The 60,948-nt window shown below is 35.1% G+C and overlaps 1 protein-coding gene across 1 annotated transcript; it reads right to left on the bottom strand.

Annotated features, from left to right (window-relative positions):
• Nucleotides 1–417: 417 nt before the first annotated feature.
• On the bottom strand, nt 418–44,030 carry LOC117321593. The gene is made up of 34 exons (XM_033876063.1): nt 43,882–44,030; nt 36,903–36,968; nt 36,143–36,370; nt 35,781–35,895; nt 35,099–35,246; nt 33,746–33,848; nt 33,377–33,497; nt 33,028–33,099; nt 32,254–32,383; nt 30,952–31,189; nt 29,995–30,159; nt 27,832–27,974; nt 27,420–27,533; nt 26,948–27,023; nt 25,289–25,344; nt 23,330–23,479; nt 22,384–22,504; nt 21,205–21,366; nt 20,036–20,442; nt 17,254–17,425; nt 15,747–15,869; nt 14,629–15,545; nt 13,841–13,957; nt 13,236–13,364; nt 12,917–13,002; nt 11,804–11,906; nt 11,206–11,359; nt 10,509–10,694; nt 9,986–10,121; nt 9,642–9,842; nt 8,423–8,650; nt 6,621–7,584; nt 6,081–6,252; nt 418–5,525 (listed from the first exon to the last, which is right to left on the bottom strand). Exons 1-34 carry the CDS (start codon nt 43,975–43,977, stop codon nt 4,596–4,598), a joined length of 7,329 nt encoding a protein of 2,442 aa, XP_033731954.1. The 5' UTR covers nt 43,978–44,030; the 3' UTR covers nt 418–4,595.
• Nucleotides 44,031–60,948: the final 16,918 nt, after the last annotated feature.

Below are 60,948 nucleotides of genomic sequence, written 5' to 3'. Positions count from 1 at the left end.
AAAAATAACAACGTGTACGGGGAACTAGTATATTGATAATTAATAATCACGATAATGACTTCAGGAGTTACATGGAATACAAATGAATGCCACTCCTAGTCCTCGCCAAATTTCCTTTTATTGACACAATCCCACCGTAATAACCGTATGTTTTATAGTTTAAACTTTATTTTATTTTTCATTCCAAACATATCTAATATACATACAATAAACAAGACGATAATGGAAATAGGAACAAGTGTCACGGACACTTATGTCAACCTATCACCGTAACATACCAATCAGGGATAACTTTTTTATGCTGATAAGATCGTTAAGAACAGTTAAATTGTTCACTCCAGGGGAAATTCTTTCTTTGTAATTGTTGAAAGAAAAAAAAAAAAACAACAGCAAAACTGGTTTTAATGGCAATTTTTTAATAAGATTGAGCCTGGTACACTAAGTGATATATGTTCAAAGTACAGACAGGTTGTGAGAGGTATACATATATTTAAATTTACCCTTGTTCAATTACATACACACGCACACGTGCACACACGCACGTACGATTACGCATTCAAGCACGAATGCACGCACACCCGCATGCAAGCCCACGAACGCTTGCACACACACGCACACGCACACACGCACACCCACCCGCCCACACACACAAGGAAAACGTTAAAGAGTGTCGGCGTTTACATGTCCCAGCTGATTTAATATTCAAGGATAAACACAGCCCCGTGATAGATACAGTGAAATGACGAATTTGCGTGGTGTTGTTGATGAGGCAGAAGATGCTTGGCCTTTGACGCCTTGGTCTCTTTCCTCTTGTACTTCTCAAATGTCTTCTGTAAAGATCTACATTTTATTTGTATTTAGCCCCAAATTTGTCGATTGTGAGTTAGAGTTGTCGCTACGTTTAGATGCCAGTATGTATTGTTATTGAAAGTGTCAGGTATTCTGAAAAAAACTCCCAAGGCCGCATATTGCGTCACCTTATTTTGATTGGTTGTGACCCGACAACATACATAGTAAATAAAGTCGTTTCAAAATGCAACCTTTTTTTCCTACATGAATTCGGATAACTTGCCGCATTGAATGAATCATTTTTGATTTTCCTATTGAAGAGACTCTATGAAAATACTTGGGACGACCTACTGGTCTACCGAAACTATTTTAGGTACAGCTGAATAATTGTGATCTTAATCTTAATTGATAATCACGATAATGACTAATGAAATACAAATGAATGCCACTCGCCAAGTTTCCTTCCGGTGACACTATCCCACCGTAATAAACGTATGTTTTATAGTTTAAAAATTTCTTTTATTTTTCATTTGAAGCATATTTAATATACAATAACAAGACGATAATGGAAATAGGAACAAGCTTCACAGACACTTATGTCAACCTATCACCATAACATACCAATCAGGGAGAACATTTGTTTGCTGATAAGATCGTCGGGAACAGCTAAATTGTTCACCCCAGGGAAAATTTCTTTCTTTGGTAATTGTTGTTAGATCAAAGAAAACAACATTTTTTATTGGCAATCTTTTAATAAGTTTTAGCATGGTACACTAAGTGTTATATGTTCAGAGTACAAAAAGGTTGTGATTTGATGAAAACTATACCGTGTCTTGATCTTAAACAACTTAATACAAATACCTAATAAGCATAATTGGTTGTCACATACAAGCTACAAACAATACATTATAATCCTGACGTAATTTTTTTTAAATGTGTTCTATTTGTAACATACAACAAAGGAAATATATTTTGCTATACAAAATTAACCCATAATATGTTATAGATTTAGAGTGGCAGCTTAAACATACATTGTAGTTGGATAATGAAATCGTTAAAAATCTACATGTATCGTGACATGCAAAAATGAGGTTTATCCCCAAGTAGTAATCATTGAGATAATGTTAACTAAGTCGTGAGTATATTTTACATTAATTTCAGGCTAGTTTATTTACAAATGCAATCATTATGCAATAACACATTGTGGTATAAAACAGATGACCAATGGTCATAACACAATAATCAGGTAACACCTAGTAGTATTATAATACGTCCATCCTCAGAGGAGGTATATTCACTGTTTGATAGCCGATTTGTTATTTGGTTCTGTTCTGTTGTCTGCAGCAAAACGCAGAAGTCTTGGGCAAAAGTAAAGAGTATGTACAGTGTTGAAAAAGGTAACAAATTATATCTCATATTATGGTAGTTTTATTTTACACAGGCGGTACATATTGTTCCATCTTTATACATAATTTCTGTGAGATAATCTGTACCTATATGCCCCAATTATCAAATATTTCATGTATAAGTAGTATTAGACAGTATCGTTCTATTTGATTGAAGTTGTCCCGAAAAGCCCTGTTTCTAATATCAAGTCAATTTTTTTCCGGCTTCTATTGATATCAAGGAGGAAATGGGCTATTTTTTGTATTTTAAATATACATTGTTATAGTAAAGATGTATTTAACTATCATCTGAATTGCGAAATTTAAATTCTTAATACAGCGGCCCTTACAATAAAATGTATCATCTGGGAGCGCATGACTCCAGGTAACCTAACCCAAATCTACTAATATCTATTTGATTTGTTATAGTATAATTATTTTTTGGAAACACAATATGAGATGAACAGTTGATTAATAAATTATCCCCCTTTGTAATTAGTTCATATCATCATATAATTCCTCTAACTATAACTGTTGTGACGATTTTTTCCCTAATGTAGCGGACGCATATCCTAAAACAGGAACAAGAAAAGGGTAAAGGGTGTTGAGTCTAATAAAAAAAACAACGAGGATTACATTTTAAATGTGAATATCTTTATAAGCCATAACAGTTATGAAGCGATAAAAATCAAATATTTCTAACACTCATTTCCTTTTTCTTAATAACATTATGACAGGTATAGCACCTGTCATGTATACTTACTCTATGTATTCACTATGTTAACTGCTATAAAAGTATTGTTTTCTTTGGAGAGTATGTAAAAGTATAACTATATGATATGCGTATGACAAGGTACATAATAATAAAATAATGCGATAATCGACTGCCCTGTGGTGTAATTTCCTGCATTTTGACAGCACAAATTGAGATATTTGGGCATCGCAGGAGATTCGTCCAATGTACTTTGCTTGAAATATATCTAAATGTGTATAATCTGCTATAGTGTCTTTTACGTTCACATAATTATCTATTTCACTCTATATCATGTACATCAATTAACATAAATGATTAAATCATCATAATATCCACTACGGACACATTCGGAAAATTTATCAGCTTTAGTTATATAAAGCAATGCTGATTAGATTATAAATCACATTATATCGACACAGAGTAGTACGTCTGGCTCGGATATAATCATACGTAAACAATAAGTAAAGCAAATGCATCAAATACTTAATATGAGTATTAAGTACATTTCAAGATAAATATGCTTAGAAGTCATTGTGTCCTGTCACAAATTTCGTAAACAATAGAATGTTAATCAACATTTTTTCGTTTATTTCTGGATATTGTTTACGTCATGGCCACCAAAGTTACTAACACTATACAAGTAAGGGGTGATAACCTCGTGACGAATGTTCTTTTTGCAGTGAATTTTCTACCGCGTAATACATACATGCTGGTATCGACATTTTTCAAAAGCTAATATTTAAAGTTAGTGAATTTTTTTTAATAGTAAATGCACATTGCATATTTATTTTTACTACATTATAATCGCGTAATAAATAATATCCCATCATCAAATTGAAACAAATACATAGCGTTAAGTTTGGAATGAATATTTATAATTGATAACTATACAGAGCTACATATTAATGAACAAACTGAATGAAGCACTTTCAAACAATGTACCAAATGCATGATACACTACCAGTAATAGATTATGGTGTAGAGCATGTGTTACACATTCAGCCTTCCACTTAATATAGGGAAATAAGATAACGGACTAAGCATATGATAAATATACAGGAATGTCAATATATACTTCAAATAATTTTTCACCTATATTTGGGATTGAGAAATGTCATAACTGCCATTAGTTAGGGGTTCTTATATTGAAGTATGCCATTTATATAAGATTATTAATTTGATATGCGTGGTGAAAATGGGGGATATAATATCGCTGTCACGCCTTCTATAGATAATTGCTTGTCTAATATTTTTTTTAATGGAATGGAATGGTAGCAGTTACGTTCACTGATTTCTTTTGACATGTCGGCTTGTGCATAGACTGTCTTAAATAAAAGATGTTGAGCCTTTATCATCAAACAACCCATTATCAATATTATAAACAAGTGGACTATGCATGACTGACTCGGACATATATACTTAACCGACAGAGACCGTGCGATCGTCAACATTATTGCAACTGCACAATTCGACATACAGCTACAATGCTTAGATAACCAACTGCAATATTATTCTTTTAACTACAATACCACTAGTTATTGATACATGTATCACTTTCGAGTGAACAGAAATGCATGATCGTTGCTATGTTTGCAATGTTTTTATCCATGTTTCATTATATACACGTTGATTATTGTAATATTCCATTTCCACATACTATCTAACTTCTAGTATAGGTCATGATCACTGTATTCGCGAAGTGTATTGGTTTGCCTTGATCCCCGTTTCCATTTCTCCTGTTTCTCCTGATTTCTGAATGTCTTGAATTTCTTAGAGAATGCTTTGTCCATAGCACACAATGCTGGGATCGTGTCGTAAATGGGATCAGTATCTTCTTCGCGATCGATGAAAGTGTCATGATCGTATCCTCCTCTGGTGAGAGTATTACTCAAACGTTCCATTTTCATAAAATCCCCAGGAGTGTTAGGTAGCTTTCTGTTTCTTACTTCCATCATGAAATGTTTTTGTAGAGGCACTCCCGCACCGAAACGTAATTTCGGAACGTTTAGCTTGATATCATTTAACACATTTTGTTTTGCTGCTGTACTTTTATCTGTTTCCTGTTTCTCAGTCAAATCCAAGATGTTGGTTTCCGTTCGAGTTGTACGCCTGATAATCGATTTTACCATATCACTTTTTCTATCCGTCCTTCCCCTGCTTGTTGTACCGAATTCCGATTGTCTAATACTCTTACCAAGCGGATTCATAGAACCAGGAATATTTTTCGTTCCTTTTTCTTGAATGTTATTTATAACTTCCTCCATTGCACGGTTCACCTGTTCCTCCTCTTCTTTTTCTTCATCGCTATTCATTGCATAATCTGGAATTGTCTCGGCGTCTAATCTTTCACAAAATTCTAGTACCTTTTCGGCGACGTGTTTAGAACTTTCCATTTCATCATCAGTCTCACTTACACTTTTCGTAAACGGATTCGGTACATTCGTAATTGCTATCAAATGTATGAAAGTTCCCCATCTGTGTACAATCATTCCAATGAACTGGATCAACACCATCAAACAAAATAGCATAACAAACATCAAACCAAGCACATCCACCTGGAAGTTATCAGTATTCACTTCGGCTTCGTCAGCATCACTCTGAAATAATAACGCTGCATGATAAGAATGTTTTGTTGCCAGCTTAAACGACATAATTATACAAGTTTTGGTAATTGTTTTGTTGTCAGTATCAAGTTAAAATGAGTATTATGTAGGTTTTCAACATAAAGAGGGAGTAATCTCCCACATATATATCATAATGTTGCCTTGCCGTTTTCCTGTTTTAACAGCCCCACATGTATCCTGACTACACAATGTATCTGCGCACCAAAGAGAGATAAATCTAACACAAGCTTTACTGAAAGGTTGATATGATGTTCGATTGGAAATATCTTTCTCGGGACAGATATATATATATATAGCCTTTTGAGTTTTCACATAATATTTGTTGATATATTAGGTAATTTTGTTCCGGAGGAACTATCTAATATTTCCTTTCTATAATGAAAAAAAAAAATCATTTGAATATACATTATGTAGCTTCTGAATTCCGGTCATATTTGAGGAACTTTCAATTTACGTCCATAAAGGGTAAACAACGGCCCGGTTTTCTTTAGTTCCTACCTGACGATCAGTACTGTCCCCTATACGTACCGGTACTGCGAAATTGATCACGACAGGCTTCCGCAATTGAAACATGAAGTTAGCAGCAATCCAAAGAGCATTTATGATAGCCATGGCAGCACACACATTGTTTCGCAACTCTATTAGTCGAGCGTTGACTTGCCCCTTAGAGGCGGTGGAGACTTCAAGAGGATAAAGGTACCTTGGGATATGATAAACCATTTCAATATCAATTACATGCTGTCGTTTCCTAGTATTATAACATAAAGAATAAATAAGGAAATACCGTAATGCCGATATCATTTATATGTTGATTAATTCCCTTGCTGGTGCCAGTTTACTAAAGCTGATATATGGGTATTCATGGTGTAAACATGTTGCTTCTAAATAACGCATTGGTGCTTATATTGGCTATATTATAAATTCGCAGCGCAAATTTGTTCAGATCTGCTTAGTGGAAATAATCTTTTAACTTATCTTTTTATGAAATTGGCATATAGCTTTTACCAAAACCAAATCAATTAAGTAAAATGTAACACTTATGAAGTTAGCAGATAATTGATTAGATACCTATGAATTAAACTTTTCCAAAATTCCTCTTCTGCAGAGTTCATTCGAAGTATGCGTCCGTTTCCCAGATTGTTTTGTTTTACCCAGATGGTTTCATTGATTTCAGTATTTTTAGGTACTGCACAATCTTCCATTCTCCGAGCTTTGTCCTTTTCATGTAGAGTAATTGCTTCGTCATCGAATCTAAGATTCTTCCGAATAATTGGGTGTTGTACATCCTGAACAATTACTTCAGGTATACATTCGGTATCCATCATATTGGTATCCGGGCACTTTTCTTTCTTTTGTTTTATTTTCAGTAATAATTCAAATTTTGCGTTGATGGTTCTTAGCATTTCTATAGTTGACTCCTTTTTTTTGTTTGTCAACTTCATGTTATTAAGCACCTGTCCAATGTCATGGAATGTCATCTTCGGCATAAAACGAGCCAAGAACCCCTGTTTCTTCCTTTCTTCCTTTTCTTTCTTTAATTTCTCCTCCGCTGCAATTTCCTGGTGAGTTTTCTTCTTTGGTAATTCTCTTGTTCCCCAAGATATGACGTGCATATTGCAAAAAGAATATATCACTATCAGTAGAAACCCTAATGGAATACAGAGAAAGTACATAGCTCCATGTAAAACACAGCTGAATTCGTGTGGATGGATGCAAGCAGTAAGGATAAAAATAACGACCAATGATTCTATGAATATAACACTTGGATGGAGTGCATTTTCCTGGACAGCTATACTTACACACCCGACAAATACGACCGCCATTACGAAAATATACCATGCGCCTAGAAACTGCGCTGCTAAAATTTGATTCTTGGGCTTCACGGTGAAACACAATATAGCATAAAACATGGCGGGTACAGAGGCGATTAGATATGAGGTGATAATGTCCGTACTGAAGACAGACCCAATAGCTCCAGCAATCATCATTACTACCATACCAGGCCCAAGGACTGCTGATAACATCAGGATGTCTGAAATATAAATGTTATATTCTATTGTTATAACTTTGTTCTTATGTATTTTCAATGAAATTTGCGTAGTTTTTTTAGTATGCATTTTAGCATGTCCCGATATTTTAAGTTTCTATAATAATGACTCCATCACAGTATATGGAATCATTCTATTTATCCCAATTAATCACTTGCATTATTTGTTGATGCTAACTAAACTTTGGTGTATATCTCATGCTTTAACAGTGCCTGTGATTAATTGAAACACAATGTAATACGGCTATAAAACACAGAGTATTACTCTTGTTAGGGGACTAAATCTTCATATATCACTGGGGCGCGTGCCCCGAAGGTGACAATCACATGGTGCGCGGAGTTAGTCCCCTTCCGGTTGTTAACAAATTAAATGACATACAAACAGAAACACGAATGTGTTTGTGTAGTCAAAGAGGCAGAAATAAATAAAATAATACGAACAATAATATTCAGATTTTTTTCCCCAGATATTTTTGTTTTTGCTTTTTTTTAACTGATAATAATACACGGACTTGGAATGAAAGATCACAGGGGTTTGTTAAAAAATGATATAAACACCTCGACTCCAGTTTTGAGCGTCCTCATTTGTTATCCTATTTGGGTTTGTGGCACTGGTTGCAATAAAGATTTGTTAACCCTTTGGTATCATACTTTTCTCGGACAAGCCCTCGGGAAATATGATACCATCGGGTAAAGAAGATTTCATATTCCCCTACAATCAGGAACATAAATGCATAAGAAATTCATTGTATCGGACATAGTTGACGTTCTATGGTAGGTGCAAGATTTCTAAGTTGTAAGCTTCCACGTCCCTAAAACTTACACTGGTAGAAAATATAGAGCCAGCTTATGTTGTTGTTGACTGCAACAGTGTTTTTGCCATCCTGTAAGAGGTCCATGACATTTCCAATAGTGGAAGGCATCCAGCGTCGTCTCTGATTGAATAACTCGTCAAAACTCTCGGGAGCGTAGGTAAAGGCGTCTGAGGCGGCTGTATATTCAACACGGTACCCCTGCTGTAGAAGGAGGGTGCTCAACCACCGATCTTCACCTAAAATGATATTTTCGAAAAAATAATTTTCATCTAATCTGTATATGTTTCGATCTACATATGATTGACCTTGTGTTAATCCGTGAGTCACGTAACTGAATTATAGAGCATCCTTTCCCCTGGTGACATTAAGGACGTGATTTATAATAAGCACAAGTATTGCTATAGAACGTTTCATTTTGCAATATCGGTACGTTATCCGTACACTATTTGATTGATAACAAATCAATCTAGATAAAACGTATTAGTGATCCTATTTCTTAAATCTAATTCGATGATATTTGGTGAAAATTAACATCTAATACGACTTTGCACTGGAAACATATGGTTGTAAAGGATTCAACCGTCCGCTACCTAGATACCATTTAACAAGTAGTCTGCCGACGTGTATGTATGTTTGACATAAACCAGTTTCACATGCATGATTGTAAGATTTAAGACTTGATTATATTGAAAGTAACATGGATTAAATTCCAAAGGAACGGCCAAACATAATTAATGATGTAATATATGCAGAGATTTGAGTAATAATAAAATGATTTATCCTGTTAAAACTTTGATAAATTACACGTGTATTCAGCCCGCATTAATTTATTACTGATCAACGATCAGATTAGCAATACAGTGAAATCCATGTATATCGAGGTTTAGTGGACCTTCGGTTGTTTCATTCGTTATGGCCAGTATATATGGTCGGTATAGATTGATATGCATTTAACGTAAAACGCCAAAACGGCCTTAATACTCGCAATCAAATTGAATTACACATTCTTGGAAGCGGTTGGGGATGAAGAATTTTTTTTTTTATAACTCTCATATATGTTGCAGTCAGTATCTATTGATCTCAAACTTAATGAGTGCTATTCAAAGTAAGGTGAAATAAAACAAATTTGATTACTGAAGTATGATGTCCTAATAGAATACAATTAGATTGAAAACAAAAAGCAAGGAGACTGATCTGCGGAGATAAAGCCTGTTTGTGTGAAATTACCTTGGTCGTACATGATGTAATGGGATGCATCGGTTGGGAGGCTGGTGAATTTTCTCATGACGTTGTCATCCATCAGGGCAGATCCACGGAACACGCTAAAACATCCGGGGCTGCACAACACACAACCTAAAACGTGTTCTGTAGCTTTCTGCAGCCAATAGCCAACGGCGTACTCAAATGTCTGGAACCACACAACTGGTCCTAGATATAAAACAAAACTACACGATAAAACAATTCCCTGGATAGCTGTATCTGTGCATTAAACCGAACACAATAACAAACAATATTATAAGAATAGGAACATATGTATTATATAGATACATATATCGTCGTGTGCACCATACCTTTACCGACAGGATGAATCCGGCCACAAACCGCGCCAACTCTGTCATTTTTCCTCATCTTGTCAATAAGCAGGTGCACAGCTTCTGATGTAAACTCAACATCTCCATCAAGAGCCAGTATAAACGTATTCTGTGCCTATACCGGAAGAAATATAAACGCTCATCAACGCCGAACAAATTGGTTAAGGTAACATTGTTCTTACAAACTATATTCGATTATACATGATGTATAGATGTGGCATACTGGCCGCTTGTCTGTAATGGTTTGGTTTTGTATTGGCAAACGTCCTATCAACAGGCTATTTATGATCGATGTTTGTAATCATAGTTCCGATAAGACGCATACGGAAATAACACTATATTGCAAACTCATTAATACAGCATGAAAGGTAACATCATTTAAAATTGCAACACGCCGTGATTTTTTTCAACAACTTAATGACCGCATAAAGCTACATCCCGTTTGGACGAACGCACACTTTACCATGCAAAACAAGTCATTCGCTCGGAACAAAATACTTACCCGGTATAGTACTTCATCGTCGAGGAAATTAAATATTTGACTTTTTTCCACTTTCCCTGTTCTTTGTCTCTCGAACTGTCGCCAACTGACCAGGTCATTGAAAGTATCGTCTCTAATTGCTGCAAGAACAACTTCCTGGCATTCTTTGAGAATTCGGTAGCCAAGCAGGTAGTACATGTACATCACCTTAATGAAGCATTTTACAAATACATCAGCTCCAAAAATATGTCAAAATGTCCTGATACACCTATAATCAATTCAGTAAAAAGGTATCAGTAATTTTTCACAGCATGACAGCGCATCATTTTCTGCGAAATTACTGTCATAAAATGTCTGCTACACAGGAAATACCATGGGAACATTTGTTTAGGTGTTTACTGATTGCCCTTTGTTTTAGTAGTTACATTATGTATTTCATAATGCAAAATGAAAACAATGTATATGTTGATTTTGGATAAGTGTTAAATAAAGCAAGCTTATTTTAGGTACGATAAACCTATAGGTGTAGGTAAATGTACTTCAATGATCGTCGACTGTCATCGAAAAATGCCAAGATTTTTATAAATCGATAGTACTATTAACATTTTTTGTATTGAAATCAGAATCTATAGTTCATTAAAACACGTAGTTGTTCATCTCCTACGCATGTATTTAACATAACTCTACCATAAATATTGTTTCAACCAAACATATTTACCTGTGACCAGCGTTTCCTATGACGAATTTTATTTTGATCCTTTAGATGAACAAACATGAGGTTTTCTCCCGGCATGAGGTACACCAGCTGACCACCATAAGGTGTCGTAATCTTCATAGGAGGTTTTAATGTCATTACTTTTTCGTGAACCGAGCTGGAGAATACACAAGTGTAAAAAATGAGTTCATTTATCACGGTGGCAATACGTTGTATAATTATAATTGTACAATTACAACGCTACTAAGAGTACCTTATAGTATAGTACAATGTACATGTGTACACTGTCCATATGCTTAAAGTAATGATGACGACATTCACTAGTATTAGGATACATAACTATTGGTTTGTCATTATGTGAACGTCCTGAAGATTTCAGAACACATTTACCTGAAATCATCCGAAATGATTTGCCTCTCGACAAAATACCGAAAATGGCAATACTTATCATCTAAAGAGGATCTTCTATTAGTTGTCTTTAAAAGCATTACAGTTCGCAACAAGCACGTTTACATGTTGATCAATTATACATCGATTATAATATTGAATCCTAATGAAAGTCTTATTCGTTTATCTCAGTCAAGAAATGAGGAATGTATACCTGGCAGCTTCTTCCATCAGCTCGACGAAAAGATTAACAAAGGAGTTGGGGACTCTCTCATTATCAGCATTTGTTTCGAACGCATCATCAAAGAAAATGTGTGCTGTTTTCAGGAAAGTAAGAATACGACATATATTCAGTGGTCTGCGATATCAAATATCTTATATACATTTCATATATCTGATAAATCGCATCAACAAAACACGATCCTTGTATAGGTTTTGTATCCTGTCATATTAATACATCAAAACAAAAATTCACTTGAATAATTTAATAGCAAGACAAATTAAACCGGTTTCTACCAAACTATGTGGTGGGCATTCAACTGCCAGGGCATACAATAATCATTACAGCTGTTAAATAACATTCAATTTTCAACACTTGAAGGCCACTTCATGATGTTTTGTAAATTATAACGCACAAGAAGTCGTTCGCAGTTTTGTTGTTGTTGTTGTTTTCTTTACGAATAGATAAAGACGTCTATAAGTTTATTGCTTTGAAAAGAATAAACTTACCTATTATTTGTTATGATTTGTAATCAATTGTTTCATTTCCATACCTTTCCGATATTGTTAATTTTACATATTAAAAAGCGGCATTTCAATTTATGTGATATCCTTACGCCACACCTAATATTATGAAAAGAACCCACATTGATGCAAAAAAGTTCAATTCATCCTCAGAATAGCTTTTTTATTGTGGTAGAAACAGGTCAAACAAACTCATGGTTTTGTATACAGTATTTCTTTCACTCTCGTTAATTATTTTTCTATAGTTACAAAAACACTCTCTCAATCTCGTGTTTATAAAAAAGAACTAACGGGAGTTCAAGAAATATCACATTCAACAACAACTCGTTGTGTAACCGTTATAACAAATATTCTAGAGAGCGGTTTTCACAACCCCATGAGGTCGAAATGAAATAAATATATATGATAGATAACTGTATCACGTATCATACTGGTGAAAATAATATTCAGGGCCGGCTTAATGTTTTGTAATTGTTGAAAGTTTTCTATTATTATCACTAAATATAACTTACGGTGGTCATTTTCAATGTCCATCTGAACTTTGATATTTCTTAGTTTAAACGACATACACTTATTTACTCACGTTCATACTCATAGTAATGTACGTCTGCTGGATCAACACCAAATGTGTTCACGGCTTTTTTCCGTAGAAACTGATCCTTATCCATTCTGCAATAAATGTCACCGTAATAAGTTATTTTTAAAATTAGGATCGTGCAAGTATCCATGCAAACACCCAATACATCCTTATTTATTTATTGTTTATTGATTTATCTTTATTGTTAACAGACATAAGTGTTAATAAAGACGAAAGAATAACTCGCGTTATATAAACATAACATACATACTATATAAAGTGCGGTTCCTTGAAAGTTTTTGCTATAGACGAGTGATATTAGTACCTTAATAACGACTTCAGAAACTGAACCATTTCCTGTCGTGTTTCATGCCACATTGTCCCGCATGCGTAAACCATAGGCGGTATGCTTTGATCCTCGGATTTAGAGATTCTCACATTTTCCAGCATCATCCTATTTTTTTATGAATACATTATGCAGTTAAAACTATCCTTTCCTGATAATTTTATATGCTATTTCTGATGGCATATAAGATGCAAATAGTATAGGATTCATATACACACTAATTAGAATATTGTATTGTATCAGAGACAAAGAAATCGGAATCAAAACCAGAGCGGGAAATGCTAAAGGTACAATCCCTTGCCATTTAAACTGTATCGTATTCCTCAACATACCACAACCTCGTCAATACAGCATATTTTATAAAACATGTTGCAGAATGCAATTCGATAAATTGGAATAACACGTGATCGGATTTAAACAAATAAGCATCTGATACAGAATTGAAAATGCAATGGAATTAAAAGGATAGCATAAGAACATACCAGAAATTATATATACTATTAAATCATGATACAAATAAAGCATGGCTTCGTATGGGAGATAATGGTGTTGGAACATAAGTAATCTATATACTGGTAGGTTACCTGTAGTATATATGCCCTTCCTTGTTGACCTTGATGATTTTTCGTGTGTGACGACGACGGTTCATTATCAAATCTTGCTCCATCAGGATTCCACAATACAAGGGATTAACAAATAAACTTTAATGGAAAACGTTTATACATGTACAAATTGATAAATAAATAAAAATGCAAAAATGAATAAAAATTGATGTGCCTTGAAAATGACATATCCAAAACAAAACTGTACATTAAGTGATACAAAGCTATAAACAGGAAGTGTATGAGCATTACATATTTTATCTTGATATTGGGAAAATGCATTTATAGTAAATATAGTATATATTTGTGTTACAGGACCAACACATTAGACTTACTATTCCAATGAATATATGTAGATTATAATTGGATATTATAAATTATGGATATTTACTATTTATAGATATGGCAAGTGATAATTCAACTAATAAAATTATCTTGGTTTTCTGTTTCCTTGTTTGTGATTATTTCTTTTCTATCTTCATAAGAATTGATGTCATATTGCGTCTCCTTTAAGTGCAGCATATTTTGCGTATGTTACTATATAAACATATTATGTAATGTAAATCAGTGAAAAAAAGCAAACAAAAAACAAAACAAAACCAAACAAACAAACAAACACAAAACAAAAACGAAACAAAAAAAGACCAGCGGAATTAATCATAATACATAAACTATTTGATATTACATCTGATAAAAACGATATATTTGTGCATTACGTAATAGCTTTAATGATATAAATTACATAACAAACTTAATAAAATCCTACTTACTCATCAAATTTGGCAAGTCGTGGCTGTGAAGGGAACCATATATACCGTGCAACCCAATATATAGAAAGGAGCCAGGCGGCGGCTACAGGTAAATGCCACCAGGTGTCCAAAAGATCAGCATCACAGGTACGGTCTTCTAGGGATATGTCAAGCAGGAAATGTGTCTGACAATCATTATACAGTATGCATACTGCAATAGGCGTCGAGAGAAGTAATGGGATAGAGTACGAGACTATCTGCATCTGAAGCTTACACGCTGTATGTGCCACGAAGCGTCCTATAAATGATGATAAGGCGAGACTTACGACAGCCGGAATTGCTAATAGGAGCTTTGGTTCTGTTCCCAATAAGTCGAAAAAATTAGATAACACTCTAAAGTTAAAATCTTTCTTTTCCTCATCAAGATAAAACGCAAGTAAGCTTGTGATGAGGATCTTCACGGCAGCAGCCACTGTGTAAAGTACAGGGCGACACTCCTGTAGGTCAAATTTCAATCCAAGTATCAGAATATGAAATTTATTCGTTTCTTTTAAACCTCCACACAATCTGTCATCGACAAAGTTTTCCCAATAGGAGAAAGAACAGAGGAAAAGAGCAAAAATAAGTTCAGCAACCTTTCCTTCATTTCCATCAAAGCTTTTGTTGTTGATATAGTATTCAGTCAAAACAACCACAGGTATGGCAGATATTTGAATGAGAGCTGCACATAAATCTAATATAAACATGCAGATTTTAGCAGCAGTTGAAGTACAGCGATTTTTTGTATTTCTCGTTGACGAACACATGGGCTTTAAGATGCTTGGCACTATACATGTACAGCTAAGAAGTAGCGTTCCCCTGACCACATCAATTTCCGGGAGGACTCGGAACGCCAACAAAGACAATCCTAACGAGTGTAATCCTTCAATTATCAACACCTGCAATCATGATCAGCACTAGATGGATTTAGCGTACAAACATACATTTAGAGTTTCATCTCCTCTCAAAATATTAGTATACTAATAGATATAATTTTCTTTCTTAAATAATTGAATTGACTTTCAATCGTTCTTGCCGACGGTGCGGATTTGGAAATTAACATATTTCATTTTTTTATGAATTTTGGTATAACAACTTACAATAATGAGGTTTTTCTTCGACGGAAAGTGAACATTTCCAAAAAGTGACCTCCAGAGGCTGGATAGGAATACCAGGACATACGGGATACACATCACTACCAGCAACAGTGGGTAATGGAAGTCCTGGAGTTATAATTCATCATCATCATCATCATCATCATCTTAATCATCATCATCATCATCATCATCATCATCTTCTTCTTCTTCGACGACGACGACAACAACAATAACAACAACAACACTGTGCGTTGTTTATATTCCTGCAGACAGGCATGTTGTAATATTGGACAATTGAAAAAATAACAAGTGGTCAGTTGTCATTTTGCCACTCCCGCGGGCTTGCTGCTGTATATTCGCTATATGTTCTATCAATGGAAACTCAAACTCGTGAATGTTTAAGGATTTGTCTTGAGGCTAAGACTTTTTTCTTTTATAAAAGTTAGTATATTAGATACCGGGCATCTTGAGCTGAGATGTGTTGCCAGTTTTATATAGAAAGTTGCCAGTTTTATATAGAAATAACAAAGGTTCTTATAAGTTTGTTCGTTCAAAATGTGTGTGTGTGTGTGTGTGTGTGTGTGTGTGTGTGTGTGTGTGTGTGTGTGTGTGTGTGTGTGTGGGTGGGTGGTTGGGTGTGTGTGTGTGTGTTTGGGGGGGGGGGGGGGGGGGGGGGGTAATGATACAATGATACCTTTGTCCCTAGCCAGATCCATGTAAGTATACACAATACTATCTTTTGTTTAATTGGTCATGTTAAAAAGGAAAGGAAAAGGCAAATGAAGGAAGCGAACAATATCTCAATTTTTAAAGGGGCTTCATTGAGTCAGCGATATTCAGATTAAAAGATACTTGTCATTGGTTACCTAATCCTAATTATTGGAAGAATTGAAAAGCAACTCATTCTGTATATATATACGTAATAAGAGAAGTAACTCTCATAAGGTTTTACCATGTGAAAACAACGCGCACACACACCTTATTTTATTATCTACAATTTGCTGTATATGTTTTATTTCTTGTTATACACGTAGTTTAATAACATTGTATCTGGTGAAACAATAGACATAGTAAATTAACATGGTATCTGGTGAAATAATAGACATAGTAAAACTACATGGTATCTGGTGAAATAATAGACATAGTAAAATTACAAGGTATCTGGTGAAACAATTGATATAGTAAAACTACTTGGTATCTGGTGAAATAATAGACATAGTAAATTAACATGGTATCTGGTGAAATAATAGACATAGTAAAACTACATGGTATCTGGTGAAATAATAGACATAGTAAAATTACAAGGTATCTGGTGAAACAATTGATATAGTAAAACTACTTGGTATCTGGTGAAATAATAGACATAGTAAATTAACATGGTATCTGGTGATATAATAGACATGGTGATATAATAGACATAGTTAGATAACATGGTAGTTTTTTTTTAAATAACATTACACGTCAATGTGTTCAGAAAGTTAATCTATTGAATCAACGATAATTTACTTACAGATGTGTTCGATACTAGTGTAGCGAGACTGATCTTCTGTAATACAGAGCAGAAAAGGAGCAGCAGGCCAAGTACTGCATAGGTAACAAGTTTTACAACCATCATTCCTTTACCCATGTGAATGTCTCCTCTCTTCGATTCCCGTGAAATAATGTTGAATATATCCCAGAACCTAGAGTTTTTGAAATGATTAAAAATATTGCTTCAATGATGAATAAATTAAGGCATATAAAACATACGGACTGCAAGACAAACATATTAAGTATTGGATAATGTTACATACGCTCATCATCGATTAATTAATTTTGAATTAAGTATCGACGTAAAAAACCGAAAAAAAAAACAAAAAAGAATAAAAAAAACAGAAGAACTAAAATGATCCAAACGCAACCCATACCCGCATGATATCCTAAAATTAAAACATGACGATGTCCTGGTTGTGATAGACACAATCCATTTTTCAAAAAATGCTCTATAATGCTGTAACTTAAGAGACAGATAATTTGTCAGAATAAAGTCCGCGGATACCCCTTTTTGGTATAAATGTTCCTGTGTTCTTGATATCTCTTTATTAACGAGTTTGTTCTTGGTGGGCCCATTTGACTTTATTTAAAACCATTTAATGTTGTTTACATCATAGTCAATACATATATTTTCATTGTAATACAATTGGAGTTTAAACCAACAATTGTCCACTGTTTCATAACTTCTCAATACTGTATGTATTTTAACTTTTCAACATAATGTACTATTTCTTGGAATACATGCATACTGTACCATTTGACCCCGTTTTGTGTTCTTTACTAAAAAATACCTTATATTGCTGTACAATTGATGTATTTGTATTCTACAAATGTACTACCATCTACTATGTATGAAAAGGATGAATAAGATATATAAAAACAAAAAGATAAGAAAGTGGGTACCGTATCAATTTCACTGATGGCCTGGTTTGTGATGAACTTTGATGTATTCGGTAACATCAAAAGGTCGTGCAAAGATTCAATGGTATTCTATATTCGGACAACGTTACAAATATGCTGATGGCAGCCATGAGTGCATTCCAATGCTCTTATATTTTTGCAACAAGATACGTTTTATTTCTCCTAACACGTATATAGTTAATTAATAGAACCTTAATTTGAAATTTAATATTTTTGACATAATCAAAATGAGGAAGTCAGCAACTATTTAATGTCAACTTGTTTGAATTATACATGGACTTTCAGAGCCCGATTTCCCCCAAACTTACCCATTTGATTGATTATTGAATGGTCCCCAAACGACCACAAACTAAGTGATGAAGCCCTCCAAATGTACCCTACTGAATTGCTTGAACAGTTTAATGAACAAATATCTGCATGAAATATGATAGAAGTCATCGGGATAGAAGGAAGAGAAGGAATTTATGGAACGCACACTAAAATGTCAAATATGTTAGAAGCATATTGTTCGATAGGACTTCGATAGGTGGTCCAAAAAAGGACATACTTCTTATGAAACTTTAAGCAATCGATGCTAAGACAACGTGGTGCCAATATCCACAGGATGTATGTTTAATATACTCCTGAAATAATGAAACGAGTCCATTACCACGACTACACACAATCACCGAGTTCACGCACGTACGATTGTTTTAGATCTGAGGAGACACAGCCACCGCGTTCAAACACGTACTATGGCTGTAGGTCTGAGGAAACACAGAAACCGAGTTCTCACACGTACGATGCTTGTAGATCTGAAGAGACACGGCCACCGAGATCATACACGTATGATGGCTGTAGGTCTGAGGAAACACAGAAACCGAGTTCTCACACGTACGATGCTTGTAGATCTGAAGAGACACGGCCACCGAGATCATACACGTACGATGGCTGTAGATCGACGATACACAGCAATCGCGTTCACACACGTACTATGGCTGTAGGTCTGAGGGAACACAGAAACCGAGTTCTCACACGTACGATGCTTGTAGATCGGAGGAAACACAGTCAATGCGTTCTCACACGTACGATACTTGTAGATCTGAAGAGACACGGCCACCGAGATCATACACGTACGATGGCTGTAGATCGGAGGAAACACAGCCAATGCGTTCTCACACGTACTATGCTTGTAGATCTGAAGAGACACGGCCACCGAGATCATACACATACGATGGCTGTAGATCGGCGATACACAGCCATCGCGTTCACACGCGTACTAGGTCTGAGGGAACACAGAAACCGAGTTCTCACACGTACGATGCTTGTAGATCGGAGGAAACACAGCCAATGCGTTCTCACACGTACGATGGCTGAAGATCGGCGATACACAGCCACCGCGTTCTCACACGTACGATGGTTGTATATCTGATGAGACACAGCGGTAAGTTAAACAAAGGTTCTATGGGATTTTGAAGTTTTGACCTGTGCCCAAATTACGATACGAGTATGCATGAATGTAAAATCAATCCGTTTTTACACTGATGATTGGAGTGTTACAAGGAACTTCTGTTACCTTATGATAAACACGTATTGGTGCTTCGGCTTCAATAGTTTGGTACACATGTGCGACTCATTTTGTAAACAAAGTCAACTCATTGATTGTTGGTTGTATCATGTAGTACGGATAACATCGTTTTTATCAATGTATCGGCATCATTATCTTTTTTTTCCGGAAAATCGAATTATAATTGAAGGAAAGCTTTTGTGACACGATAAAAGGTAAACAATGTTGGCTAATATGTCCCTTTGAGTATTAGTAACATAAAGATAAAAGTACATTTAGCATTGATACAAACTCTTTGTCTGGCGTCGTCGTTGTTTCCTCGGTCCGTTCCTGCTCCGGGTTATCTTTTCTATTCGGGACATTTCTAACATCTGGAGGCACTGGAGCTCTTTGTTTCTTCTGTTTACAATGGTCATTTTGAGGTTTTACGGAACTTTGGATTTTCGCGGCATCAATCGGAGAGTACGTGGTGTCATCATCCGAGGATGCATTCGACCATGAATCTCTTCTGTTATACGAATTGGCAAATGCCGATCCCCTATCAAACCCTCCCTGTTTCCCGGTACCAAAACCAGGTATGAAGGACTGTCCAAAAGCATCTCCAAAAGAATCCCCGAGAAATAAACCAGGTGTAAATGAGTGTCCCAAATCATTTCCTGTTGAATGTCTCATTCTAGATACTGGATCGTTATTGTCAGACTGTCAAAAAACAATATCAGAAGTATTGATTATATATTCAGCACCGATTGTTGCTGCGTTGAGTCTATAGCATTAATACAGTGCATAGCATTGGTGTAAATGTAAACTTTACAACAATTGCGAGCAAATTTTATCAACTTATATAAATCACGTTTGCTGGTCAAGATGGAAGCGCAAGAGGGGTCTAACTGTGGGCGGAAAATGGAGTACTCGCGGGAAACCCACGTTTTCGGGCAGGAGACCCCATACTTTCCCACGTCCGATCAGGAAATCAAACATCGGCCGCCTGGGTGAAACGCAAAAGGTTACTGTTGTACTACTCGAACACCACTGTGTAGTATGTATGATTTTTTTTATTTACAGTTTATATCTATATTAGGTCTATAACATAAGATGTTAATTACCCACGCTTTTGTAAAACAGGGGGGAAAATCCGACATTTAAACGTGATCATAATTCTGATTTGAAATACCCTCAATAAGGGCATAGTGCAAATAAGATATAAATTTACACGGGCACGATTGAAAAAGTATTAGGGAAACCAACGGAGGTGTTCTGAAGGATAGTGTAACCTGCTATATCCATAAAACACTCTAAATCATCTGAATCTAAGTCAAATCAGTGTTCTCAAACCGAGAACCAAGGCGATGATAGTGGTAACAAACAAATTGATATCTAAGTTAATAAATTATAGCGTCTCAATTCAATGTACCTATTACAAAACACATTAGATGAATATACAAATGAAAAAAAAAAAAATACCAGTCTCAAATTTGTGGCTAGATGTGACACAGTTTCGTCTTGTTTGCGCCTCTGTTCTCGAATGAATCCCCGCCAATGCCGTGCGATGGTATTTGCGGCTCTCCTTTCCTTGGCACTCCGACATTGCTCTAGCCATATGCTGACATCCTCCTTCATGAAAAGCTATGAAAACAAACAATCATGTTATTTTACTCTTACACTAATAATTTTTGGGTTATTATTTTAACAGTCATATATGTATCGATCGTTTCGCGCATTTCATTTGATTGAATTCATTGTGTGAATATGCCTATAGCTACCTAAATATATTCAAAGGAAGGACTGCCGTTATGATATTTTCTTAACTTCATCTTTATTTCACAGGCATTATGATTGCAAATACTATTTTCTACATCAATCGTGGCAATTATAATTTTGATTTTGTGCGATTGTTAATATTATATTTGTTTTACATGTTATACCTGATAAGATATATCTTATCATATGAGTGGTTCCCAATTTCAGAATTTTACTTTATACCTGTCAATATTAACAATCATACAACATAGGAAGAATTGAGGACTATGAGGACTGTACATTTCTACCTTTTCTTTGCTCGTAAGTATGCGTTTTTATTGTATCTACCAAAGTCTTTGATTTAAAAAAAAAAAAACGACGAACGATCCATGGTATAGTTGATATCATAGTCCCCTTTGACATAAATATGGACCAACCAACCAATTGTTTTTCCATAGACTTTAGTGTTAACGTTTTCGTTTTGGAGTATGTCATTAAAATTCTTGAATTCAATATGGCAATTATGGTTTATAACAAAAGTTTAGGGTCTCATATAACACGTAATCAAAAACAAAAGTTGGGTCCTTCAGCTCAAAATTTTTCCAGAGTAGCCATTTTGAAAATGGGTGAATTTCGCAGTAAAAATACTCAAAAATCTGAAATGTTTACCTGTTAGATATTATGACCTGAACTTTTGGGGAAAAATTCAATCAGACTTACGAAATTTATGTCAACATTTCTTATGGACAGTTACACATCATGCCACATATCTATTTTGTTACTTCATAACATACTGGCCAATCAGTGGCTGCCAGACGTTTTATCCGTGGCTCAACTTTCTATACACAGGGGATGTTTCAAAAATCTATTTTTTCAATTGGTTGGTTGTTCCCTTAAACATACCCTGTTTTTGCCAAATCTGACTCCTGGCATCATTTGAGCCGGTAATATTTTCTTGAGGAGCAGATCAGTCCTTTCTATCTGCGACCGTGATGTCAGACATTCCGGGAAGAGTGGTCTGTATCTAGAAGCAATACATGTAACATTCTGACTGATTTGTAACATTACAAGGGAAAACAGATAAATACTTTTTGCTCACAAATGTAGTTGTCAAGTTTGTGATCTGGATACCTCTTTATACTCTCGGCACAATCACTTGGTGCTATATATGGCAAATTGTTATTTGGTTTGAAAGGATGCACTTTGGTATATATGGCTTCAGACCACATTTAAATTTAAAATATTTCCAAACTTTGCAAAGAATCTGGCTTTTATATGTTGTAGAACTATGTTAGCTGAACCTAAAGTGAGCCTGAAAGTATCTCATGACCGGCATTTAAGAATGTCACCACGACCACACTTTATTAACACTATATTATGGGAATCTAGAAAATTTCAAAATATTACTACACAAGCCTTATAACTTATACGGTGGTGTTGTTATATTCGATAAATTAGCATGAATGGCAACCCCAGTAACCATTAAGACCCTCTCAAATATCACGTGCGTCGGTGTAAGTTATCATTCAAACTTGCCTTACACTACACATGTGATCTTTATCAATTACCCAGTGACTAAATATGTTATATGTAAACTGTACTTTGTCTTGTACCAACATGTAGTTATGTTTTGGATAGGAATTTAATAGACTGCCTGATGTCCAATCCTATTGACATAAATGTCTTTGTCCATAATATTCTTTGAAAATAAATAAGTTTCTCGTCTGATGACAATAAAACTACGATGTAATCTTATAAAACGCTCAAGTAATTTGCACGTTTAAGAACCCTTCTTTATTGATACAAACGTATATGTTTAAATTGACCATAACGATAAACATCAGCATACCTCTTTGTGAATTCGTCATAACGTTTCCGAACTGGAAGACCCAGCTTCCTGATTTTGGCTACCTCAGCAATCCCGTTATACAGTATCTGTTCTGAGACCTTCTCATCATCGAAGTTGTTCGGCTGGAGAAACATGTTTGGTTTAATACATCTGCCGAGAAGATTAAACATACAGTTGTATAATTATTATTGGATCTGTCTCGAAATCTGTAGAGTAAGGGTACGTGATTTCGTACAGGGCGTGATTTCGTACAATAAATTGTTTTTTCCAATGTTTCAATCGATCGCCTGCGATGGAGGCTTAAAATCATTTCGACGGCAAACCACCGCCATAGTCTCTCTTCGGTGATGCTAAATATAGAATTTCAGAATAACCTCGTTTTGAAAACGCAAATTGGAATTTGCATTTTGTCGTCTGCAGAATGGGACCAGGGTAGCTTAAAAACATAATTTGAAATATAATCTAGCCAGCTGACCATGATAATTTTGAGAGGTAATTGAAATAAGATCATTCTTTACCATTTTCACCAAAATTGTTTTAATATGAGCTCCAATAATTTGATAACACCGTATATTGATGTAACAAGCCCAATCATCGACAGGGCAGATATCGTAGGGAGCCTTCATTATTCCGAAAAAGGTTGACATGATTGATTGTATTTTGGTCTTAAAAACTGTATGGAGCTTTAAAATTGTTTATTACAATTCCAGCCAGATAATCCTTATAATATATATATATAGTAAGTGCTATATTCCCACAGAATGGGTCGATGGCATGCAAAAAGTGACACGTTTTTTTTAAAAAGTTCATATTTCTTTCAAAAAACATTTCTGTCGTTTGAAAATCGGCAGAACTGATTAAAATATGCTGAATTAAATCTGCATATACTTATATTTGCCATATTTACTAAGAACCACACATTTGAAGGGTGTACGAAATCACGTTCCCAACTGCCGCTAAACACGGAAGTAAAGAATGGTAAAGGAAAGATCCCCTGCGCATATGACGTCACATTACCAAAAATATCGCAGATTGTGTACATCTTTTAGGTCGATGTAGATAAAAACGTCTTCTAGATGCATTTAAGAAAAAAAATGCAAATATGTGTGAAAAGTGTACGAAATCAGGTACCCTCACTCTAGGAAACTTTATGCTTATTCAGACAAGAACTTGATAGAAGATTTAACTTTCCTGATATACATATGCAGATATAGTTTCGTATACTGCAGTCTTTTTAATACAATGCAATAATTCACGTGATTAATTTATCGCACGTTCGAATTATCTGTAACATACATTTTTTAAAACCTTAATTTGTAATCAAAACAAACAAATGATAATCCCACTCGTGCTACACCATTACGATAAAGATCCAATATGTGATATCATTATAAATAAAAATGTTTCTTTTTTTGTTTGTTCAACAGACTAATAAATACTCTCAAAACACAGTCTGTAATGTTTTAGTCTTAAGAAAAAATGATTATGTCATATTATTTCGCTGGCCGTTATAGATACTCATGTACTATTATTATGAATGCTCTTTAGAGAATAAAAGCATCCCTTTATCATTTGCGGACACAATGCCAGTTTATTTTCAATAAAACCAATGGTAAAAGAGTAAATCAATTGAGGTTGACACCTCATTTAATACCTAGTATGTTTCCTCTTTTTTCAATATATATTCAAATCGCTGCACGGGCCTTATTACTGAATGAGGAGCGTTTCAAAAAGTATGTTACAATGGGCGTATTTAAGATCACATGTGCTAACGTATCTGATAGTTATATCGTCAAAAATTAAAATTAACAAAAAATAAATAAATAAATAAAAAAGATCACAAATAATAATTTTCACGATAAAGTTGTCTTTGTCCATTGTAGCACATGCAAGTATAAATTACTAAAATTGACGAAGCTGAAATTATTGACAAGATACGTTTTACCAAAGGGCACATACCGTATGTAATACTGTTCTGCTTGTCTCATTTTTGACAACAGCTCATCCATGGAGGTCTGAAATATATAACATGTACTTATAAATCTGGTATGTGTTTCTGTATTTATGGGTATGTATTGATATCGAGAAAAAAAAATATATGTTTTAGTGATAATTTAATGTCTAAAGTCAAAGTTTAAATTCATCTTAAGATTGAGATACGACAAACAATGAATACTACTCATCTTTACTTATTGAAATACCAGTTCTGATTTTATTTTTGATATAGGTTTGTGATCGTGTTAAAGCCTACTTATCTTCTAATGTCTACAGTATTCTGTTTCCCGAAGCGTTCAGTAATTGTTCGCATGACAAGTGTGTCCGTTGACACCAAACTACTACTCATTTTGAGAAGGTGAATTCGAATCTGACCTAGATTTATGACAGATGTCGTCGATGTGACCTCGATTTATGACGGATGTCGTCGATGTGACCTAGATTTATGACGATGTCGTCGATGTGACCTAGATGTATGACGATATCGTCGATGTGACCTAGATTTATGACGGATGTTGTCCATGTGACCTAGATTTATGACGGATGTCGTCCATGTGACCTAGATTTATGACGGATGTCGTCGATGTGAACTAGATTTATGACAGATGTTGTCGATGTGACTAAGATTTATGACAGATGTTGTCGATGTGACTTAGATTTATGACAGATGTTGTCGATGTGACTTAGATTTATGACAGATGTTGTCGATGTGACTTAGATTTGTATATTCATATTTTGCGTTTAAGGACTGGGTGTTATAATTACGGTTTCGTTATTATGTCGGTACTCTCTGTTGTTTTTAGTTAGAATTATGGTTTCGTTATTATGTCGGTACTCTGTGTTGTTTTTAGTTATAATTACGGTTTCGTTATTATGTCGATACGCTCTGTTTCTTTTTTAGTTAGAATTATGGTTTCGTTATTATGTCGGTACTCTCTGTTGTTTTTAGTTAGAATTATTGCTTCGTTATTATGTCGGTACTCTCTGTTGTTTTTAGTTAGAATTATGGTTTCGTTATTATGTCGGTACTCTCTGTTGTTTTTAGTTAGAATTATTGCTTCGTTATTATGTCGGTACTCTCTGTTGTTTTTAGTTAGAATTATGGTTTCGTTATTATGTCGGTACTCTCTGTTGTTTTTAGTTATAATTATGGTTTCGTTATTATGTCGGTACTCTGGTTTGTTTTTAGTTAGAATTATGGTTTCGTTATTATGTCGGTATTCTCTGTTGTTTTTAGTTACAATTATGGTTTCGTTATTATGTCGGTACTCTCTGTTGTTTTTAGTTATAATTATGGTTTCGTTATTATGTCGGTACTCTCTGTTGTTTTTAGTTAGAATTATGGTTTCGTTATTATGTCGGTACTCTCTGTTGTTTTTTGTTAAAATTATGGTTTCGTTATTATGTCGGTACTCTGTGTTGTTTTTAGTTAGAATTATGGTTTCGTTATTATGTCGGTATTCTCTGTTGTTTTTAGTTAGAATTCGTTATTATGTCGGTACTCTCTATTGTTTTTAGTTACAATTATGGTTTCGTTATTATGTCGGTACTCTGTGTTGTTTTAGTTAGAATTATGGTTTCGTTATAATTTCTGTATTCTCTGTTGTATTTAGATGTGTTTACCTGGAAGTATGATACCACAGTTTTCTGATCTTTTGGACTAAACACAAGAGTAGTACTCCTTTCTATTTGTCTGCAACTTAAAAAGAACATTATTGTCAATCAAATAAACCATTCTCTGACACCCCTATTTATATTGAAGCGATACCAGTTTCGTGTTGAACTACAATTGTCCCCTTAAACCACAATGCTAGTGTTTGCTGAGGTAATATTCTGTTCAATAATCGATATTAGTATCTATCTTTCAACACATAATGTTAAACTATGTTTAGAAAATTACCCCATACATATCGTTGCAGATGTGTTGAGAGAGCATTCAATATTAAACTAGCTACGAATGACCCGGCCATAATGATTACAGTATAGTATATTTACATTGCCCATTTATTCATATATAAGACATATCAATGATAAATGCAACTATTGGTTGCACTGAACATGTGCTGAAGAGGTTAACCCAGTCTGTGTCACACGCCTTTGTTTCAGAGATCTTCCCAGGTCCACGAGATGTGTTTTCCCTTGTCGCATTGCGGGCTCTGCAAGGCGAGTCGAGTTTTGTTTCGTTGATTTCCTGATGTTGTGGCCGGAACTGAAATATCAAAATTGATCACAAAAAAAACCCAGATTATTCGGCAATATAGTAGTCATATAGTAGTCGTACTTACCACGATTCACCAATGCATTTAAAATGATCATGATAGTAATAAACGGTTTTAATAGAGCCTTCTGACAGGATGTTCATTAGGAGCCAGAATCAAACCTAAGATACTTGGTAAATAAAAGTGATCATAACAATTATATCTTTGATCATGAATTCTGAACTTAATGTTCAACTGAACATGTCTTACAGATTTTTATTTACAATCTAGGTAGAAGGGAGTATTTACGCCGAAATTGTCCCTGTCGGTCCTTTCCTGATTGTAAACAGATCCGACACGAATGGATTGCTGCTATGCTTCATACATGTGGTTACATCCGGACTCAACAGGTCTCGATTCTTCTCAATCAACATCGATCCGCTATACCACACCTGTGAAATTAATACGTGTTTCCATTGTAGGAGGCATACTTTGGACAAACAAGTAGTTAATTAATGGAATGTTTAAATTAAGGCACAATGCGCCAGTATCGAAAAAAAAAAAAAACTGCGCGCCTAATTGAGTCAACGTGTTTTAAAATGTGATATTTTAGTTACATATTAATCGATCATTTATTCAATTAAAGCGATACAAGAACCTAAATCATCAAATTGGCTGTTTTTGTACATATTTTCGGGGTTGAAACATTGTTCATCTCGACTGTTGCTTGTAAACTAGAAAGCCGAATCGGTAATAGGGTAAGTCACGTAACGAGGGCATTTACTGTCGTCAAATAGAAAACACGTTTTTATCAGAAGAAGTGACGGAAGATCCGAGTGATTTTCCATTTTTTAGATATCAACCGAAAATTGCTGCAGTAAGTTTTAATTTAAGTTATAAATTGAAAGTGTTAGTTTTGTAACATACTCTTGACAAGAATCACGTTTATATCTTTTTCTGCTCATGAATTTTAAATTATAATCGCTTTAAACATATGTAAGCTGTTCTGCTGACATGCCCCCTCATCGTATCCATTATCTCATTTTGAGGTAGATCTAGCCAGGAGCGTGGAGACGGACACCGAGACCAGTAAAACAAGAGGTGTCTCAAAAATTTCTTTCGTTTATACACCTGATGACCTCTCTGCTATTTACACAGGTGCTTGGTACGATTCTCAAACCATCGGTTCCTGATCGCATGTATTACATGTGTATTATACAATGCGTGTATGGGCCGTGGGTTGGGAATTCGTATCAAGTCCCTGTGGTTATAGCATATCAATATGAACCTTTCTCTTAATCTTCTCTATTATGTATTTTCGGACATGATATACAAAACTGATAATCGGAAACGTTGATGTCATTGCACATCTTAGAAATAAAAATAAAATCAAAACACAGGGACTTATACATGTTTGATAGTAGGGGTAGTATATACATTTATTAACTCTAAGAAGAGAAACCGAACAATCATTTTATATTTTATTTCATCTTCCCTACAAGTGTTGAGCTAGTTCTGACAACGAATTCAAAAACTAGGTAGGCTATAGGCATGTCACTAACGAGTAGCTAATTATCCAAACCAAATACACAGATTTAGTGCTTTTAAATACTAATATAATGTTATGTCCCGTCTGTGGTGCGAAACTCTCGTTGAAATCAACGAACTTTGTCGATTTTTTTACATACTTGAATCGCTATGTTGACAAAAAGGACCAAATTCAAATTGGCTGTTTATGGCGCCATCCAAGGTGGTATATATCTGCATTAGTGCGGCACTTGCGGTTGGGAAACAGAGACGTTTCCGAGTGACTTAATGTCGTGTGCCGATAGGTTTCTCGATAGTATGTTACCTGTGTTATATATGTGTCGCTCTGCCGAAGTGTATGGGTACTATACACAATACCGCGTTAACAGAACATTTTTGAGATGATCGCTGTAATGGACGTTAAAGGTCTCCATCTCCGTGCTCTGCACTAGGTCTACCTCAAAATGGGAAAGGTCTAGTATACCAATCAAAAAATGGACTAGCAACTTAACCATGAAGGCGGACCAATAGAACACTAATTCAACAGAACAGCAGAACACCAATTCAACTAAAGAGTAGCATACCCATTCAACAGAATAGCAACATACTTATTCAACAGAACAGCAGCACACTAATTCAACAGAACAGTGGCTTTCTAATTCAACAAACTAGTGGCACAATAATTCATTATTTGAAATATACAGGGATAGAAAATCTAAAATTGATAATATGAAGCAACTTGTCGGTTAAATTTCGCATCGAACGTGTTTTGTGGTGAAAATTACATTTGCATATAATTTTGGTTTGTTTGATAATTAAATCTATATGTGTTAAGAAGAAATATTTCATCTTTAATTAAACAAATATCTAATTCATGATAGTATACGATTCACCGATATGCTGTATAAGTAACAAAGCCATAGTTTTGGTGTCAGGAATGTTTACCTTGCCAGCAAAATGTTTGATGCCAAACTCCGCTAAACCACGGGAAGATGGCGTGAAACATTCGTGTGTATCGTAATTGTCTTTGAGGTTCTTGATGAATCTTTTATTCGAACCATGTCCAAGCTTTGACTCCTCTTCAAGTAACGGCAGCACGCCGAAGGTTTTCTACAAGTAAAGTGTGGCTAATCAAACAATGGATGCTGTGTAGTGAAGAAATTGATGTAGAGTCATAAACACTGCCACTATACTCGACGGTTCGAGCTGTCGCATATATAAGCCGAAATGAAATACATGTTATATTACAGTTATATATACAGCATAGATATACATAAACAGCGCCGATATGATCTAACAAAGAGTGTGATGAATATCAATACAAAACCGAAATGAATTATAAAGAGACATCCAATGAAAAGACAAACCTCTTTTACACTCTTTAAAATGTCCATTAAAGGAACAATAGTGTCTTTTCCATTGTTTTCCCATTTAGCTACATCTGTTTGCACTGACAATGAATTGCAGCATATCTGTCATGTGATGTTGTTTACATGGTATTGTAACAGCGACACCTCGTAACACACAACATAGCCTAGCCTATGTCGTAAACCTGCTCCTGTATTCATAAACTATCAGCTTTATACATTATTAACGTTTAATATTTTAGAATTTCATGTCTTTTGTTATGATAACATAGTTGCAATAATTATCTTTGTAAAGCAATCTTCAATGAAAACTTCACAGAGACTTTATTATGATAAAGGTGTGTTTTATGACCTGTTCACACAATGCTATTCATTACGCTTTCGCTTACCGCACCAATGCGTCGTTCTGTTAAGATTTTTTTTTTTTTTTTACATTTATGTGCTACTAGAATTGAAATAATTATGTCTTCAAGTATATCACGGGTTTGGTGTTTTAATCAAGTGTGTCCTTTACGTAGGTAAGCTACATACTTACCTTCATAAACATGTTCAACACTTCGTCATTGTTCCTAAAATCAATATCCGGTATTTTGATTCCTTCCTCCTTGTAAATAGACATCTCAGAGTCTACAATTTTCTTGCTGGTGAAATTCTGCAGTCTTTCATTGATGAGATTAACACAAATTTGCTCCAGACTGTTTGATTTCAGATTCTCAAAGCCAGCAATATCAAGGATTCCAATATTAGTACATATCCCCGTGGAAACACTTAAACTGGAAAGAAAACGACCCAACTAAATCATTTTTTCAATCATGTACGTAGCTATATTATATTTTCTACATGTTCAAGGATTCATCAACATGATCATGTAAACGGCTTTCATCCAGCTAGCCCTTTCCCGTAGATTTCTTCTATGAGTTGTTATTAATAAGGTATTAAGAGGTAAATGTAATTCACATAAAATGCAATGTTTCACTTACATCCATTATAACGTATTATTAACGAGGAAGAGTTTGAATAGCATATACATTACACCACTGTGACTTGTCGTTTGATATTTGACCAAGGGTCTGGTGTTAACTATACTAAGAGGTAATGCTTTCCAAATCTAGAGCACAAACAGTCTGTTACAAAGGTAATTCATCTTAAGAACTATAATCAACATTATGGATAATATACAATACTGTACAGAGAGATCTTTTCTTTGGTTTTAAGTCTGATTCATCCATGCTTGAAAATATTCAACTCTTCTACAGATATTTTTTGGACAATCGAGCCAGATTACATGTGCCGGATTTGTTTATGTGTCTATCATTTAAATTCCCATTGAAATCTTATCTTGCCCAATCCTCATTATGAAACATTTTCATCGTGTCGTTAAGTATAAATTTGAAAAGACCGATTGAAATAAAAAAAAAAAAAATAGAAATAGAAATGATATAGTACTGCTGAATCTGGATAAACAAAGGTTACCCATTCATTCGTGCGTTCGTTCGTTCATTCATGCGTTTCTTCATTTCTTCATTCATTCATTTATTCATGCATTTATTTATTCATTCATTCATTCATTCATATCTTAATATCTTAATTTTATAGAGGAAATAGCATGTATTGGCTAAAATCGGGACAAACGACTTAAAATAAGTGTTGTTTAGAGTTGACAAGCGTGCATGGGAAGAAGATGTTACCATTACATACCTATTTTCTATATACATTGTGCAGTTGAAGTGTTGATGTAGCATGTGACAATAATCACATAGTGACACTTCCTTTTTGGCCGTTATATGTTAATCCAAACAGTATTATCATATAAGGTCTTTGTAAAGTAAATACTAACTTTGACGGATGGAGGTTTATGTTGATCTGCCGTACAACCCAACCAAACAGGCGTTCATACAGAGCTTTGGCAAGTGCGTCTCTTCTATCTATAGCTTGTGACATGGAGTTTCTTTTCACGATCACTTCTCCTATGATTGAGAAAAGATTTCTGTTATGTATTCCCCAATGAGGTGTTCTCCTGATGTTTAATGTATTATAAATTATCATAAACTCATAATCTGGCACAGTTTGTTCAATGTAAATACTGTAAGTCCTACGTGTATTATAAAGATAGGACTGGATTATCAATTTATGACATGTGTTAAAAACATCGTGTTCTACTGTGTGGATCTTCTTTCCCCTTTTTCAGTCGAAATAGGTTACATTACAATTACAAAATTTACATGATAATTTACAAATGTAATGTTCTTGACTTTTCTCTTGTTAAAACATAGCTGTGATGTCATCTTTTGTCGTTGCCAGTACTTTATTTGGCCATTGTCTACAGTAATAAGTTACCTGTAGTTTAGATAACCTGTAACTGTATATTAGTTAAGCTGTAGTTTAGTTAACCTGTAACTGTATATTAGTTACCTGTAGCCGTAGATTTGTTCCGACTAATCTACAGATTCTTATGAACTAATCTACAGTGAAAGGTAGAGAACTACCTGTAAAAATGAGATAGTAGAAAGGAAAATAACATGGTGCCTCGAATTGTCCATTATCTTGACTAACGTACTGTTTTTGATGTTTCTCTTATACAGTGGGTTGATCTAAGTATTGCAAAACCTACCCACATATGTCTGTTTTGTTGCGATTAAGGCATGGCCAAGGTCTTCGTATGGAACGCTCAGTAAATCTGCCACTGATATAGAAAGACATAGCGAGAAGGCGATTAGTTTGTACAAGCATATTGAATTACCCTAGATACGGGTGATGGATGCGTGTTGATCGGAACGTCCTAATCATTGACGAAATATTACAACTTTAAATGATAACTTATTACTGGATGTTTATGTTCGAACAGTTTCATCAATTTACAATCAAAGCAATAGGACTTTATACAAAATATGCATACCACAGTATAATGAAAGCAAACCTGATGAAACAGAGGGCGACACCAATGGATATATAATCCTTACCATTCTCTAGCAGTGTAGCATCTCGGATCTGAAGAGGCTCGTTAGGATCATCGGGTTCCACAAAGTCCACTTGGGTGATATGTAGTATGGCCGCCAGTACTGTGTGGATTATGTCCATGTCCTAATGATAGCATAATAAACTCGTGGTGTATCTCATAAAAAAAACTATAATGTATAATTCCATATCACAAACCAGTAATGCTTGAAGCTTACAACTCTGCACGATTATCCTTTGGTACTACTTGGTTGCAGTTTAATCATTTACCCGTGCGTATCATTTAATAACATAAATCGCTCGTTATTTTTTACGGTGATACACAACAGGGTTATCAAAATCACTCATTTCTACAGTCGAACAATGGTAAATACCTGAAGGTCCATATCTATGGACTTGAGAACCGCCATCTGCTCAAGATACATGTTACTGTGGAATTCCCTTCTGCTTATTAAGTCTTTGTTCCGCTTTAGAATCCTGCAAAAATCGTAAAGTATATTGTCTATACCTACACAATCCAATTCATAGCTTGATATGCTATATGAGTACCTACAAATGTATGTTTTGTTTGAATCCTTCAATTTATCAAACAATTTAAGCTAGTGAAATACAGTGAACGTATACAACGGGTATTTTGATATTTAACACACATTAATTTTGATACAATTTATCATGTATATTCGGTACACATATATTTTGATACTATCTATCATGTATATTCGGTAAATATACATTTTGATACTATCTATTATGTATATTCGGTACACATACTTTTGATACTATCTATCATGTATATTCGGTATACATACATTTTGATAGTATCTATCATGTATATTCGTATACCTACAATTTGATACTATCTAAATTCGGTACATATACATTTAAATAGTATCTATCACGCATATTCGGTAAACATACATTTTTATACTATCTACCATATATATTCGTACACATGCAATTTGATACTATCTATCATGTATATTCGGTACATATACATTTTGATACTATCTATCATGTATATTCGGTAAACATACATTTTGATACTATCTATCATGTATATTCGGTACACATACTTTTGATACTATCTATCATGTATATTCGGTACACATACTTTTGATACTATCTATCATGTATATTCGGTATACATACATTTTGATAGTATCTATCATGTATATTCGTATACCTACAATTTGATACTATCTAAATTCGGTACATATACATTTTAATAGTATCTATCACGCATATTCGGTAAACATACATTTTTATACTATCTACCATATATATTCGTACACATGCAATTTGATACTATCTATCATGTATATTCGGTACATATACATTTTGATACTATCTATCATGTGTATTCGGTACATATACATTTTGATAATATCTATCATGTATATTCGGTAAACATACAATTTGATACTATCTATCATGTATATTCGGTACACATACATTTTGATACTATCTATCATGTATATTCGGTATACATACATTTTGATACTATCTATCATGTATATTCGGTAAACATACATATTGATACTATCTAACATGTATATTCGGTATACACATACATTTTGATACAATCTATCAGGTATATTCGGTACACATACATTTTGATACTATCTATCATGTATATTCGGTACACATACATTTTGATACTATCTATCATGTCTATCCGGTAAACATACATTTTGATACTATCTATCATGTATATTCGGTAAACATACCGGTAAGTACTCGCATCCTTTAATCGAAGGCGTTTCAGCATGGAAGGAGAAGCTCCGGCCAAAAGGCAGTAGAAAATATGAAAATTGCCCTCATTGCCCAGCTGGTCAACCACGCGTGATTTCTCCAGCAGATAGTCCCTCACAATGGCTGAAAATAAATGTTTCTCAACAAACATTCATTATCTGCTTTACACGTGGTATGTGTAGTTTAATCTTACACCTGGTTTTAACAATGGATAGGGTTATTCAAACTAGATATGAATGCTCTATTTCAGTTTTCAATGCTATAAGCATAGGACATGTATTGCTGACAATGCTGTGTATTGTTTAACACCTATCCCCTGTAAACTTTTGTTTGAGTCAGCATGCTAAATGTAACAGTAGGAGCGAAATTCGGTTGTTATATTGATATTGATTATTTCGATGAATGATTTAAAGATAAAAGAAAATGACCGCGCCAATTAAACAACTGGGTTATGATATTCAAGTATCAGAATTAGTCAATGATATTAGCATCAGCTTTTCAAAACAGGGGTAGTGCGATGTCTTAATCTTAGATCTCCAGATTTGTGTAAAAAGAGAGAGAGAGAGAGAGAGAGAGAGAGAGAGAGAGAGAGAGAGATATGAAGTTAGTGCACATTATAAACACATATGACAGTTTCACAAGATACACAAGTATTACCTCCCTTGACCTGTCCATCAGCAGAAAATATCACCTCTAAATATTTGGCAAATCTGCTGGAATTGTCATTCATCGTTGTTTTGGCGTTACCAAATGCTTCCAGGAGCGGATTAATCTTTTAAAAAATGAAGTAATGTTATTGGAATAGGAATAGTTGATATTTATCATATATATGTGATATTAAATTAATCAAATTCATTGTATATCACATGCATCAGTCGAAAAAATATTAAGTATGAAGCAAACACAGAAAAAAAATAGATAGAAACAAAATATACCAAGGATACTAAATAAAGATTAAAAACTAACACAAAAGCAAAATACATCATGGAATTAAAGTCTTAATAACGGAGAATGCTCACCTTGACAATTCGTTCTTGGAGATTGTCGGGTTGTCTTCGACACATTGATACGAGATGCTTGACAATGAACTTTGTGTTCTCTGTCTTTCCTGATCCAGATTCTCCTCCTACAAGGATCACCTGATTCGTGTGCGTCTCCTGCATTCGACCATACGCACGCGCTGCCACGTGAAACACATGCGGGGAGGGAGTACGTTGTAACGTCCTCCAGTTATACTCTTCATGTTGCTTTGAAACAAGTTGATATTGATGAATTAATTGCATGAAGAATGCATACTACGTATAACGAATGTCAATACGATATAAAGCTAAATGGTTTACTTTATGCACTACGTAGGCATACTCCATCATAGTATCGAGGGTGTGAATAAGTAAATCTTGAATAATCTTGCTTTAATTCAAATTGGGTTTTTATCGACTTGCATAGTATCCTAAAAATGTTTTTTTGCGAAAGAAATTAAGTTCGTCAGCCTTAGAATGACTTTGGTGGTTATGGGCAATCTCCACTGACAGTATACTGGTGTTTCATCTCAATCGCTAGGCTATGTGCCTGAAAGAAGTAACAGCTAACCTCCATCACTGATTTGCCAGGAAATCTGCAGAAATGACAGTTATAACAGCCAATATCGGGAACGAGTAACTGATGTAGTGTCTTATTTCTAATAAGCAATTGTGTTTTATATCATGGTAGCCTTAACTGTCGTACCAGGAAGTTCCCTAACAATTGCTTAGATGTCACATTCGTTCACAATTTATTTACCTTTTCTCCAAATATGGGAAGATCTTTGTAGGGATTTACTGCTATGAGTATGTCACCGCAATTGGTCTGAAAATAAAATAATAAAATACCGGTGATAGCGGTATGCGAGGTATGTTCACGACCAAACATAACTGCCAATTGATTTATATACATGGGAGTGAGTTATAATGAAGATATAATTTAAAAAAAATCATTATGACTATAGATTATCAAATGAATAAACAATTCAAGTAAACTATTCCAATAAACTATTCCGATGCCGATAGCAGAAGTTCACACTATTCACTTTTCAAAACACTCTGCTGTTTCTAAAGTTCATCACATCCTGTGCCATGGTTAGCTCTCTCCGTTCGCTTCCTATGCCTTCTGGAAATTCGATTCTCTTTTGCCATCGGCATCGGAATAGATATGATAAGCACACATAAATTTACACAGATATATATAGAGAGATAAGGGGAATTAAAATCTATACGAATCGAGAATATACTTCTGAGTGTTTTTACATATTGTAACATTATCCTCTATGGATAAATCACTGCTTCCATACAGTAATAGCTGCAGATCTAGCGGTATGAAATTGTTCAGATTTCGGTACAATTCGATTCTCTGTTCAACATAATTATTACAGACGAAGAAGAAATGATATGTATCCTCAATAGGATGACCACATTGACAGTAACTATAATCAGTCAGATGAGATCGGAAAAGGTCATTATCTAAAGTACTACAACTATTTCTTAATCTTGCATGCAATATATTAGATTTTCTATTTCCAACAGAGTAATAATAAGGTACTTTTGATATATTAGTGATAGACTTTTTAAAAACTAAGTATGAGTTACTTTGCCTAGTTTCTAAATCTAATTGGTTCCAAAGTCGAATAGTAGCCGGGGAAAACGAAATATTGGTCAAATGAAGTCGGAAATTTGGTAAAGAGTAGTTATTGGCGTCTCGGACTGCCAATGTTAACATAGTCACAGAAAACATCATCACTTCAAAGGTCAAATCGTCCTCGTATTATTTACACACTCGTTTAAAGCCTCTCTATGTTTTCGAAACAAAACTAAATTATAATTTTGTTTTTGTTATTTTCTTTTTAATCCAGATATTTTTCTAAATACATGGTATAGTTAAATAAAATCCGTGTAATACATTCATGCATCACACGACTCATAATAAAGAGAGAGACTAGTTTTTGCACTGCAGCTTTAGATAGAACAAAAATCTGCTTTTAAAAAAAAGTAAAATTGAACGACAAGCTTGTTTTTTTTGTGAGTGAAATGTTTTCGGCTTTAAACTGTAAGTAAATAGTGCCATATACATAAATACCCTTTGTTTATAAGAGAATAATAATTATTTCATATAACATTTGTGAAAAAATTAATAGCAGCCCAAAAGTAAGAATACTTCCTGATTCTAATATACATGTGTCAAGATGAAGGGTAATTATCATACTCTCAGATATAAACTTCAACTGCAATTAAAATTGAAAATGAGGAGATACAGACTTAATAAAGGGGCATACCTGCCATTAAAACAACAACAACAACAACAACAAAAATCATACAGATCAAGAGCAAATTTGAATTTCAAAATGTTTATATAAGGACTATGGGTGAGCTGTGTAATAGCTATTGACTGAGGTTTTTGAAAAAAAATATTTCACGGAGTTTTTCCATTTTCTTTCAAGTTTTCCTATAAAGCTTTCCCCTTTACCATATGCTATAGTTCATTTCGTTTATTACATATTTAATGACAATGTATTTTGAAGGCATCTTGTTTTATAGATAACGAGTTAGGTCAGAAGTAAAATTTCATTATTAAGTCAATCAATTATTCCTGGTTGTAACAATATTCCGAAGATTCGTTACTAAAATAGAATTGAATAACTAAAGTTTCTAAAAAATGTTTGAAAACTCTGTGAGAAATATTGTGCACTTGTGTTTCACTGGTGTAGAAGACACATAAAGCATTATCAGAGAGTCTGAGAGGTCAGCCTCGTATAGATACATATTTGTTGTCAGAATATGATGGAGAATTCTTACTTGGAGCCATGGGTGTTTGATGTTGGTGGTGGTACAAAATAGGATTTAACATATTTTTCCCATTTGTTGTTCCCGATGTCGAATAGTTCATCCCATTTTTTTCTATCAGTGATCGGAGCGTATTACATGTAAGTTCCTATGCACCTATAATGGGTTTTTTATTATTATTGTATAAAAAGTCACAAAATTACAAAAATAGAATATATACCCAAATGGTGATATAATGTGAGAATCGATACCGTAGTTTTCCATAATTGCAATAAAAACTGGGAAACTACCCACTGATTACGGGGATTCAGTTTCTAATGTGGTGCCCCACTCTCTATATGTAAATGACCCGCGAAAAATAGGTCACACAAGCAATGCCCACACTAGTATGTTTTGAAGAATAGCGGATTAAAGCAGCGTAAAATCGATCAGAGGCACTGGTTCATGTCGCGAGGCAAAAGAAAGGATTGGGTAAAATCACATCATCATCCAGGACTTATAGTGTGAGCCTTTTAGACATAAACAAAAGAAAGGTTAAACGTGAAAAACCATCATGACTTGGCAATAAACTTCTCGGTGTGTGATTAACAAACTCATTCTTTTTTTTTTATCATCCGAGGATGTAACTCGGTGCGCGCAGAAACGGTTCACGTTCTATTTTAAGAAGTTTATCACATACTTAATTGTGACGTACATGTAACTCAGCAGATTTCAAAGGGCTATTCCTGTTCACTGAGGGGCCGCAGAACGTTCCGAAGGGGCACCACCCGTGTATTATCAGAGGGTTGTGTGATGCATTGAAGTATGCAAGTACGAAATCAAAATATCCTGATTACTGTCGGAAAAGATGAGTCACAATAAAAAAGATAAAAATAAATCTGGTCCTGTCACGTTAAACAACACTCAGGTCTGCAAATAAAATGTATATAATAAAGTATCTGTGCAGCATTATTCACGTACATCCTCTACTCATATATCAGTAAGGCTGCTCTATTCTTCCTGGTAGCATGGAATGCTATGCAACAGATCCAAGCAAAATTCTGTTTATCAGATGGGGTGTTTAAAAAAATATAAAAATATGCATAGCTGAAACAGATGAAATAACAGGCGTGTAGTTTATGCAGCGAAAATTGAAGTCTCTGTTGTTATGCGATTTACCAATCTACGTCAGACATACAGAGCACACAATTATCTATCTCTACCTAAATACAATGATTATAGAGATAAATACAGTACCCGCGGGCATAATTTAGTTATTTGATAAGGGGCACTTACACAAAACACGGCAGGTTGTGCTACTAATTTTTTTAAAAATGCAGTTTACCTGTGTGTTTTGTATCAATTACCTGTGTGCTTAGTGTCATTTACCTGGGTGTTTTGTGTCATTTACCTGTGTGTTTTGTGTCATTTACGTGTGTGTTTTGTATCATCTACCTGTGTGTTTTGTATCATTTACATGTACGTGTGTGTTTCGTGTCATTTACGTGTGTGTTTTGTGTCATTTACCTGTGTGTTTGTATAATTTTCCTGTGTGTTTTGTGTCATTTACCTGTGTGTCTTGTGTCATTTACATGTGTTTTGTGTCATTTACCTGTGTGTTTTGTGTCATTTACCTGTGTGTTTTGTATCATTAACCTGTGTGTTTTGTATCATTTACCTGTGTGTTTTGTGGCATTTACCTGTGTGTTTTGTATCATTTACCTGTGTGTTTTGTGTCATTTACCTGTGTGTTTTGTGTCATTAACCTGTGTGTTTTGTGTCATTTACCTGTGTTTTGTATCATTTACCTGTGTGTTTTGTATCATTTACCTGTGTGTTTTGTGTCATTTACCTGTGTGTTTTGTGTCATTTACCTGTGTGTTTTGTATCATTTACCTGTGTGTTTTGTGGCATTTACCTGTGTGTTTTGTATCATTTACGGGTGTGTTTTGTATCATTTACCTGTGTGTTTTGTATCATTTACCTGTGTGTTTTGTATCATTTACCTGTGTGTTTTGTGGCATTTACCTGTGTGTTTTGTATCATTTACCTGTGTGTTTTGTGTCATTTACCTGTGTGTTTTGTATCATTTACGTGTGTGTTTTGTGTCATTTACCTGTGTGTTTTGCATCATTTACCTGTGTGTTTTGTATCATTTACGTGTGTGTTTTGTATCATTTACCTGTGTGTTTGTATTATTTACCTGTGTGTTTGTATTATTTACCTGTGTGTTTTGTATCATTTACCTGTGTGTTTTGTGTCATTTACGTGTGTGTTTTGTATCATTTACGTGTGTGTTTTGTATCATTTACGGGTGTGTTTGGTATCATTTACCTGTGTGTTTTGTCATTTTCCTGTGTTTTGCGTCATTTACCTGTGTGTTTTGTATCATTTACCTGTGTGTTTTGTATCATTTACGGGTGTGTTGTGTATCATTTACCTGTGTGTTTGTATTATTTACCTGTTTGTTTGTATTATATACCTGTGTGTTTTGTATCATTTATCTGTGTGTTTTGTATCATTTACCTGTGTGTTTTGTGTCATTTACCTGTGTGTTTTGTCATTTTCCTGTGTTTTTTGTCATTAACCTGTGTGTTTTGTGTCATTAACCTGTGTGTTTTGTCATTTTCCTGTGTTTTGCGTCATTTACCTGTGTTTTGTATCATTTACCAGTGTGTTTTGTATTATTTACCTGTGTGTTTTGTATCATTTACCTGTGTGTTTTGTTTCATTTACCTGTGTGTTTTGTATCATTTACGGGTGTGTTTGTATCATTTACCTGTGTGTTTTGTATCATTTACCTGTGTGTTTTGTGTCATTAACCTGTGTGTTTTGTCATTTTCCTGTGTTTTTTGTCATTTACCTGTGTGTTTTGTGTCATTAACCTGTGTGTTTTGTCCTTTTCCTGTGTTTTGCGTCATTTACCTGTGTGTTTTGTGTCATTTACCTGTGTGTTTTGTATCATTTACCAGTGTGTTTTGTATCATTTACCTGTGTGTTTTTTGTCATTAACCTGTGTGTTTTGTGTCATTAACCTGTGTGTTTTGTCATTTTCCTGTGTTTTGCGTCATTTACCTGTGTGTTTTGTGTCATTTACCTGTGTGTTTTGTATCATTTACCAGTGTGTTTTGTATCATTTACATGTGTGTTTTGTGTCATTTACCTGTGTGTTTTGTGTCATTTACCTGTGTGTTTTGTGTCATTTACCTGTGTGTTTTGTGTCATTTACCTGTGTGTTTTGTGTCATTTACCTGTGTGTTTTGTGTCATTTACCTGTGTGTTTTGTATCATTTACCAGTGTGTTTTGTATCATTTACCTGTGTGTTTTGTGTCATTTACCTGTGTGTTTTGTATCATTTACCTGTGTGTTTTGTATCATTTACCTGTGTGTTTTGTGTCATTTACCTGTGTGTTTTGTGGCATTTACCTGTGTGTTTTGTGTCATTTACCTGTGTGTTTTGTGTCATTTACCAGTGTGTTTTGTATCATTTACCAGTGTGTTTTGTATCATTTACCAGTGTGTTTTGTACCGTTGTGCTTTTAACATTTAGCTTTTATTACTCATTTATATATTATATATGTGTTTTAACACATTGGAAATTCTCTTTTCTGTTATATAAAAACTCTTATCCCTATCTGATGAAGCAGACCATTTCTAGGATATTGGCAAGTTATTAATACATTTCCCGTTTTTCAAACAGTGTTAAATAACTGTTTTCCCCCCACAAAATTATCGCGTTGAATTGTACCAAATGGCAATTTACCTACAGCACACATACATTGTATACCCACCCATGTCCTGTTACTGCACTGCCACAAAGTAGACAATATGTCTCAAGGTATAACAATTACTCGACAGTTTAAGATGACACACTCGTTTGTTTTGTTTTGTTTTGTTTTGTTCGGGTAATAACTGGAAATCGGGTGCCTCGAGAGGCAACAGAGAATGTCAGGATTAAAATTATATAGCTCAGGACCACCAACAAGAGGCAGGGGAATATTAAGGTTTCTGTAATATTCTGTCAGTAGAAGGGACGGGCTTAGTATAAGTTTGAAAACTTGTGCCCAATCCATTTTGTATTTAATCAATATGAAAATAAAATATGTTTAAATCAATTTAAATCAAATAGATGACATGGGAGATACAACTGGATACAGAAGACGCAATCATTGTTGAAACTGTATGCTCTCTGATGACGATACTACAATAACAGCTCTGCGATATCACCATGGTCCGTTGAAGAAATATTGATACAGATTTGATAATTATTGATTTCTACAGACTCGTCTGCTTAACAAAAGGCTACTCTATCTTAAATTCATATGTGTAATGAAATATATACACATAATCAGCCAAATATACCTGCGATGCTGCTCTTTATAATTTGTGGAGAACCTTATTTCAACAATTAAAATAACCACCAGATATGATTTCAATAATACGTGTAGGCCTATAATGACTAGTCTTTGTATTTTTTGCGAAATAATCAAGGGACTTTAATAAATAAAAGTCAATTTCAAGTTAAAAATTTATATGAAATACGGCAGGTTTAATTCATTTCAACATGCTAGTATTTCTAAAATATTTATCATCTTCATATCCTAAAAAACTCAAAAATTCAAGTAACCAGGTACATTAGATGTAATAGATAATGGTATGAACATTAATTTTCAATATAGAGCGATGTTGACATTAAAATGTACCGTATTATTATGAGCATAATCAACTTCCATACAGACTTTATCTCAAGAATAACTCCAAATCAAATTGTCCTTTTATCCACCTCTCCAAATAAACATATCTCACCATAAGGTACAGTGTATTTCTCCTAGCTCTGACTCGTCCCCGCTCACTTACTATAGCCTAATCTTTGATATCTTTCCCTTTTTCTGTTTCGTCCCCGCTGTACATAGCATATCTTATATGTGATATCTCTCTAAATCTGACTCGTCTTTGATGTACTTACATATATTCTGTCTTTGGCATATCTCTCCTTGATTGTCTTTCTTATACTGTCACTTTCAACATTTTCCAGCTGGGAAATATCTTCAACATCCGCCATTTTCTAATATTACAGATCGTCATAGGTGAAAAAGCGCTTAGTCCGGACAGGAGATGCTATAAAACGCTCTACCCGGAAGTCTTTTCACACGTCACTTGCGACATGCTGTAATGTCTAGGTGCAAATAAAAAGATGTGTTCGCCATGTCTATGAACCTGATGCAAATCTGCACTGTCGGTCTGTTTGGACTTGATACATAATGTATGTTTAACGATGTGTAAATAAAAACACAGAAATCCTTTCATGGTTACTCACTCACCCTTGCCTCTTCTTAACAACCCCTGTTTTCAACTAATGCAGCCTTTGTTATCTCTTGAGATGATCCGGTTACATCTGAAAGAAAATGTGGCATGCTACCATATCAGCAAGGTTGATCTGCATTAACCGACATTCCAAACGTGTAGAATTACGACAGGCTACACCATTTCTGTAGGTTTTTAGATTGAAGTAAGGGGTGATTTCAATACAATTGAAGAAGTGATGCATATATCATCTAGTAGATGTTTTATAAACTTGTCTATAAAAGGAAAAGACATGCCGTTCTCCGTTTCAGCTCACCAGACCTCTAACTGGCAGAATTAACTTACATTATATTTGTATATTCCGCGAAAATTGTGTAACTAGAGACGGGCCTGTGGGATAAAATATAACCTGCTTTCAAATTACGTCTTAATTAGGAATACAAATATACCCTAACAATACCCCTGTAAGGCAAATCTAGTGAATTCGCCTACATAATAAATTTGTGTATATGTCACTGTAGTATTATATACTAAAGAACGTTTTCCATTGTCTTCCCTACGCAGAAACCAGTTGTAGTGCCATGATTTGGATAATGACGTTACGTCATAAATTGCAAACAAAATGTCTGCTTACGTCCGAGTTTTTTATTTTGTTTTTCGCATCTTGACTGGAAAGCGATATTCCACACAATTGATTTTTCATATGAAGTTTTCCCCAATCTTATAACAATTGTAACACAGAAACTAGATTCTATCTTTATTGTACTTATATATGTGGTGAGGAAATCGTACGCCACGAATTACAACAGGGCTAAGGGGAGGGATACGTAAGCCCTATGAACAGAATACAATCCAGGTTTATGAGGTTGTATTGAAAAAATGAGATTGTAAGGTTTACCTCCCTTTATACGGACAATTACCTAGACAATTTAGAGTGGTGTTGCTGGGCTGCTAGGTTTGTAGAACGTAAAGGGAATAAAATCATGGAACATTTTCACAATTTAGGAAGATAATACTTCAATAAAAGTTGTGGTTTTCAAATAATATTTCAGTGCACTTTGCTAAGTAACTTACGAATGGCAAATGGATCACAGAAATGTTGTGAAAGCTACATTTCAAGTGTCCAATCTAAGATGAGATTCATAATGTAATGCTTCTAAGGTTGTGTCTGATTGCAAAAGCTGTCTCTAGTAGAACTGTATTTCCTTTGTATTTTGTTAAAAAGGAGAACCATACTTTTTTTTGGAAGTGGGGTATTCGAAAATTGTCCAAACAGTATTAGTGCTGCAAAAGGAAGTTTTTGCCCGAGAGAGACCGCCCATCTGTACTGTATCAGTTCGAGCCACGTGGGACTGTGTCGGTTTGTAACGAGTGTTGTTTTATGTTCGTAAGGTTGTCATTATCGTCACTGCTGTCCAGTTTTGCAAAGTAGACTTACAGCAAATGTTAATAAAATGACGTACCAGCAATTTCTCTTAAATTTACATGTCCATGTGCAATGCAATGTAAATATGGATTTCAAGCCGAATGGATATTTTATATTAGTGTGGAAAGTTTACAGAAGTAACTAGTAAAAGTAAAGATAAAAAAAGGATGAAAATTATTATAAAAAAACTTGCAAAAGCTTAAACATGTTGTTAAAATGATTGTCAAAGAAACTCTTTAAATTGAAACTGTTGAAAAAAATATAACTAAAATATATCCTGCATCTATTTTTAGATTTGGCTGGACATTCACGATCATGAAATATACATGTATGTGATTTATGCTATATGGGCAGTATACATCCAATCTGCCCAAGTCTGGCCGAAAGGATAGTGCTGGCATGAATTCCATTACAACCTATTGGCTTTAGCTTGGTTGAAGCGAATTGAGAAGATCGCCGGAAACAACCTTGTGATCCCACGAATTTTGGAGGGAATGTGAATGCCTTTTTGACCCTTTCACAAAGACTTACGTAGAAATACATAAAAATCGTGTACCGAATCGTGTGAGCGCGCCCGCCAGAACACGTCGAAACTCGCAGACGACCCAGCCGTATGTCAAACTCATACCATTTTCTTGAGGGAAACTGTGTATCACGACATATGAATAATTTGGAAGCTAGATTACGTAACAAGGTTCCCAGATCGATCGTCTGCCCCGCACACAGCCTGAGCAGCAGAAACGTGTTCCTAATATCCGCATCGTATGTGTTAAAGGGACACATTCCAGTGCCAATTAAAGACCACAAATCCGTACTTCTATCGGTCATATTCGTTACTTCACTCCGCCATCTTAAAATGAATAAAAATATGACCAATATAGAAGTAACGAGTTGTCGTAACGATATCTATCAATTATTTTACCAAAGGTCGTTATCTTTTATGTTAAATAGAACATTTACACGGGGGCATTAACTGTGACGTCACAATGATTATAACATCATACACGCAAAAAGTACTTGGTATTTCTAATAATAGAAGCAGCGGGTAAAAATCTCAATATTTTAGATCTAATCTCCACGTGACCATGTTATAGCCAATGAGCGTTGAAAACATCGGACCATGATTATAACTTATAACATGCTGATATTACATCAATGAGCCTTTACACACTGTACAAGATTGTACTACAGTGTATCAGAGACTGGTATGATCACAAAATGCATATCAATCGCTGCCGTAAAAAAAAATGAATAAAATGTATACAAGTCAATATCGAATTATTGTTCCTCTAATATCTCGCCATAAGTAAGATAGGCCTGGATATGAAAGAAAAATCATGCTGTAATATTTCACGCGCGGGGAGTAATCGGCATTCAAGGGGAACAACTCATACAACGTCGTCTGCTTGTGCTAATATCTGTTATAGCCATATATCGTCGTGTTAGGCTTAAAAGGTTCGACTTTAGGTTCATGTTTACAAATAGTATATCAAGTGATATGTATCCAGATCAAAATTCACTATTCTGTTGCAATTAAACAAAAGTGACTTGACCAATTGTTAAAGTGTACCCGGAACGATTTGCTATATTAAGCTTATAAAATGTGATTTAGGATGAAACTAAAAATTTGAGGTGAAATATTCAGATTTCTAAAAAAAGAAAGGCCCAAACTCCACTATTTAACTATTTTTCTCGAAAACATTCATCTTACTGTGCCCAGATGCGTCCCTTTATTTCATATTTTTGCAATATAATTTACAGCCGCCATTTGCATTTCAAGGTCAAAAGAAAATCGACAATCTGGTCAAACAAGCGCTCCCACTACCTGGTCAAACAAGCGCTCCCACTACCTGGTCAAACAAGCGCTCGCACTACCTGGTCAAACAAGCGCTCCCACTACCTGGTCAAACAAGCGCTCCCACTACCTGGTCAAACAAGCGCTCCCACTACCTGGTCAAACAAGCGCTCGCACTACTTGGTCAAACAAGCACTCCCACTACCTGGTCAAACAAGCGCTCCCACTACCTGGTCAAACAAGCGCTCGCACTACCTGGTCAAACAAGCGCTCGCACTACTTGGTCAAACAAGCGCTCCCACTACCTGGTCAAACAAGCGCTCCCACTACCTGGTCAAACAAGCGCTCGCACTACCTGGTCAAACAAGCGCTCGCACTACCTGGTCAAACAAGCGCTCCCACTACCTGGTCAAACAAGCGCTCGCACTACCTGGTCAAACAAGCGCTCCCACTACCTGGTCAAACAAGCGCTCGCACTACTTGGTCAAACAAGCACTCCCACTACCTGGTCAAACAAGCGCTCGCACTACCTGGTCAAACAAGCGCTCGCACTACCTGGTCAAACAAGCGCTCGCACTACCTGCTATAGACACGTGTGACCATAACAGCATGGGTATTTTGGGCAATAGGACTGACCTCATGAGCTTCATTTGTTCTCCTGAAACATGCGTTTTATGTCTATTTTGCCGAAATTAACAGGTACATGTAGCTTAACAGATTGAATGTCAAAATCAAGACACATGGATAGCCATGATACATATTAACAATTGGTCATGTTTCATCTGTTTAATTGCAACAGAAGAGTGATTTTTAATCTGGATAGATATCACATGATTTACTATTTATATGAACAAAAGTAGATATGTATTTGATATGCATCGTATTTATTCATTATTCAGTCGATAGGCCTTCCCGAAGTTCCCGGCAATTAGATAAGACAATTTATTTATTTGAGCGACACTATCACGTCTCGATACTGTACTAAATGTACTGGTTACAGTCGGACCAGTGGGACAGTATCTAAATCGGATCACCAAACAAGGATTGTGTTCACTTCTAAAACAAATGATGATTATACATTAATGTATAAAAAAAACAAGTGATGTTTCAGAAGCCAATTTTGGCACCCGAAGAACACTTGTCATTTGTTACAAAAACATGCAAATACACAAGTTCCCTGATAGGAGGACACTTCAAGCCTCGGGGCTCACCACATTTTGTGACCCTCAGAAGATATATCCATAGCCTACATTGTACACACGCACATATGAAAGAATCTTAAGATATGTATTGTCCCTTGCTTTGGGAGACATGCACTATATTCTCCTATAACACTGTATCATGCCTTCACCATCAACATACCCATGACAAGATATTACTCAAAATCTCAAATAAAATGCAATGGCTCGACCACGCCGTGTGCTAGTTTTATTTCTTTACAACATCAAGCAAGATTTAAAATTCTCGAAAGCATCCCTCTCCCCGCCAGAACACACATGCTCTTAACATCTTCCTACCATTCTTTATAGAATATTGTATCGTATTGAAAAAATGACAAAATGTATGTCTACGAATATATATGAAAACAAAATTGCAGCCAAACTATCACACGTGTTCACCCGTCAACGTCATCTCGCTGAATGAGATATACACGTGCATCGCACCCGATTCCCAATCGGAAACGCTCGCCACTTTCCGCTACCCGATACTCATGCGCCATACGGCGGCCCTGTCCGAAATAGGAGAGGACGATTTAATTTCTATTCACTCCATTCAAACGATTGAAATTACACTTTTACTCAAGGGGTTCCAGGAGGGCGACATGTCTAGGGTTTTAAAAAAAATCTACATTTTCTATAAAAAAAAAAATATCTGCAGGGTGCTGTCAAATTCATTTGGTTCAAATTGTTCAAGGGCGACCACTTTCCTTCTAGAACTTTCTAAAAAAAATCATAGCTGATCTTGTTGCAGCTATGCAGGCCTTCATTTGTTTCTTCTCTTTCGATAACTCCAACCGACATGTCAAAGAAACTCCGAATAGAGGTGACGGGGATAGGTGAGGCGAGGTGTGTAACCAGCATTATTATTAGTTTGTGAACACGTTGTCACATAGCAGTGTACACCTCCAAAGACTGAGTCTAACATCACTATCATATAATGTAATTTCAAAATTGTCATTATAATTATGAACGTTTACGAATCTATAATTATATTAATCATACATGTAGCAACAAATTCGTCTGACAATTGTTTTTCTTCGTTTGCTGTAATGCATCATACCCCCATAATTTAAAAAGACAGGAAAACGACAGGCTTGCTCCCGTAGGAAAGTAGCCCGCCGGTGATTATAATAAAACAACATTTCTCGTTTCTTGGACGAAGAATGCATGGGTTACCGGAGGACGTTGTTTCTGTGTAGAGAAAATGACAATCGCATACGTCATTGAGAGAAACATTCCTAACACCATGCTCTGTGTGTGACACTTAGACTGCATATAAACCAAAGGACATCGTATACTGGTAAAATCCTACCTACATTATCACTTAATGGACATAGTTGTGGACGATTTAAGTATCTAACCCGAGCGATATGCTGATCTGGCTTTTTAAATCGGAAGGTACACCTACAGCTGAGTGTAGACTAAAGGTTACACAAAGTGCACTCCAAATGCACTCTGTTTGGACTTGGAGTCTACTCTGTTTGGACTCCAGATAAACTTGGAGTTCCCTCTAAGTTTACCTGGAGTCCTATCAGGCTCCAAGTCTAACTGGGTCCCATGTAACCAGGTACATATACATTTCGTTTATAAATAGATGTATATATATACTCATACACATTTGTACTTCTATATATTTATATATATCTATCGTTAAGATATTAGTTACTGTTTTATCTTTGTTTATATATCATATTATCAATGTTGGTTAATTTTTAGCTGGGTAACTAACGAAGCATCTTATATAATCTATTTTTTATTACAAAAACCTTAATACAATAATTGAACAGATCTTGTTCTTCAAATTCAGTATTTCATTGAAAAATGCCTGATAGCATTAATATGATTTGAGAAGTTTAAGCCATGTAAATATATTTGACAAGTTGTCTGTGGTCTATTAAAATGAATGTCGAGTCTGTTTGTGGATTGGAACTATCTTGAACTTGTAGTACTACTGTTTTTTGATATTGTAAATACTTCACTTCCAATAGTTTATTTTTTTAACAAACAAGTTGTGTTTTGTTCGTCACCTTGATAGAATTTTGCGGCAACCAGTGTCTAGTTTTGATTTCCGTTTGGTAAACCAGACTTTGCGGTTGTTGTCAATGTTTATTTTATTTGGCCACCAACACCCCCTTTTGGGTATGTGGTTAATTTCTCAACAGTTCACACATCAACGTACCCCCAAATAAGAGTTAATGTAAAAACAACACATTCTCTTCTTTTCTTTTTAAAATTCATATCCACACCCCCTTGATCTGACGTCCATTCCACATTGGAATTATGAGACACTATGAGTGAAAATAATTTCAATAATAAATCACAATAAATTACTATTTATATAGAATTTGACTACGTCGATATACAATATTGTAGCAGGGTTTGACAGTACAACGTAATACACTAGGATCACTGGGGAGTGCTGACATTTTATCTGTATTATTCATATACATGTAGTTAAAATTATCAATACAATATGTAGCATGGGCATGGAGCTCATTGCTTATTAAAACATGCTGCTCTCATTCTACTTGGTCTGTACAATTAAAACACAACCTCAATTCCAGATCAATATGTACCTGTATATCAAACCTGTTAAAGGTGTGGAGAAAAGACAGACTTACACTGACCCCGATAATTACCCAATCTTCCAAGTTAACCTTTTAAGGTGTGAAGATCTGGACAGGTGCATATTTGGGAACTCCACTTAGGCTAGCTGACATTGTATTGAGGATCTTGTACTTATGTAGTAGTTGCTTTCATTATTTATAACAATTACGGTGTATTAGATTGTTTTGTTTATTTTCATAACGGTTCGTTCTTTGATTGTGTTTGAGGCATGATAATTACTCTAATGTATAAAACAAAATTGAAAGTCGTCATTTTTGGTGGCCATTTTCATTCAAATCTTGTTCGAAATTTCTTGTTATGAATTTATGCATAAATATTCATGCATTACAATATACATATATCTATACTGGACTCAGAGAAAAGTTTTTTTTTTTTTTAGATTACTTACTTAATACACATACCGTACACAAATATCCATAAATATGAACCACCATCACTTTTCCTTTTTGTATAAGATTCATTCGTGTATTGAGAAGTGTCACCGCGCTGACGCCTGGTGATACTCATTCCCCGAAATAGACTGTAACCATATAGCTGAGGCTATTCTGACAGTGGTACGTTGAACTTTCAGCACACATTATCTCTCAATCCGAATCGAACAATTCCGATCATTAAAGCATTAAACAGGCGCCTTTTATTTTATTTCTGTGTTATTTCGTACAATGTCACCATGTTTTGATCCTATATACCATCCTCGTCATACATAGACGAAATGACATTTGATGCAGTATGCTAGTTAGACTATGTAGACTAGATGGTTATATGTGTTTTTACTTATATTACTACTTCTTGGAATTATTTGCCGACACAACAGTTTCCGGAAATGACCTTGACACTATAATACATATATATATGGACCATCATTTGGAAAATCGTGCCAAGCCCCTGTGCTTTCGCCTGTGTAGTAATGCGTAATTGAGGACTGCAACGTTCGGTTGCCAAAGTATAAATTATTAAAATAAGATTCACAAAGATAGGTCTGTTTCAATTATACTCAAACCAAATACCACATACAATCAAATTTATTGTCAAACTGGTATTCGGCTTATAATAAATTATTGGACTGGTACATGCATTGTTTAGTAGATTGCTAGGTTACGGGGAGATATTTACATGTTCATAAACCGTGTCCAGTAAGGACATAACAAACATATATATTAACACCATTATACATAGGACGTGGTCATAGCATAAAATAAATAGTTTTCATTCGTATGTCAGGTGAGGACACGAGCCGTCTCCCTGGGGGAAGTCGAGTTACAGACATATCCCGTAGGAAAGCTGTCGTAGATCTAAGTAAGCATGTAAGGGGTGTGGTTTAAATCGTTGATGACTACATGCGTGTGCCCGAGGTGAAATGACGAGGCCATACGTCATACATAATGGACCGTGGCATCGACGTCAGAGCGGACAGTGTTGATGGGCAGGTGCTGATGAAACTGTCACTGAAATTGAGAGCAAAACACCGGAATGTCGACGTACGTGTATTCATACGTACTGTAAACAATCATCAAGATACCAAATACGATTTAAATTGAAAAAAATGTAGTGCTTAAATAGTTTCAGCTAAAAAAAGTAAAAGAAACACCAACAAAAATCACAGGGATGTCAGATACAGACTGTATACTCATGTAGGGAACGCTTATCTCCCTGTGTGGACAGAACACTGAAATTAGATCTACTTATATGAAATGTGTGTTTTCATTAAAGTTCATATGTTTCAATGTAACCATGCAATGTAGTTGACAGGTGAATTTGCTGAAACATGTGTAACTGACAGTACAGAGAGAATATAGGACCTATTAAACTTGAAAAGGACATTTTACAACGTGTGTCAGACTGATCTCACGTGTACCTGACGTGTGCTTGATACATATAGATCTTACGTGTAATTAACATATCAGAACGTGTGTCAGACTGATCTCACGTGTACCTGACGTGTGCTTGATAGATCTTACGTGTAATTAACATATCAGAACGTGTGTCAGACTGATCTCACGTGTACCTGACGTGTGCTTGATAGATCTTACGTGTAATGAAATATCAGAACAAGTGTTAGACAGATCTTATGTGTAATTTACATATCAGAACGAGAGTTACACAAATCTTACGTGTAATTAATATATCAGAGCGAGAGTTACAGAGATCGTATGTGTAATTTACATATCAGAACGAGAGTTACACAGATCTTATGTGTAATTTACATATCAGAATGAGTGTTACACAGCTCTTACGTGTAATTAACATATCAGAACGAGAGTTACAGAGATCGTATGTGTAATTTACATATCAGAACGAGAGTTACACAGATCTTACGTGTAATTAAGATATCAGAACGAGTGTTACACATATCTTATGTGTAAGTAACATATCAGAATGAGTGTTACACAGATCTTATGTGTAATTTACATATCAGAACGAGTGTTACACAGATCTTATGTGTAATTTACATATCAGAACGAGTGTTACACAGATCTTATGTGTAAGTAACATATCAGAACGAGAGTTACACAGATCTTATGTGTAATTTACATATCAGAACGAGTGTTACACAGATCTTATGTGTAATTTACATATCAGAACGAGTGCTACACAGATCTTATGTGTAATTTACATATCAGAACGACTGTTACACAGATCTTACGTGTAATTTACATATCAGAATGAGTGTTAGACAGATCGTGCATGTTACGGACATATCAGAAACAGTTTTACATGTCGATTGATCTGTCGTGTTGTTAACATCTCCGACGTGTCACCCCTCAACAAATTCAACTAAATAACATTAATGCGGTACATATTGTCATTGTATACACATGACGAAAAGACATTAAGATGTGATTTTAGTAGTATGTAAAACTGTATGATAGAGTTTTGTTTTCCTTCCAAGACTCATCAGAGACTCCAGGGACATGAAAATAAACTAGAGACGATATCAAATCAATTTCGTCACACCATACACAGAAGCTGAGAAACATTAACACCTACATGTATGTCATCAGTCATATACCTTATGGGTATTTGATAATTTCAAAGGACACGAAAAAAAATATTTCAAAGACTACACTACTTTGAACTAATAATAATAATGTAAGTGTAAACATCAGAGAACAATTATCGTAAAAAAAAGCAAAATTGAAAAATGTATGATATACACTACAAAGAAATAATACATGATCTTTTGACGTTGAGGGTCGAAAAGCCACCTGCAAAGCCTATACATTTAAACCAGTTACTCAGTTAATGGTTAAACGTTTTAATTTTGTACCTTCCAGAAAGCTGTCTGAAATCACCGGGGAAACACCCAGATACATGTAGGTCAACGTCCGAATGTCAATGTCCGAAGGGTGAATGTCGTTTGAAGGTGACCTGTCAATTAATTGCATGTAATTTACAGTAGCTGATCCGTTGTCTTTAGATACCTGAATGTGTTCCCCGTCCATGAATCACATCACATGCTTTCACACGAGAGAGGACAGAACAAATAAATAAACATGTACAACAACACGATGTCACTTTCAACAACATTACTACAAAGGCATAATGATAAATAACTACAACATGTCTCAGAAGGCACACAACTACAACATCTCTACGAAGTCGATAACTACAACATGTCTCAGACGGCACACGACTACAACATCTCTACGAAGTCGATAACTACAACATGTCTCAGAAGGCACACAACTACAACATCTCTACGAAGTCGATAACTACAACATGTCTCAGAAGACACACGACTACAACATCTCTACGGAGTCGATAACTACATGTACAACATGTCTCAGAAGGCACACGACTACAACATCTCTACGAAGTCGATAACTACAACATGTCTCAGAAGGCACACGACTACAACATCTCTACGAAGTCGATAACTACAACATGTCTCAGAAGGCACACGACTACAACATCTCTACGGAGTCGATAACTACATGTACAACATGTCTCAGAAGGCACACGACTACAACATCTCTACGAAGTCGATAACTACAACATGTCTCAGAAGGCACACGACTACAACATCTCTACGAAGTCGATAACTACAACATGTCTCAGAAGGCACACGACTACAACATCTCTACGGAGTCGATAACTACAACATGTCTTAGAAGGCACACGACTACAACATCTCTACGAAGTCATAATGTCGATAACTACAACATGTCTCAGAAGGCACACGACTACAACATCTCTACGAAGTCGATAACTACAACATGTCTCAGAAGGCAAACGACTACAACATCTCTACGAAGTCATAATGTCAATAACTACAGCATGTCTCAGAAGGAATTTGACTACAACATCTATAAAATTGCATATTGACACAAACTACTTTACAATCTAGTTAATACACTACGTTGCTGTTATTTACCTCTATAACTCTGTGATCTAGTTCCTTGATAACGTTTACGTTGGCCATGTGTCTTAAGAGCAATGACTGTTAATCGTAAACGACATCTTGACAAGAAATTAAGAAATACAGCCCCCAAAGCCATGTGTACTGTAAAAAAAAAATGGTTAGTCCCGACAAGGCTTGAATATATGGCATGTTGGTGAACCTCTACCATAGCTTTGTTAGGAAGAACATATAAAACGCACGCCACTACAAGGTACGGGTCGACATGTGGATATACGTCAATTAATTATTTAGATAATTTAAACTTGACTCCAGACACCAAGCAAATTGATCAGGTTTTTTTCCCCATCTGAAATAGAGTTTCTTACGACGTTTAAAGTTCGCCATTTTGATGTCGTCGATCTGCTTCACTCGAACATCATTATACATTTTAAAAGTCGAAAATATATTATGTGAATAACAATTTTCAAGAAAATTCAGAAATAGAAAGAGTATGTTTAATTAGGTAAAACAGTATCCTACAAACATAGTGTTCGTTGGGCTTATTCGTTTACTAGGATTAAACTAGTTAAAAGATATCGGAATCCATAAGGAGAAAAGTAAGAAAAACTCTACCCCAGGAAAGGAATGTAAATATAGAACTTTACAAAATAATAAAAGACTGTATTGCGTGTTTGTTGATTACAGGAAGGCATTTGATAGTATATCTCATAAAATGTTGTGGCTCAAATTATGGAAAGCAGGGGTCAGAGGTCGTTTGTTAGATATTATTAGATCGATGTACGATAACGTTAAATCTTGTGTTAAGCTAAATGGTAAGTTATCGGCATTTTTTGACTTACATGTCGGATTATTACAAGGGGAATAGTTGTCCCCGATTTTGTTTTCTTTATTCATTAATGATATGGAATCTGAATTAATTAATTCTAATTGTCAAAGTTATCAGTTGCAGTTGATCAACCTGTTCATTTTAATGTACGCTGACGATACTGTCCTGTTTTCAGAAAACATACAAGACCTTCAAAACATGCTAGACTTTTTGCATTCGTATTCTTCACGATGGGATTTAGAGGTAAACCTGGATAAAACTAAAATTGTTGTGTTCAGGAAAAGTAAAAGAATTTATCCTATTGAACGTTGGACATACAATGGTATGCCAATTGAGTTGGTAGATCAATTTTGTTACCTTGGTCTGATTTTTAATTATAATGGTAAATTTACTGTTGCTTTGAATAACTTTGCTATGCAAGGCAGAAAAGCTTACTTCTTGTTAAACAGGAAAATGAAAAGATTCATGTTAAATTGTGAAACCAAATTGTCATTATTTGATACATATATCTCATGTTTACTGAACTATGGATGTGAAGTTTGGGGATTTTGTCCGGCACCACAGCTAGAGAAAGTACACTTACTGTTCTTAAAAAATGTACTTGGTATAAAAAAGACCGCCAATTCTTCCATGGTCTACTCTGAGCTTGGGCGTTTCCCTTTACAAATTAGTCGCAAGATTTCTGTTCTAAAATATTGGATTAAACTTCTGAATACGGATAATTGTGTTTTAAAATCATGTTATAATGAACTTGTAGAGCTTAACGTAACAAAGCCAAGATGTAAAATGAATCTCATGTATCATGCAAAGCATGAGCTTAGTAGTTTCGGATTCTATGACGTCTGGTTGTCCAGAAGTGTGTTCCTAATGAAAAACATTTTTTGCTGTTATACACACAACGGGTGCATGCTATTTTTATCCAAGAGTTGAGAAACAATTTCGAAAATTCTTCTAAATGTATTTTGTATCAGCATATTGTAGATCGATTTGAATTGCAGTTGTATCTCACGAAGTCTTTTAAATTTAGAAATGTACTTACTAAGTATAGGATACAAGCACACGATTTAAGTGTTGAAACTGGTAGATACCAAGGTATTCCCAGAGCCCAAAGACTGTGTGTATTATGTAATAGAAGGGAAGTTGAAGATGAAACTCATTTTATATTATTATGTCCAGTTTATTCAGAGTTGAGAAGTGTGTACATCAAGCCGTATTTTTATCGCCGCCCTTCTGTATTCAAGTTAACTGAATTATATGCAAGTAAAAATGTTAAAACTTTAAGAAATTTCAGTAAATATCTAATGCATGCTTCGTCCAAAAGAATATCTCTACTCAATAACTGAATTTTGCGTTAGATAGTATTTGTCAAGTTTCGTTATTTTGCTTGCTTTAGAGAGTGTGTTATATACATGTGTAATGGTATGAGTTATAATTATATCGGTTGTGTTCTCTGCCATCTTGTTCAAATGAATTGTAATGTACGTTTATGTATTATGTAATTCCTATACGTTGTGCTACATTCGGAAATAAACTAAACTAAACTAAACCAGGCCGCGGACTGTAACACAACTTGTCCGTTCCGGTGTCTTTAGAAATGTCGATGTGTCTGTATAACTACCTTTTTGTGTGTATGGGAAATTAAACAAAAACAAGAACTGTGAATTCACTTACCTTAAAGACTAAATTGTACGTTTAACATATTGGATCATGTTTAATGACTGATCGGCCCTTTTATACAAAAATATACTTTACATTGTGTATTATTACTGTCTGTATATCAAAAATATACTTTACATTGTGTATTATTACTGTCTGTATATCAAAAATATACTTTACATTGTGTATTATTACTGTCTGTATATCAAAAATATACTTTACATTGTGTATTATTATGGTCTGTATATCAAAAATATACTTTACATTGTGTATTATTATGGTCTGTATATCAAAAATATACTTTACATTATATATTATTACTGTCTGTATATCAAAAATATACTTTACATTGTGTATTATTATGGTCTGTATATCAAAAATATACTTTACATTGTGTATTATTACTGTCTGTATATCAAAAATATACTTTACATTGTGTATTAGTATGGTCTGTATAATGTGTATTAAAGAGATGAATCGTAGAATGACATTCGGTCTCATCAAACAACGTTACAAAAAGTCAAACACTTTATATTCAAACACAAATGGAAAAAAAAAAAAAAGAAACTATAGGCGGCATTGTTTATGTTCACTTGTACCAGACCATATATATGTATTCCTTGCATTGTATACATGGAAAAGTCATATTCATTAAATCACGTACATTTTGTTTTTAGTAGGTACATCAGAAGAGTACCCTAGACACACAGTCAGCGAGTAACAAACGGTACTCCTCATACTTCTATTGCTGTCAGAATTAACGAACTGCTATTTTCCCTGTCTCGATTGCCTATAAGGAAAAATACCAGGTTACATGTACCATGTTTTGAGCGAAACATATGACACATAGGAGTAAATCTTGTAAAAAGTTTTCTTGTGATGATGGCAGTAGCGTGATAAAAGTTCCAGTCTAGTGACCTGACTGCCGAGCGATTCTCTAACTAGGATCCATATTCTGTGCACTTAATAATCATTCTTTGAATTTCTTATCAAATAAAAGGATTCGATTCACGGTTCAACATTATACCGAAACTATCATACACTTTACTGCTGCATTATACAGCGGTCAGCTACACGGGAATAATACAGATAGGAAATAAATAATCTGTATACCTTCCTCCAATAACTGTGGCGCTGATGTCGTTACACGTCACATAAACTGTCTGAATTACCCGGGAACTTCGATTTTACAGTTATTACGGCGCTCTGCCCCGACCCATGTTTACATATATTGCATGTAGTGATGCGTTTATCTGGCCATTACCGCCTCGTCAGCACCAACATGCTAACAGCTATTGGGTGGAATATCCAGATGTAATACACATGTTACTGGCTGTGTTAAAGTGTACAAATTATGTCTGTCTATAGAGGATTCGACTTGTTAACATCCTTCAGCATTCTCATTGTTTTTCTGACAAACAATGATATCATTGATGATATACTTACCATAACGTTCTGTTGCAGCTGTAACAACTATATTGACATGGCAAACTATTTACTTTGAAGGATTGCATCTCTAGAGCCGTGGGGAAGGAAATTCAAAGTTTGTGACAAGACAATGGTGCAGTTCCTCCCCATGTGATGTTTATGAGGAATATGGTGACCCCTATCAAGCTCTGTATAGAAGTTATACCTCAGAAATTGTTAGACAGTCGTCACATGTCGCAAAGACTAAGATCCGGGTCTCCCTCACGTGCATAATGTCCGTTTTCTCTTTTCTCTCCCATGTGGAGGCCTTCGAAGGTTTCAAACAGAGTTATCTTTTCGTGATACTCGCTCAGGGTTTTCCTACCCGAAACATGAACAAAATAGCAGATCAGCCAGAAAGCAGACACCCCTGGCTGTTTAAGTGTGATGCTGCAGGTGGAGGTTATATTATTATTATAAAAGTAAATGATCACCAAACACTAAGTACCAATTGTGAATTCACTTCCGGAAACATGACATACCTTGGGTAACCAAATCGTCAAATATCTCTGCAAACAGAAAAAATAAGAATAAGCCTAACACACGTATCATGTTTATTATCATATTTAGTCTCTAGAAATCCAAAGACAAAATGGCAGTGGAACATCGAATCTATACTTTTTATTCGCCCTCAGGAAATACATGTATGACAAATAAATAAATCGTCAAATCTCCCTACAACCATGGCAATAAAAGTATAACATATCTATAATTTGGGCAGCCCATTTACATGTAGTATTTGGGAATACAAGGACAAAATGTCAGCACGATATGGAGGCTATACGGGTACTGCCACAGTGTGCCCATGAAATGACTATATGTGTACACCAGATATAACAATAGATTGATTTGGACAAACATTTTAATATGCGCCCCGAAGATCGCGGCGTGAACGTCTACGTCTGGCGACAAAGTTATAAATAATGGATAATGTAACGGAGAATATTTGAATAGATACAACACTGGGTGATATTGACTCTGATTTATCATACCAGAATAAGTTTTCAATATATCTGCGAATAGGCCTACGAAAGAGAATAAAACGACCTCTGTTTTGTAGTTTATGATAACTTGCTTAAAATGTCTTCTCTGTTTTTCTAATAACTACAATTGTACAATGTAGGATAAACGCAATAGTTCGATTTCCGATTAGACTGAAGAAAGAGCTTGCACCAGATTTCCTCTACAAATGGATTTGGTATTGGTATTTGTGGGTAAAATCTCAGTACTGGTAAACGTAGGTTAAAACTCGGAACTGGAAGACATATGTTAAATGTCGATACCGGTAGACGTAATTTTAGACGTAGGGTTAAATCTCGGAACTGGTAGACGTAGGTTAAATCTCGAT

This window comes from Pecten maximus, chromosome 2 (genome assembly GCF_902652985.1).
Source record: "Pecten maximus chromosome 2, xPecMax1.1, whole genome shotgun sequence".
NCBI classification, from domain to species: Eukaryota; Metazoa; Mollusca; class Bivalvia; order Pectinida; family Pectinidae; genus Pecten; species Pecten maximus.
The sequence above is the reverse complement of the archived record's forward strand: the minus strand, read 5'-3'. Positions and strand labels throughout refer to the sequence as shown.

Coding starts and splice junctions, on each gene's coding strand:
- LOC117321593 (XM_033876063.1), bottom strand. CDS start 43,977: ATGGCGGATGTTGAAGATATTTCCCAGCTGGAAAATGTTGAAAGTGAC. Junction 36,969..43,881: donor ATGCCAAAGACAGAATATAT/GTAAGTACATCA, acceptor TTTTATTTTCAG/ACCAATTGCGGTGACATACT. Junction 35,896..36,142: donor TCCAAGAACGAATTGTCAAG/GTGAGCATTCTC, acceptor ATTTTTTAAAAG/ATTAATCCGCTCCTGGAAGC.